Here is a 72,089-nt window from a genome sequence, read left to right as displayed (position 1 = left end):
CATGTCAGCTCTGCATCTCAGCTGGAAATTTGAAGTGTAACTGTGATATTATCATAATCATCACAGGTAAATGGGCAAAGGATTTTTGGCTCAGTAGAGGTTTCCTCTTCAGTTTGGCCACTGCCATCCCCTGTGTGTGTTCTGTTGCCATAATCTTGACTGAGCATGTCACAAGTGCCCAGAGTTTATTTTTGAGATTCATCAAACACATCATTAAATTACTTTGGCAGGTTAATTGAAGGAGCTACATGAGTTCAGGCAATGAACATGAGCTGGGATGAGCTGAGTGCTAATCCCCTCGGTGTGTTCTGAAAGCTCCTCTCAAAATCAATGAGTACGCAGTTATTTTCCCCTTTTAAATAAATATTGCCACAAAGAGCCCTGTCCTTGCAGGTGTAGGCAGTGCTTCTTGGGCAGTTGTGTGAAGATATCTTTTGGAGGAGGACACAAAAGGGCAAACAATAAACCCAAAGGAAAACACTTTTATAGAGCAAATCAGATTAAAATCAAGCAGGTTGTGCAGGAAATGATGCCTGGTTTAGTGTACTTTAATTAATCTTCTTTAGGTTCTCATCACTAATTAATCTCTTTTTATGGTCCACATTACTGCATGCAACTGCATATTTCCAGTGTGATAGCTTGTCCTGACTGCTAGTATATCCTTGTAAAAAAATAAGCAGTCCTTTCTGCCTGCAGTTGTTCTCTGTGGATTTCCAACCTGTCAGTGCCTCTCCTGAAATGCAGAGTAGCTGTCTGTGGTGGGAGACAGGAACCTCTGCATGATCAGAAATAACTTTTAAGAGCAATAACTGGAGCTTCTGGCTTTTTGAAGAATGTGATGCAATAACATCCCTGAACAAAACACTTGTTTTTGGGAATTTTAACTCTTTTTAAAATCACCCCTCTCTGGTGACTAGTATTTGTGACAGGGTCAGTGTAAGATGACCAGGGCAGAGGATGTGTGATGGCTGTCACCATGGATGGAGAAACCATGATGCAAGTGAGAGTGAACATGGAAATGCCAAAACTGACTCTTCTCCTGGATGTTGCTATGATAAAATCCATCTCTGGATTCTTCTAGGGCTGTGCAAACACTTGACTGCACAGAGTTGGACAAAGTGCTTTAAAGTTAATTCATTTGCTTTGAAAACAAAACCCTTTGGAGGTCTTGCTTCAGCTGCAAATCTATTGGGTGTCTCTTCTTCCACTCCCAGCTGTGGTGCCTGGTGTGAGGTGCAGGACTAGGCTCAGTCTGTAAGCACTGCAATAATCTGAAAGTAAAGGCATTCATGAGCAGACATCACTTTCAGCCTGCTCTGTATCCATGCCAGCAGATGAATGGGACTGTGGCTGGCCAGTTGTTGGATTAAGAGACTTTGACACCCAATATTTTATCAAGAGGGAAGGAATGAGATGGATTGGTCTGTGTAATCTAAATGCAGAGGCTGTGTTTAACTGAGCAGTAGGAAAAAGAAGGCTTCCATGTTTCTGACAGGGTCTTAAAGAGGCTTTGCAGATCCTGAGGAATCATTGATATCTGGCTGGAGAGAAGCTGAGAAAAATTAATTGCTGCTGTGTGAAGGGAGGCCCTTTCACTGCCAGTGGTGTGCAGCATGCTGCCTCTGAGAAAGAGACAGTGAAGAGGGAAACAAAGCATGAGAGTGAGATGCATGACAAATTAAACCTCTGGATAACCCCACGTCAGTAAATCACTCGCCTCAAACACCAGTACTTCATTCCTCAACATGCCATGAAATCGTGTAAAAGCAGGGCTTCACATCCTGTGTGTTTGAAGCTGAGACTTTACTTAAATGCAGAAAATAATGGCTCTTGGGAAAACTCTGCCTGGCCTTTCAATACCACAGGGTGTACCTGGAAATGGTGTTGGAGTCAAAACATCCCATGGTTAAGGTGGAAGTGGGGAAATACCTATGCTGTGATATTTGGGTGCATGGAAGTTTGGGAATGTTATCTTGAATCTCCACAGGAAATCAAACCAAGCTTCATCAACATGATACCAGCCTCAGTTCTGTATATTTGTAGCAAGTTGGGACCTTTCTGTGCAATTTAAGGTTCCTTACCAGGCCCTCATACATGAAAGAAATTGTTTAATTGCACAAAACTCTCCTTAGTTACTAAATAACCATGATAACTGTTGCTATACAGTGACTAAGGGTAATGCAGCATTCCCAATTAAATTATATATGTGCTGGAATGGGCCAGAGAGAGCACTTTGGGCAATCTTTCCTCTGCCTTCCTGTGCTGTCCCCACTGCACAGCCCCCCAGAGACCTCAGGCCAGATGCAGCCCATGTGTTTGGACAGATTTGCTCCTTTGCACTTCCTTTGGTAGGCAGGGCAGAAGTGGAGAGGATCTCTGTGTGTGCACGTGTCTTTTCAGGCACATGAAGGAATTCAGTGTCTTTGTTAATGCTGTTTTATTAGAGGGCTTAAAACACAATGACAAGCTCTCAAATGGGTTCAAAAAAGCGAATTCTTCTGCCTCTTGCATCTCTTTGTGAGTGGTTACTCAGAAGTCCTGTGACTAAGGCAGTAAAACGTGGCTCCCAGCTGAAGCTGAATTGCGGTGTAATACTGCTGCAGACTCCTGGGTGTTGCTGCATGGCAACAGTTCTAGGTGCCTGTGCTTCCCAAATGGTGTTACATTTCAAATCCAGATGCAAATTCTGGTAATGCCCATTGTCCTTCAGGCTCCAGCAGAACCACCAGCTCCAGGCAATTGTGGCCACACATTAAGTCGTGGAAATAGCTGTGTTATGTATCTCCTCCTGAATGAAATGTTGACATTTGGGTGTGTTTGTGATGCAGGGATGCTGCCAGGAAGGAGAAGGGGAGAAGTGCATGGGAAGAGTGCTGGGCAGCTGCCCCTGCATGACTGACTGCACTCAAGTGTGACCCACTGTAGGCAAGGGAAGTTGAGCGGAGGGATATCCCCACCTGAGTTCAAGGAAACTGTGCTTTGGGTTTGCTTTATTTCAGAATGAAAGTTTGGCTGTAAACTGGATAAAGTCCACTTTGTGTTTTACAGTAGCGTCCCTGAATCTGCAGGGACAAGGGAAATAGGAGAAAAATGAGAATACAGAGGGCTCTGTCTTAACAGAGGTTTTAGAGCAGCAGTAAATAAGTGCAGACTGTTTTGGAGGGTTTGGTTTTGTGCACCAGGTCACGCTCTCATCCCTGGCTGTGCCTGCCATGGTGTGAGCTGAGAGCGCAGAGCTGCTTCTCCAGAGGGTCCTTGAGCACCCTTCCACCAGGAGTAGCTGGTTGGGGCTGTGCCTGGAGAGCTCTGAGACTCCTGACCTTCAGCTCAGCTCTGGAGTTTGATCTCCTCTCTGCTGTGGAAGAAGCTTTGTCTGGTTTGTTTCACTCAGTCAGCATGAAAACGTGCACATCTCTTTTTTCCAGCCTGAGACTGTTCTCCTCTTTAAGTCTCGCTGAACAAATGAGATATTGTTCACTAGTTCTGAGAGCTGTTTGTTAGTTAAGGAAAAAAAAATCTCCTTTTTCTCTTGTAGCAGAGACAGTTAGTTGTAGTAACAACTGGTTTTACACTATCTTGTTTAAAAAAATTCTAATAAATGTTTAACACATTAACAAAGTCAATACATGTTCAAGCAGCAGTGCATCTGTATTTCCTGTACTCTTTTTTGAAGCTTGGCATACAAAGTACCATTTAAATACTGTGGTGAAAAGGGCAAGCATTCAATTTAATGCCTTTGAAATAATTCTGGAATTAAATCCTGGGCAATATATCTCAGTCGAGCAGTGTTGCATGTAGCCACATGCAGCTAATGAGCCATCAAAGGCAATACTTTAAATCCCCATGCATACAGTACACAGATCCTTTATTTCTGCTGTCATAACACAAATCATGAACCTTGATTCTAAATCAAACACAGGTAAAAGAAAAAAAGGGGAGAAAATAGAACAAGAGGGAAAAGGAGGGAGTAGCTTCGTGGCTAATTGGAAAGAAATTCGAAACAATGGGGGATTCTTTCAACACCATTAATCTCCTCTGCTGGAACATCCTTCCCAACCCAAGCTTTTCTTGTCCCCGTTGCTATTTTCCCTCTTTAACATGGTACAGAATGTACATAATGATTGTTCTTGAAAGCCATTTCTCTCATGATGTGGTGGAAGGGCTCAGAGTACAGGCCTGTCACAGATCCCTTTGGGCTTGGTGGGGCTGGATGTTTTCTGCCTTCATCTGCTGCCCTGAACTCCCCATTGAGGACACGGCTGCTCCTCCTGCCCAGATGGCTGTGGGGGAAAGATGCTGATGTTTGCTACCCAGCACAGCTGAGACACCAAGGATGTAAGGCAATGAATGCAAGAATCTGGAATAGGAAGAGGGGAGAGGAGGATATTTGTGTACAGAGTCAAGACATGGGTTCTGCCAGCACTTCCCCTACTTTGTTTTCCCCAAGGCAAGGTAAACATGTGCAGCAGCCTAAGATCCATGCTGGTTGCCTCCAGGCTGCTTAATGGCCAGTGTCAAATGAATGATGGCTGTTAGCCAGCTCCATAACCATGAGCACTCACCTTCCTAAATCCTTGAGATACCTGGAAGGAGGAAGAGGCTCTGCTGAGGGCTGCCCACGGCTCCTGCTGCCCTCGAGCAGATGATCAGCACTGGCAATGTATGGAAAGACACACCAGTGACCTTGGCCACCCTAATTTCCACAAGGACTTTTGGGACATCAGAGTAGGTTATTCCCACCCTATTCTCCATTTGGTTAAGCCACTTGCCAGCAAAACAGCAAAATGGACACTCAATGTATAATTACTACTACTGCTATTATTATTATTATTTTATTTTATTTTATTTTATTTTATTTTATTTTAAAGGTGAGAAGTCACTGTACCTAAGAAGGTTAGTAGCTGTGAAGTGTGGGGCTGTGAACTCCACAGGCTGCATCATTCCCAATGGCTTTTCTTGGCTGGTTAATGTTTTGAACAGCTTCATGGGGAGGGGTTTTAATGACTCATGGCAGAGATCCTTTAATTGCATGATGCTGATGGAAGCTGGAAAATGAGCAGCTGTAAGAAGCACCATTGTGCTGGGTGAAAGGGGTTTGAAGGCTCACAGGTAGTGCTTGCCTTAAAATGCCCAGGATAAAAAAGGGGGGAGGAGGGAAAGGTTATTATTGCTGGTACAGCTGCATCAGTGTGGCACAGAGGAATGAGCTGTGCTGAGATGTCAGGGAGGGGATCAGCCTGGAGCTCTGTTGGAATGCTGTGGCTCAGTGTCCCCATGCTGCTCCCACCTGCACAAAGCCACATGCACATGTGGATCACATTCATGTGTGGAAAGGTGTTCTTTTGCAGTATTCTCAAGTGGTGAGTGAAGAAGCCTGAGTGGGAATTTCTAACTACAATAATCCTTTCAAAAATAATTAATGATCTAGTAAGCAATAATGAAAAATACTTAGGAAAGTGGAGGAGAGATCTGTATATGTCCTTCAGCTTGCTGTGTTAACCAGGGTATTCCCAAGCTCTTACTGTTTATCTTTGTAATGCAATTTTTGAGCAAAATAATGTTTTTACATTCTTATTTAAATGTTATCACCAGCTCTCACTAATGGAGCGGTTAAGAGGTTATAACATCTTAGCAAGCTTTGAGTTTTCTCTGGTTTTGATCCCCAGGCAATATGACTCAGATTTTTGTGAGATGCTTAACTTTCTGGCAAAAGAGGTACAGAAAATAAATCAAGCTTTACCATTATAATTAAAATAGCATTTTCTACTTTAAAGTGTTTTTTGTCTATGTGTTTATATAGCACATACAAATTCTTCTGGTTTTTTTCCTGTAGTGGAAATTCTATTCATGTCTTAAAAAAGACTGGTCCTCTGTATCCAGCATACATTAATGTGATCAATACAGATATTTTCCACATTTCATCGCAAATATTTATAAACTACACACCAATGCAATTTACTCTAAAATGTATTTTCTCTCACAAGGGTTTCCTGTTCGTCACGGTATTTATCCAACTGGAAAACACTGAAAAATGGGAATGTGTTAGCAGAACAAGTTAGAAGGATACAAATCATCCTCTTTCTTCCCCTCTGTGGGGAATAACGTGAATATTTATAGATCTGGAAACTTACAGGAGTCTGTAATGAGTAAGAGCTGAGCCATTCTTTGTGCTGATGCCATTTCTTGCTTTGACCTGAACATCCATCAGTTAGGAGCTGTAGCACCAAGGAGAATGAATCAAATCAGTCATCTGTACTTAAACCAAATTTCTGGGCGGGTTTTCCATTAAAATTGCAGTAGAGCAGGAGCAAAGTTGCAGAGCCCCACAAGGATAATGCTGTTTGCAGCACATGGCAAAAAACACACTTGAACGCTGTGGTCCTGGGGAGGGGAAAGAAGGTGCTGCTTGTTTTTAGACATTGCTGTGGAGTTGCCTAGGTCAAACACAAGACCTATTTGACAGGATTGTCTGGGGCAGCCAGCAGTGCTCCCACATGGAATTTAGCAGCGTTCCCAGGCCTAGGAAGCTGTCATTTTTGCCAAACTGTTTTATGTGGAAGGTGGGTAGGGTTTTATGAGAAGTGAAAGCATGCTGATAACACAAAAGAGGAGGTTCCAGTGAGCTCCTCTTGCTTATTGAAGCCAACTGATGGAGCAGGGAAAGGAGGAGGGTTAACACAATCCAGTGGGAAAGCAGAGAGCAGAAAAAGCACTTCAAAGCAAAGGCTGAGCAGGGGTCAGGAGCAGTGTCAGGTCGAAAGAGAAATGGAGAGGGGAAAACCTGAACTCCCTGTGACTTCCCTGACAAAGAGAGCAGTCTCGGGTACTAGAGGGAAGAGGGGAGGTTGGCTAAAATGGACACACCACAGGGAAAAGATTAGAGAAATATGGAAGAAAGAAAACACATTGTGATTTTAAAAGTAGGGAAAAGAAAGAAAGACAAGCAGGGTATCTCATGAAAAAACCAGTGAAAGCAGTCATGTTTTCTTGTCTGCTCTGGGTTTCCCGAAGAGCTCCAAAAGTGAGTGGGAATGTGCACATGTCTTGTAAGAAGAGATGTAAGGTTGGGGTTTAGCCTAGCTCATTCTTCATAAAATTCTGTCATGCAAGGATCACATTGGAATTTGTTGTTGTTGGCTTTAGGACTGAAGGCCTTACTCTGACTGGGACAAAAGTCACTCTGTAACATGCGAGCAGCCTAAGTTAAAGCTGCAGGATAGATCCTCAATTCCTTGTTCATGTATAGCCAAAACTAATCAATAAAATATATTTAAAGACTCACTTGGGATCATAGATCTTATAAAACTCTTCTAGAATGTTTTGCTTTTACCAAAGTGTTTTGGCTGAGGATGTTGCGGGGGCATGAAGCAACTGCATCTCACAGCAGTAAATGATCATAGAGGAACTGGGAAGCTATCTGTTATAAAAGGCCCTGAGTAAAATTGTGTTCTCTCAGGATGGAGGCAAAGCAGCCTCAAGCACAGAACATAGGGCAGGAAGAATGTTAAATCTGGCTTTGGAAGGGGAGAGGAAATAAGTGTCAAGTGTGACACAAGCTGCGCTGCTGTGTCCTCATGCAGGGGCTGGAGGAAGTGGGGTGTAGGGCCACACATGCAGCTTCCCAGCAGGAATGACAAGCATTCCCTTCAGGAGAAGCCTGACTTAGCTGATAGCAAAGCAGAGAGGAGGTTCCTACTGACTTGTGCTGAAGCACTGGCCCTTTGCCTGGCTGCTGGCAAGATGCTTGGCAAGCTCTCAGGCAGTCTGGGTTTCCAGGGCCTGCTGACTCAGCCATTCAGGCTGTTCCTGGCTCCAGCATCCACAGGTTTAGGATAGATGTGTCCCAGCAGCTGCCTGGGTTGATGGTACCCAGCTCCATGGTTTCCATTTGGAGAAGCCAGCAACCTCTGCTGTGCCCTTCTGACAGCCTGGGAACAGGCTTGGGGACACCTGGCTCCCTCTCGGGTTACTGGAAAGAAAAGATGAGTGCCTGGCAGCTCAAGGGACTGAAAAATGGGAATCTCAGCTGTTGTCTAATTTGGAAAAACTTAATATTGTTTTGATGGGTTTTCTTTCTCATTTCCTGCCTGTAAAGAATGCTCCAGTTTCTGGTCTTCTCTCCAAAACAGAATGATGATAATTTTATTCCAAACTTCCCATGGACTAAATTTCAGTCATTCTACCCTCCAGATTAATTAGATTTTCTCTTGCATTTCTGTTGTCCAGACCACAGTCTCTGTTTTTCTGTGCTTGTCCAACTGATCCCTCTGGCCTAGAACTCTCCCCTTTTCATTTTTATGTTGTACCTGTAAAAAAAGTTTGTGAATCATAGTGGGTTTGTTCATGTTAGAAGAAATCTGGGGATTGATGGATTGTCTGAGGGATGGATTCATACACAAGCAAATGAGGGCTGTGGGAAGCTGGAAGAGAAGAAGTAAAGTTATGTTAAGGAGAGCTAGGCTGGTCTTCTATCCCCAGGAGAAAGAACAGTTCTCTAGTCCCTACAATTACTGCATCTAAAATCATGGCTGAGTAGTCTCAGAGAAACTAGGAGAAGGAGTCAGAGAAGTGTAAATTACCACAGCTTCAAAAATCTACAGCTCTAGAAAGAATGTCCTACAGAGAATGGCAGCACTGAGAACAGCTCTCTTCCTTTGTGCAGCATAACTACACCGGGATGATTTTTGTGCTGTAAGATTTTGAGTCACATGCTGAAGACTGAGATGTCCAAAAGAGAGTGGGGTTTATACATCTGATTTCAGGAACAGGAGTTTGCACTCCCTGAGATCAAACATTCATTTCAGAAATGGTTACTCAGGGAAAGTATGATTGCACACCTCGTACTTGCAGAAGTTTGAGTTGCATGTCTTCATCAATTAAAAGTTGCAGAATGCAAACACAGCTTTGGGGTACCCAGCTATGAGCTCTGTGTGTCTCAACACACAGGGAAATGTTAATTCTATTTCTGATGGCCCCTAAGCAACTGTGTGCCTGCTTGCAGCAGCTTCCTAAAATACAGAGATGTTTCAGGATATCCCCTGTTCTTCTGAGGCAATAACAATTTTGTTTTGGATAACAAAAATGCCTCTTACAATGGTCTTACTCTGAATACCCTTGAGCTCACTGCTTTGCAATTCAAAAGCAGGCAGTAATAAAACACTCCTGGAATGTAGAGGCTCTTTCTCCACCCTGCCAATAAACTCTTGAATTATTTGCACATTGCATTTAATTCTTTTATTGTAACTAAAAGAAAGTTCAGCTGATGTGCTCATTTAATCAAGATGTTAGTGTCACTCTTTTCTACTCTGTGGTGCTGCATCCATCCTCAGTCTCCAGGAATGTGCTTCTCAATGCAGTTGGGTTTGGGTTGCTTGCTGGTTGGTTTTTATGACCTCCCTTCTATTCCAGCAGTTAGGTTGCTGGGGGCAGCAGAAGGTTTCCTCTGGAGATGATCATTGTGACATTGTCTGTTCCCTTCTCCTTTCTGTCATTGCCTTCTGCTCCCTCTTCTGTTTTTTCTTCCTCTGCAGTGGCTGTTTAAGGGGAAGGGGCTGTTGGTGCTCACAATGCACTGGACCCTCAGCCCAGATTGTTGCTCTTCACTTTCTAGAATTGTTGCACAGTGCTGAAAGAATGTGAGCAATATTTATGGTATTGTGAGTTACAATAGCAGCCAGAGGCCCAAAGCAAACACAGGGGCCTTTGTGCTTCCCATCCTGCAAACAGAAGTCCTACACGATGAAACAGCAAAATGCACAAGATAGGCATTGAGTTTGGGGAATGTCCAGTCACTGGGAGTTTCCCACTTCTTAAGCAGTTGCATTTTGAGACTGGGATTCTCTCTGTCGAGCTGGAATAATAATTTCCTCTGTCCATGTTGTGTTTAAATCTTTGTTATATGTTAAATTTTGTCTATTCTTGTGTTGAGCAACCATAAACAACATTTCATTTTACTTTTTCTTCTTATACCCCCTTTTCTCTGAGACTGTACGTGTTTCCATACATTCACTTTCTTTTCACCTCCCTCTCTTTTAAGCACAGACTCACAGCAAATCCATCAATCCCAAACCAGCCATTATACATTTTTTTTTCCTCTTGAGGAATGCATTTATGCGTGTAGCAAGGTCACCAAGCTCTCTAAAGACTGCTTGTTTAAAAATCTATGTGATTGCTCACATTTACATAGCTCTTGCCCTGAGAATTGGGCAAAGCCTACCAATAATGTATATTTGACCTTTATCTTTGTGGAGACCTTTGATGACAAGGGGTACTCAGAGTTCCCATTCCAAGCACAGCCTTGTTCAAGACTCTGTGGGTGAACATGAGCCATAATTGGTGGTTTTACCTGTAAAATAGCTCAGCTGAATAGAATAAAGCAGATTCTTGGCTTGGCTTTTTCCCATCCTAAAGTTAACTTGAGGTAAAGAACATCAGTCATTGCTCTCTGCCAGCAGAGTGCCTGGGAAATAGGGTACACCTGGTCACCAGAAATCTTTGCTAGATCTTTTCCCTTAGTTAAAGACTTCATGAAGACCTGAATTTTTCTAAATCTGGTGTAGAAAGCGTATGAAAAACGTTTGGAAAAAGCTACCTGGTAGTTAATGCTGGTAAAATTTATTTTAAAGCCTTTGGTAAGGGCTCCAGTGTTGCATTACTTACAAATCTCATGAGGAAAAAACCAAATGTCAACAGGCTCTTAGGGTAAGGCAGTAAAGCCTTATGTACATTCTCTTACCTTAAGATGGATTTTTGGTTTTGTGGCACTCCTGCACAAACTAGAAAGTCAGATTTTGAATAGGATGAGATCTCATATAAAAAAAAAAAAAGAAGGAAAAGAAGGAACCAGCATCTACAGCAGATAGAACAAGTGAAATGTTTTTCCCTTTCTGCTGTGGGGTTTTTTGTTGGGGTTTTTTTTTTTTTGGCAATAGTAAGAGAATGTTTGACACAAAATGTAGTCTTGTACCCCAAACATATACAATGAGCTCCAATAAGTTATAGATGTCTTTGACTAGGAGTAAAGTTGCAGGGTGTGCCTCATGTTAAGCAAGCAACGTACTTCACAAATTAAGAAAAGGAATATTTAGAACTGGAACTTTCAAGGTCCTTCTGAGCTTTTAAATCTTTTTGTCTCTGACAGGTGTGTTGACAGAGAACATGCTTATTGAGATCTTGCAAGGTGTAACAATATTAATATTTGTTTTGTGTAATATTACAGAATTATTGTAGAATTATTTAGTGTATGTAGAATTAAAATATTTAGAGTATGCATATTTTAAAAATATGTAGAATTATTTAATAGAGTTTTACAGAAAAATATTATATTGCTGCCTGACAATTGGTATGAAAATATGTATTCCTTATATAGTAACATGGCTAAAAATGGCACTCCAGGAAATTACGAAAGCTCCACCTTACACTGTTTTTCCATGGCTGCTGTTTCATTTGAGATTGGACACAGGAAGAACCCACAACCATGCTTACCTGATGGTGCCAGAAGAGCACAATCCTCTTCCACCTTTTCTTGCACTGTTAATGGTAAGGTATGAATCACAGTTACTGCTGGCTACGCCTTCACGATGATGTATGGTGGCTGGGACGTGTGTATCTGTAATTAATGAGAGGGAGTTGCATGGCTAATTCCCTGTGCACTGCTGACATCCTGTCTGCAGCTTTGTCCCTGAGCTTTTACTTACGTGCCTCCAACAGCCGGTTATTGCATTACATCCTTGTATTATATAAATAAAGCCTTGACCTTTGTCCTTTGCAATATTGGTTCAGTGCAGGTTCTTAATTCAGTTTAGGAAAGAAGCCTGAGCATTAAAACCGTTTGAATCTCCTTAAACACCTCAAACGTTGATGGGACAATTTCTGCTTAAGAGAAAGCACTAAGGCTGAGAAATTGCCTTCTAGCTCTTTGTCATTGACAAATGAGTGCATGTTCCTTCCCACTGAAACTATGCAGGAAGCCCTCTCTGGGCAGGGAGTACACATCCCTCCTCTGCATTGCAAGGCAGCATGGGTCTACAGAAACTATTAGCAGTGCAGTATTTTGTTTACTATTTCATCAAACAATTCTGAAACAATAACCCTTCTGAGGCAAATAACCCTCTCCCTGCTGCAGGAATTTTTTTTCTTATTTCTCTCCAGTATTTTTTCTTATTTTTTCCCCACTACCATATTCTATAGCTTATTTAAGGCCTGTGTTTCTGCATCCTCCCTGGTAAAGCCAGGCTGACGCTAGAAATACTGCAGTGCATTATGACAGACACCAGTTTGTGGGTGTTGGAAGCTCAGGTCCTCTCCAGGAAAGGTCTGATCTCTTTTGCCTGTCACCATCCATGTGGTTGTGTTGGGGTTTTCTGCAATGTGTGTGTTAAAAATGAAGGCAAGCAGGTTGCTTATGTGTCTCTGTATCTAAACCTTGTTACTGCTGAGCTTCAGTTCCCCACTGACTGAAAACGGGCATAAAGGTGCTCCATTTTCTTCTGTGGATATCGTGGGATAAATTCATTAAAGATTAGGAGTATTAGAGCTAGACACAATCTGGCTTTTATTAAAATCATCATGACTGTAATGCTGTTAGTACCTTTGTGCAAATCCTAGCAAAAGTAATTTTTTTATAATGATGGAGACACAGATCCTCTAATTATCCAGGACAACCTAAATTAGCACCATGAATATCTGCTATAAGTTGAGACTGCATGATGTGAAGTATAATTGATTTTTAATATGGTAGGGCACAACTGCTGTTAAGTTATATACAATGTCATTTTCTCCTGTTGGATGTTTAGCAGTGTTTTGAAGAAACCTGCATGTGATTTATACCATTGCTAGAGATTTGGGCTTCAAATAAATATTATATTATTTGCAGATTCTAAACTGGATGCAGTTAGAAAATCAGAACTAAGAATTTTTATTTTGTATTTTATTCTTAATTTCAATTTTTTTTTTTTTTTAGTAGAGCAAAAAAGGATTCCTAGCAAACCTGTGCTTCTCTTCTTTTGGGAGAAGTAAAATAAACCTTGAGCACTGATAAGCTGATTTACTCCCCCTGCCCCTCATTTTTGGGACAATTATGTGCAATCAGTGATTGCATGAAGCTGCCTGGATTCCATGTAAATGATACATCTTTGGCATAGGGGAGTTTTTGTAAATCATTTAAAGCAAGGCATTCTTCTATGCTTGGCAGAGGAAGGACACAGAGAGCTTTTGTACCTCACTTGCACCAAATTGAATATTTCTTTAATAAGCCTGGAGAGGAATGCACTTGATTGCATTCTGTGAGTTGTGAATTATTGTTTTGGGGTAGACCTGGTGGGTAATGAATGACCTGACTCCTCACTGCCACTACCCAGCCACCCCCTCAAATCCACCAGCTCTTCTCCCTTGGGCAGGACCTGCTCCACAGTGGCAGCAATAGTCCAGAGAAAAGAATGTGAGGGGATAGCCATTAATAACAAAGTTGGCAGCCCCCTGTGAGGAGAGCAATTTTCACATGAAAATCTTCTCCAAAGTAATGAAGCCTTGCTTCATTTGAAGTCTTAACATGTAATTGCACAGAAGGTGATTTCCAGGTAAAGATTTTTTTCCCCCTGAATGAAGGGTAAATACTTTATTTAAACACAGACAAAAAACCCAGACTGTCAAAGAATTAGCACCTAGTGCAGAAGTTTAATGTTTGAGGTTTTTCCCTAATAAGATGGTAAAAAGACAGGAACACTTCTATGACAGATTATTAATGCTCCAGAAGAGGGAAAATGGTGAAAGCTTGGGACTGTTTCTGCATATGGCTATGTGACAACATATTTAATTTTGAAGTCTATCAAATATGAACCTTTTCCTCCCCTTTTTCATTTACAGAAAACAGTAAAGGTGAGGCCAGAACTAAAAAAGAGATATTGTGCTGTCATCAGTTTAGACATTTTCCAAAGAAATAGTATGAAAAATATTCAGGGGGAAAAACATTTTTCTCCCTTTTTTTTATGCTCAGTTTTCACGCATAAACTCCAAGATTAAAGTAGTCACTTTAATTAATCTTGTCTCAATCCTCAGACACAAACAGTGGGGAGAAGCCCTGTTCTGCTGGGGTATTAAATTGACAGAGTCAGAACCAGAAAGCTCAGAGGAGTCACAGTCCTTGGCCCCAGTTTATGAGCTACTTACCAATTTAACAAATGTAATGCCAATTTGACAAATATGACTTTTTCAGTGAAGATGCAGTTGTGTGTTCTGACAGTGGGGAGAAAGGAGTTAAACTGCAGCTGCTGCTTTCCCTCTGAAGAGAGAGCAGTGATGCATCTGCAGCCAGCCTGTCCTGGTGCTCAGCACAGAAGGGATAAGCCACTCCCAGGAGGCAGACAGGGTAATGCCATTAGTGAGGAGCAAGAAATGCTCGTCCCACGTTTGGAGCAGCTTCTAGAAAGTGATGTGTGACATCCTGAACCAGCATGAGCACATCTCATTCCTACTGAGCTCGACAAGCGTGTGGGGGCAGAGCTTTGCCCATCCTATTTTCATTGAATCCATGTGTTGGAAGCTTTATTTTCACAGTGGTCAACAAAACCTCTGGATACATGTCTGCAAAACACAGGTGCAAGCCTTTGGTTTGTGATCCCCATCTGGAAGTGAGGCAGGCCGGGCTGGGAGCTGTGGGGAGTGGAACTCAGGCTGGGTGATGCAAACAAAAAGGGATTCCCAGCTGCAAACCCTTCACATCTGATGGGACCCAAGCATGTGCATGGCTGCCTCTGCCCATATGTGCAGATATATCAAATGTAAACATGAATCCAGTTAATTTTCACACACTTGTTACAGCTTCCCCTGTCTCAGTGGAGGCCTCTGAGAGCCCTCCTCCTTCTTGATCTTGCTGGGAAAGCCTGGATTTATGACAGCTCAGGCTGTTCCTCGGATGTACACTGGGGTGCCAGACGTGGGACAGTGGCTTCATCTCAGCATCAAGGAGAGAGATGAGCCAGGCTGGGGGCAGATTCAGCCTCATCAATCCACTTTGTCATCTTAATTTATCAGCCACTGCCACAGAGAACAGGGAGCCAAACTGATAGAAGGGAGAGGCTTCCTTAAAGAAAGACCCAGGAGATCATAAAATGTCTTCAATTGGGAGGAAGGGCTTAGTTGTCAATCGGTGCTTTCCTGCTCACAGTGTTCCTGGCATGGCTTTCCAGATAAGAATATCACTAAATACAGTATCTGGGATGGGAAGTGATTTGTCTCCCCGGTTTGATGCTTGCTCTTTTAACCAGAACCACGGAAGAGGAAAACGTCAATGATTTCTCATATGTGTACTAAACATGTGGGTTGTGATTATTTATATTTGGCTTTTTTTCCTGTGAATGTCTGGGGTCCATTGGAAGCAGCAACTCAGTGCTCTGCTAGTGCAGCAGGTGGTCAAACATCAGGAGAGGAAAGCAAATAAGGGTGAAGTTGCTTGGCTGTGCACAGGGATCTGTGAATCCCACTGAGGTTTGGTGTGCCAGGATGCAGGGCTGTGCCAGGGTGCTGGTCCCAAGGTGCTGGGACTGGGCTCTCCTTCCTGTGCAGGGGTGTGTGGGACAATGGCCCTGAGCTGGCCAGTGAATCAGAGCCCGGACTCGCCTTCAATCAGCGCCGCAGCACTCGGGAAATGAGGCACCTGCCCTGCTTCCTCTCATTTAATGGGTTTATTTTTAATTGGAATAGGCTATGAGATTTGTTCCTTTTTCTCAGGGACTTCATGTCCTCTGGAGATCCCTGAAGGATGGGGTGAGGTATGAGCAGCCTCAGGGACCTTCCTTTGGGAACCATGTCCTGGTATCTTAACTCAGCACCAGGCTGTTCATGGGATACACATGAACCAGTCTACTGAGAGCATGGCATAATCTCCTGATGCTGTCTGAGCTTCCTTACACCATGTTCCCAAAGTGGAAACTGTTGCTGAAAAAAAAAAAAACCCAAGTCCTGGCTCTGCTGAGCCTGTGTTTTCCACATCTGCATCTGGTGACTGTCACTGTGGTCCTGGTGAGCAGTGAGGCTCTCAGGCTGGGAGGCAGCACTATTGCAGTTAGTTTGGTCTGGGCTTTTGCTGAGATCTACAGGATTTTAGATGGTAAGCCTGCTTCACTGCCCATTTGACACCATGACACCATTTCTACTGCACATTTTGTGTGAGGAGACTGAAACTGAGGTCTGTCTGTGGAGCAGTGATCTTCCCTCATGGGGTTATTCCTCTCATGGGCACTATTGAGATGCTCACAGACTGTCAGCTATCACAAAATAATCCATGTCAGAAACTGTCAATCTGATTTTCAAGAGTATTCCTCTGTAAAACAGGCCCAGAAACATCAAGGCAATTTAACGTGGTAGATGCTTATTTTCCATATTTTGAAGAAATTCGTTGTGTTTGTGCTCTTCTGTTCAATGACTTCTCTGTCTCTATCCCACGCTTTGTTTCTCTGTGGGAAGACATGATCTAAGTGCTGCCTGGGTGCTGCAGGTGTGGCTCTGGTGCTGTACCAATGTCTCTGTGAGGTGCTGCCCTTTTGGGGACCTGGGGTGGTTTGTCTGTGGCCCTGCTCTGTGCAGACGTGCTGCTTTCCTCATCCAGCTGCCTTGGGGATCTCCAGCACACCTCTGCATTACCTGGTGCAGGCATGCCTGTGTTTGCAAAACACCAGCAATAATTAATGATTAAGTAGGAAACAAAGGAATGCATCTAAGATCCTTTCTTTGAGCAGTTCAAGGTCTATCCATACTTACAGCTCCCTCCTTTTATTCTACCCTTCTCTATAGATATGTTAATTTACTTTAGCACCAATTAATTCATGTGTTTCAACCTGCCTATCCTCTTTTTTTTTTTTTTTCTCCAGGTTAGAATAGCTTTGGGAGGTGGTTCTTGAACTCTCACTGAGCTTTTGCCAAACCAGAAGTGTTCTCAGTCAAAGAGGAATGTCAAGTGCTTAACTACAATTCATTTTAGTCAGAAAGAGAATAAATAGCACACCACCACATGTGTCAGAACAAAACCTGTCTGTGTGGTGTTTGGGTAGGTTTTAACCATAGCTCCACTTAAAGGATTATACTGCTTTCTGTGGGGAAGGGGAGGAAAAGGGGACTCTCTCAAAGCTGGAAATGATGCACACAATGGCATTTCACCTCTACAGAGGTGTGAGTGGAGGTAACTGAAGAAATTGGTCTTACCTGCATGTTCTTCACTTTAACCTGGTTATCACTCTTTGCAAAGCAAACCTCTGCAGATACAGAAGTAAGGACAGACTGGACTGAACCTAAAAAACCAAATGTTGTCACTTCTGTGATCTCAGAAGCATGGAAGGGTTTGGATTGGAAGGCACTTGAGGATCACCTCGTTCCAACCCCCGCCTTGGAACACCTTCCACTAGACCAGGTTGCTCAAAGCCCCATCCAAGCTGGCTTTCCAGGGATGGGGCATCCACAGGTTTTTGTGTTTTCTGGGCAATCTGTGCCAGTGCCTCACCACCCTCCCAGTAAAGAATTACCTATCTGCTGTGACTAAAATCTTGGTTGGTTTTTTTTACATTTAAATCCTTTGACAATGCCTGAAGTTTTCACCAATGAGCAAGGCAGAGATCTGTAGACACCGATCTAAACTCAAGTTTTTCTGGATTTCTGATATTTCCTCTCTCCACCTTTCCACCCTATTTTTAAATATCCTAATAAGTCCTTATTTCAGCCATTGTTCAGGAAGTAACTAACAATATTAACATAAACCATGTAACCAAGGCAGCATTACACAACAGCAATGTCTGACACTATTCATTGATATTTCTAGCTATGATAGTTTCCTTCTCCTTTCTTGAATTTTATTTTGTTTGGACTGTACCCATTCTTTCCTTTCTAATGTTTAGCTTTTTCCAGTTGATGAATATAGGGTTTAATTCTCTTTCTTACAAAACATGAACCAGCCTGGCTTTTCTCATTAACTTCCTTATTAGCATAAGCACCACCACCTGTAAAATTATTCATGTGAACAGCAGCATGATGCTGGGAGCTGTATATATTAGATAACACATATTCCCTCTTAGAGTGAAATGCCAGGATGGAAAGACATTGCAAATTCAGCTTTCAGGACAAGTTTGAGGGTTTTTTGTTCTCCAATTATTTTGCAGGAGTGCAATAAAAAATCTGGAGGAGATCAAACTGGCTCATTTGGCACAGGAACTCCAAGCAACCATGCAGGACTGGAAACTTCTAGTTGGTAAGACTAGAGTTAAATCAAAGAGGAAAGTCTTTTACTCAAAGTCATGCAGTTTATTACTCCACTATAGATTCTCCAGAAGACTATAATACCTTGCTGTAATGGTAACTAGGAAAATACTTTGAGGTTTTAAAGCAGGATGTGCAGTTCATGCTGGTTACTGAGTGATAAATGATACAGGCTGCACAGAAAAACTATACAAACACATTATTTCAGCTAGAACAGCAAAGCACTTCAGATATAAATTAAAAATAACTACAGTCTTGTGGTCCTTGTCAGTTATTTACAAGCCTCTTGAAATATTTCCTTATCTGCCTTTCTCATAAGAAATTAGGCAATTATAGTATAAGTCTGAAGCCAGAGAACATCAAATAATGAATCATTATGGCATTATTACATGGGAAGTAGGAACAAGGGGAAGGCCAAAAGAAACCCCAAGGATTTTCATCTTCAGGAAATCTATTTTAAATGAAATTGAAATAAAAGCCTTAAATAAGTTTAACGTAATTCTGAGGAAAAGGCAGTTGCACAATGAAGAGGTATTTGGAATCTGAAATTCAGCTTCAGGATATTTCTAAACACAAGAAAAGATTTTCCTGTCATTGAACTGGTCCCAAATCTTTGTATAGGGGAATTTTTCATGAAAGAGATAAATGTGATCTGGAAGTTCAGTGACTCAGGAGTTTCTTAAAGATGGGGGGAAAAGGAAATCCATCAGTGTATATGCATTCCTTAGTAACTCTTAATGGCATGGTAAATGTATGATCTATATTTATGTATCTATGAAAATATACTGTTGTGTAACAACTATCATAAGAAAGACTTTCAGGATGAATATAGTTGGAATTTTGAGTGTTGTGGATATTCTTGGTTTTGTTTGGGTTTTTTTCACAGTTTGAATATTGGCTTAATTTCTTCTCGTCTGATTCAGCTTTAGAGCATATTTAATGATAATTCATGTGTTTTGGTTTTCTTTTCTGGATCAAAATTCTAGCTTTGTTAAAAATGCATTACATTCCCTACAAACCAAATCAGACATTCAAAATATGTCCAGCTCCCCTGAGCATCAAAAGGAGGAGGGATCAGCAAGTCTCAGGCTTCATCTTAATTTGACAATTTAGAGGTAATGTCTTTAGACATTGTGCATAGCAGATGCAGATAAAATGAGCCAGTGTTCTCCAGTAAAGGGGTTGTTGATGTCCTATTCTGCTTGTGTTCTATGAAAGATGAAATCAGGAAACTGATCCCCTCACTCACCAGAAATTGCAGTCTGATCACAACAGGCAGGACTGATGGCTTTGATTGCTGAACTCTTCTCACAGCCCTCTGCTCAGCTGCACTGCTATTCACTGGAGCAATGGGCCATCATAATTGGGCAATATTCTTTTGTGTGAAAAAATATATTTCTATTTAACTTTTTAATTCAATTATTTCTTCTTTTAAATGAATTATGTCAAGAGAGGGCAAATTGTCTGGAAAAGACACTATTTGAACAGACTCAGATTTCCAAAAACCCAGTGACTCTTTTACTCTTCAAATGACACCTCTGTATTCTGTATGTAGTACAGGTCATTCCTAAGAACATGATTATACTTCAGTTTGCACCTGGAGAATGAGAACTTAATGTTTTTTCCTGACCTCAAATGTGCTGTAAGGCAACACGTGGCTAAAATTTCATTTTTTGAAGGATGAGAATGCTCTGAGGTAGTTAATGTAGTTCAAGATATGTCATTCCTGATTTGGGAAATGGCAGGGCTGAGAACTGAATATTTTGGGTAAATGGGGTACTGGGTTATCAGGTCTACATGAAATACAGCTGAGAAATATATAGGTAATAATGACAGCTGGCTATGGCATGCCACTGTTCACAAAGGACAAGCTATAGCAAATTGAGTCAAGAAAAGGAAATCCTTGATGTTACTCTGAAAGGAATTATTAAAAGCAATTTTAGAATATTTAGCTTGGATTCAGAGAAAATCATATTCTTCTTCTAAGGCTGTGATGAAATATCCTTCTCATAAGGATGTGAACATTTTAGCATCAGTATTTAACCCACCCTTTGCATGGACTCAGAAAATGGTGAAGAACGTCTCACCATCTTATTGAGAGATGAAGGACACAGAGATCCTGAGCAATAGGACTTGCTGAGCAAGCTCATTTTCCAGTTTAGAAACCCCAAACAGCTTCTCAGAGCAAGTGTTAGTTATGTTCTTTCTTGTGTTCTGCCTGCTTTGAATCTTTTCCTCTCAATAAACACACAGGCTTCACTGTTTGTTGTCAGGAAAAGCCTAAGTCATGAAATGTGAATAAAACTGACTTACACATTTCTAAGGGCCTGAGAGAGAATAAGGATCCATCATGCAAGGTGCTGTCTAAACATGTAGCCAGTACTTAGAGTCTGAGTAAATAAAACAGGAACAGAAAAGTTCAGTGACTTGCAACAACCCATGAGAAGAAACAACAGCCTGGAGTCAGTCCAGCTGCTCTGACATCTCGTTCATTGCCTTTTCCACTGGATATTGCTGAACTGACATCTTGGATGGTGCAAAAAGTACTGCATGATATATACCAAATGGGAGGCTTATCACAGTTATCTCTGCAATGTCTGGCAGCAGAAGGATTTAAAAAACAGACATCAAATTATAGAGGCATAGATCTACCCCGAGTGTGTCTGTTCAGTGCAGTAATGCATAACTGCTTGATTGTCCTCAATGAAATCCTCACGCTGCTACTCATCTCTACCTGTCTCCAAATACGTTGAGATCAGTGTCTGGATTTATTTCTTGCTCTTGGTCTCAGGTGTAGCAATTAAAGAAATGTTCTGAATTGCTGAGAGCACCAGATGTGTGCAGCAGAGCATCCTACCCTGACAAGCATTTTGCTTTTAATAGTTCCTTTGGGTGCACATTGGCGTCTGGTTTTATTTTTCTGTTTATACTTTGTTTTTCTGTTTTATGGCACTATTTTCTTGATGGGGTTTTTCTGTTTCTTGCCTTGGAGAATGGTTTGGGGTAGCATGGATTATGGCACAGCAGCATTAAGAGTTGTCTCCTGTTCTTGTTTTCAGTTTTTTAAGGTCATTCTAAGTTCTCCATTTGAGTGGTCCTGTATGGAATAAACAAAGAAAAATATCCACTGGTTCTGAAAACCGAATTTTGAATTGTGTTGATGTCTTTCTGGACTTTCTTGATGTCTCTTGTCTTCCTGGACCTGATTTAACATATATGTGACAAGATTTCTTTGGGAGCAAGGTTGAGGAACAAGGCTTTTTAGTCACAGAAGTTGCAAACCTTCTTTCACCTGCACCCTAGAAATGGTGGGCACCTAGAAGGTGGCAGGGGATTTTCCTTTGAAGTCTGTTTGAAGATTTTATCCTCCAGTCTAACTTTCAGACAGTTTTTCACTTCAGAGTGGAACAAGATGCTGAAATGCAATCTTAGTGCTAGGGTGCAGCAGCAGAAATATTCTGATTTAGAGAAATCTGATCTATTTTTCACTGAAATACTTTGTAGCAAATTGAGAGTGCCATGATGGATATGACTAACTGACAAGAGCTACAGACTATGTTCATTCCTACAAGTGGAGAAGAAAGTCTTTCCTGACTTCTGCAAGGGGTTTTCTTTACTTCCTGAAGAGTGGAATTTGACTACTTTGACTACAGTGTGAGCAGTGTTAAATGTAACTCAGTGTGGTGAGTGCTATTTCTTCAAACTAATACAGGCAGTCAAAAAATAGATCCTCACACATTTATAATTTATAAGGAATGTTGGTGTATCATGACACCATGACCAATGGTATCAGGGTCTAATATTGGAACTTCTTATCTCACCAAAACTTAATTTATTTAGTTTTTAGAGCAACAATTCAGGTGAAACCATGATAAGCAAAAGATTAAAATTCTGTCAGATAAAAAGCAATCCTGTACCATTTCAACTATCCTAGTTTTCAAAAGGGAATGAAATCTGCAGTAATTCATACAAACATAAATATTGAATAACCATTGCAATGGATTGGATTAATAGATACATAAGAGGAATAAAAACATATTTGATTTAGTCCTCTGCTAATGGTGCCAGCAGATTACAAGGACTAACCTGTCTATTGCAATGTTACTCATCAAATAGCTAAAATTCAAATCTTTCCTCTTTTTTTTTCTCCTCTCAGAAAAATAGCACAGCCAGGATCAATAACAGCCTTTACATCATTTTGTTTCTCTGGAGACTAATCCTGATCTTACCCATCCAACTTCATGCACATGAATATTCCTGTTGATTAGGGTAGGAAAGTTTTTCACATCCACAAATCATTTTGGAATTTGGAGCCATAATGTGTCAAATTAATTCCTGACCTCACTCAGCTACCTGTGCATCCACATGACAGAATTTGGGCATAAATTTGGTGTGAGAACTCTTGAAGCACAAACAGGAGCCAGGCCCCCACTGATGGTCCCTTGGGCTCAGGTCCCATTCTGCCCTCTCTCCTCCTGTCTTGTAGGGATGAGCATTTCAAGGGTGGAGGTTAACAGGCATTCCTAACTATGCATGGCATCCTACTCCTTAATGCTGACATAAATGGACTGTTTCCTAGGAGACAGCTCAAAATCAAATAAATTATTTGAGAGATATTCATGTTAAAAGATTCCACAGAGTTCATCCTTACATAAAACTCCTGTTACCAATTAGCTGGCTCTAGATCAGGGCTACAAGATGGGGCAGATAGGATCTACTTCCCTCTTCACTGTGTGACAAAAGCTGTGTGTGGTCAGACCCCCAGACCCCTTTTTTCTGTGTTGTGCTGCCAGCTGAGTGCTCCAGAGCCCCTGCACTCCTGCCCTTGCTCTTTGGGTCCACTCTTTCTTCCTTGTGCCCTCACAGTGACATCTCCCACAGTCTGAGGGTAAGTGTGAGTGGTGTTAGCTGGAGGATTCCTCTTTCTGTCCTCCTGGATCCAGGGTGGTGCAGTGCTTCAGGCCCCAAAGCCTTGAGGCTGCAGTTTATCCCCCCCACCTTGTATTTCAGAAGTGATAAATCAGACATTCTGCTTTGTTTTTCTCCACCTCCAGTGGCCTTTCAGATTGCATCTAGTTAAAGAATTGCCCATGAGCTGGCATTAAAGGTGTACCTCTAGGAAATATAGTACCTGAATAAAAATGTTCTAATTCAGAAATATCTTTCCCACCTTTTTGTTGCCCCTGTTAGGGAAAAATGCTCCACTTTAACCTCCAGCTAACTGATTACCTGCCAGTTCTGATGCTGTGTTCAGAATTAATGTGCTCCAAAAGCCAACAGAGATGACTTGTGTTTGGGCACCTCGTGGGAAAACAGGGAGATGAAAAGCCTTAGGAAAACTTTGACAAATAACTTGGAGTGTTTGACCAGCTATGCACAGCTGCTGCTGAATGGAGAATGCAACGTGCCAAGCAGAGACAAAAGGGGATCAACAGGGAAGGCAGCTTTGGTATCAGCACTGGACATTTTACTCTCAGAAAAGGAGAGGAAATCTGCTGAATTACCTGTAGGAGGTGTGCCTGCTTTTGGTAATAGATGTGCATAGTTAAAGAATTCCTAATCACCAGATCCTGTACCAACGTATGCTGGAATTCTCTCTGAGGTCAGTGGAGATACATCCATGCACAGCACCTTAATTTGATTGATTGCATCCTACCCATCTAAACATGCCTAAAAGACTTGTTTGCAGGGCCACAATCTCTCTGCCCACTCCAATTCTGTATTTGAGGTGATAATGTCTCCTCATAAATCCTGGATGCGATAGCACCAGCATGACCCATCACTTCATTACACCAGAGCTGTGCAGTGCACTGGGGAGGAGTTTATCTGGACAGAATGGACCTGGTCCAGGAGCAAATAAAGGAGTGAGGAATCTGATTATTGCTGGGCCAATTCTGTATGAGTTACAGCTTCTCAATTTTCCTGATGTCAGCTAGTTTTACTTGTTTTGTTTTCCTTCCTCACACAGGAGGTGAAATACCTAGCTAGCACAGGCATCTTCATGAGCTGCTGGTGTCAGGAAAGCCAGCCTGAAATTTGGATCTGAAGAGGATGCAATGTACCATGAGCAGTGTCATTTGAGCATTGGCTGTTTTGGTGCATGCCAGGCTTGTTCCAAAATCAGGGATCACCTCACTGTCAGCAGCAGGAGGGTGGTGGCTCTTCAGACACCCTTGTCTTATCCAGTGCTGTCTGGGAGGAGCAGCCCAATTTCCTCAGCTTTGTGCAAATGGGGAATCCTTGTACAGAGGCAATTCCTTGATGACCAGGTACAGTGGATACAGTATAGCATCTTACAATGTCAGCATGAAGGGATTAAAGGAAAATTATATGTCCAGCTCTAGGGCACTCTGCACTGCTTCAGACATGAGTGGTAGGGGGAAAGAACTATTTCTTCTATTATTTATTATTTCAAATGTTTCTTTATGATTATTTCCTAGTAATTTCAGAGATAGCTGTTCTATCTTGGCCTTGCACCACTTTGTTTAGTCTGATGCCATATATCACTTGTTTGTTTCTTCCAAGGCACTACTTTTTCCATGTATTTACTTCATGGTTTATATTTACTTAATGCACATCTTTCAACAAGACCCTCAGACTTCATTCAATGATTGCTGGAATTTCCTGTGTGTTTCAAAGCATAAAAATTACATCTGTGTGTTGAGCCTTCCCTTGCAAAATTCCTCTGTGATTGTCCTGTGCAAGTTCTGCAGACTTGATGGGCTTAGTGGACATAATTCTTGCAGTTACTCGCTGAGGTTTTAAAGTATTTAATTGGTCTTGAATGCACAGAGCAGCTCCCCAAATACAGGACTGATGTATTTACTGATCCCTTTTTTCTGTTCTGCACATTTGAGTTGTCAGTTCTAGGTACTTGCACAAAGGAATTGTGAACTGTGGTGGTTTTCACCAGAAAACTGGGTGTTGCTAAGGGGAACTTGTGGGTGTATGTCCTTAACTGCAGCACAGTGACAGCTCCTCAGTTACTGCTTTTGGCACCTCTTTTTAGTTTGTGCCTGCTCTGAAGTTTAGAGTAAGCAAAAAATCTTATTCAACAGAAACGCTTTTACCCTTTTTGCAAAATTTTTGTTTACTTATCAAATTTTTATTTCAATTTTTTTTTTTTCACTCAGGTTTTCATTTGATTGGGAAGTACTTCTGCAAGGCTTTGTGGAAAACTTAGCTGGGTGTTTGTCCTGCTCCCTCCCAGGTGAGTGCCTGCCTATTCCCAGAACTCCCACACCTTTTGGGTGAGCTTATTCCTGCACTGCACACCCAGAACTGGTGAAAAGCTAATTTGCTTGCTTGTTTTAGTTTCAAATTCCTAGGGCCTAAGCACCAACACAGAATTCTTCCTGGTTATTGGTTAACACCAGTAACTAAGTACCAGGTGGCATCTTCAGCACCTCATGCAGAAATTAAAACAAATGTCTCTTATTTCAGGAAACTGATTGAAAATTAAGATAAGGCTGCATGTTCTGGGGGCTGACTAAAGTATGAAGGACTTAATGTAAACCCCCATTGCAGACTGCAGTCTGGATGTCTCTTATGTGATCTCTGTTACCCCACAGATTTTGGGCCCAGAGAACACAATTTCCTCGTGCCAAACAGCAAGAACAGCCCAGAGGAAAATTCTTACCCAGCTCCAAAGGGCATTGTGAGTGCTGTGGTGCTGCTGCCCAGAGATGGAACCCAGCCCTGCCCTCCTGCCAGCCTGCCTGAGCAGTCAGTGTTGGTGCCCTGCCCTGCCCTGCTGGGGATGGGATTCATAGAATCATTAAGGTTGGAAAAGACTTCCAAAATAATAGTGTCCAACCTTTAGATTGAGTCCACTGAAACAAGTCATTGCCCTAAGAAACTGTGCTGCACATTTGCATCAAGTACTTGAGTGGGAGAGCCCTCTCACCCAGCAGCCATATAGTTAACTAACATGGTTAGCTAACTTAATTAACTAATTTCTAATCAGTTAGAGGTTTAGATAGAATCAAGAATAAGCGTTTGGATTAAGAAACAACACTTTGATATTAGAGCTGTGCCTTTTGTCTCATGTTGTGTGAGAATTATGGTGTAGGGAGAGTTCATTGCCCAGAGATTTCCCTGTAGGGAAGGATCCCTGTCCAGGTGCAAGTGGTAAAAATCATACTTTGTCAGTTGAGAGCAGGAGAAAAATCCTCTAGCAAATAAAAATCTACAGTGTTTTTATTGTGTTTCCTTTAGAAATAGATGGCAATTAGTCCATTCACATTCTTGTCTTTTGTCTGTGGTTCCTTAGTGCCAAGAAATCAGTGTGTGTTTTTACAACACACATTCATTCATCTTTGAATTTTTAAATTAATATTTTTGTCTTCTGAAAATAAAACTTGAAGTCATGCATTCTGAAGCAATGACATCCTAAATTTGTTATGAATGCCCAAAATAAAATTTTATTTTCTTATTAATAACCTCTTTCATAAAAATAACAACCAAGTATATATTCATTGCCAGAATTCTGAAGAATGTCATATCACTAAAGGGGAGAAATTGCTAACTAGACACCTGGAATTGGAATTTCTTGAGTAATAAAGTAGCTTTTGACAGCTGCAGCCCTTTTTTTGCAGGTGCAAAAAGAACATTTTCTTCTTTTTATTTTATCTGCTTTACATCACTTAATGACTAGAATATTCCAAGTTGGGAAAACAACTGGTAGTTGAAAGAACAGGAAAATTTGCTTATCCTTTCCCATTTTATGAGTAAAAGGTGGGCTGGGGGGGAGGGAAGATCTGAGATCAACCAGTTCTAATCTTGAAGAATAGGGAAGCAAGGAAAAAATAGCTCAGCTGATTTATTGCTGTTGATATTTGCACTGTTCAGTACCTCAGCTGCCTTGAAATGCAAGGAATATTTTGATAATATTTCCTAAAATATTCAGGACACAATGTAGTTCCACTTAAACAATTAGGTTCTTCTGGATATTTTTGTTCAGAAGCAGCGTGACACAAAGCACACATTAAAAAGTGAATCAGGTGACTAAAACCTCCATGTCCTGTTTTTCTCATAAATCAAACATAAAAATCAAACCCCAAAATAAACACTTAGATATATAGTGACGTGTGTTATTAGTGTGCTATTTGTTTTTGTTAACTAAGAGTTAACAAAAACAAATACTAAATACCAGCTCAGAGCTACCTTTCTTTGCAATCAAGCATTTTTATTAGGTGTCAGTCTCTGAGAGTAACCCTTTGTCATGAATATCTGCTGGAAAGCACAACTGCAATGCAAATTGAATTATTTAAACTGTGATTTAAATCACAATTAACAAAACAGATTTAAATCAAAGTGATATAAATTGGTCCCTCCTGCTTTAAAATTAATTGAGGATGTGCTTTGAAAACATGCTCATATCAGTGCTCTGGCTCAGTGGGTTCTCCATATCACCCAAGTTTTAATAAATCACAGCAAGGGATGGAATTTTTATTTAGTTCAACAGTCTCGGTCGCTGAATTTAAGGCCACTGAAGAATAGATTAACATTTATAATTGCTAGGTTGATCAGCAATGCAAATTAAAAATGGGGATTTCAAAACAAATTAACCTTTGCAGTACATCTTGTGGAGACAGACAGACAATGGTATCGTTGAAAAGGTTCCCCTCATCCTTGAAGTCACAAATGAATGTATTCTTCATGGTGCCTTGCTGCTCCACAGCCTCTGGAGTCTCAATGTCCAAAAAATAAACTGTGATAGCTGAAAGAACAACGTGGGCTCTTTGAGGCTGGGAGTCCCCACATGGGCTATCACTGCTTTGTGTCGCTCCAGGCACACTTGTGTATTTTGGGCTAAGATTAGGATGTTTAGGCTAGGGCTAAATGGGTTTATAATTAGATATGTCCCAGCCCCTGACCTGTTAATTGAGGTTCATACTTCCCTCCATTTACCCTCCACCTGTAATGAGACTGTGATTTAAAGCAGTTGAGGGGAAAATAAGCTTTCTGTACCCACACAATTTTCTGCTTCAGTGTGCCCATCCTGTGCTCTGCTGAGAGCCTTTCTGTCCCTCTTTGAGATATCTCACAAATAGAACAAGAGACTGTGTCACTAAGGTCTGTGCTGTATTTATTTATTTATTTATAAAATTAAGAGCTTAGATTCCATCTGCAGAAATCCACCCAGCACCTCTGCATTTCCAGTGTTTCTCCTCAGGCAGAAAAGCAGTCATAACAGAGAAGATGGAGTGGATTTTGATGGCACCATACAGAATCTGAGGAGGTCCAGGACTGTTCCTTCCATGCTGAGACATCTATGGAGCTGGGAGATGCAGAACCCTGTGGAGTGTTGTGTGGAGAAAGAGTGAGGGAAGCTAAGGACAGCTGTGGATGGAATGGAAAGAGTGATAACCTATGAGAGCAAACAAGTTTGGTGTCTCTTGCTCCTGGGAAATTCTTGCAATCAATGCAGCTGATGCAGGAGCTCCAAGCTTTCTGTGTGGTGGTGTCCCAAGGAGCAGAAGACAAACTAACCACACTGTGGGTGTAGGCATGTATTATGTGTTTCTGACATGGCTCACAGACTCCCAGAACATTGCTGTTTTCACATCTGCAGTGCTTTTCCCAAAATTTAGGTTTCCATGGGCAACTTTTCATACCGTCAATGCACATCACAGAATATGCTGATTTGGAAGGAATGCACAAGGATCATTGAGTCCAGCTCTTAGCCCTGCACAGGACACCCTAAGAGACACCCCAGAGTGCTCTCAGAGTGCCTGACAGAATTGTCCAAACACTTCTTAAACTCTGCCAGGCCTGGGGCTGTGCCCACTTCCCTGGGGTGCAACCACTAATAACTGAAGTTGAATGTGAAGAAATATTCCCTTTTTCTCATAATTTGTGTGCTTACACAGTCCTTACCAAAAGTGAGCCATTAGAAACAATTGCAGAGTATATGACCCATTAGTCTGACCCTGTGGAAAATATTAGCTTATGCAGATGTTGATGCACATCCTTTGTGTAATGGTAGAGCTATTGTGTAACTTGCCTTTTTTTCTGTGAGCAAACTTACACCAGGGGAAGCTGGCAGTAGTATCTTCTGATCACAGAGCTCCAGAAGGATATAAATAGGGAGTGAAGAATGAACAGTGGTATTAAAAGCTTGCTCTGAATGGATTTTTTTTTCCTAAGTTTATAAATAGAAACAAAACCTAAACAACCTAAACTAAATAGACCGGAATAAACACAGAACTGTGGCAGGTATTGTCATCACTGCTCACACCAGTGAATGGTTTTTTGGTTAATGAGAAAGCAAAGCCAGGAAGGAACCTTCAAGATGTCCAAGTCTGAGCAGTGGAAATGCAGAAGTTTCTTTCAGGAGGTAGAGCAGAGATGAGGAGCCTAACCCTGGCCTGGTGGAACAGGGTGTCCATGCTCTGGGTAGGGCTTGGTGGTGCCCACATCAGGCATGGGAGGTGGGGACAGCCCTCCCTTCCTGCCAGGGCCAGCCTCTCCCAGCTGAGATGCTCCAGGCTTCTGTCATCCAGAGGATGGCAAAATGTGGGTGGTAGGTGAAGAAATGCTGATGAAGGGGATATTGATGAGGCTACTGAATAGTCTGCCAAATACTTGGAATATCTTTCAAAACTTTTGGCAGTCAGAACAGCACTGCAGCCTGGAAGAAAAAGACTTGTGTGTCTTGTTCAGTAGATGTTTCCAGCTGCTGGTAATGGTATTGGCAATAGGAGTTAATTAATAACTGGAAAGTTACTGCTTTTTAATGCATGCAAATGTTGTGCAACTGCCATTGATGTTCAGCGAAACATGCCCTACTTCATATATCTCATTTTTTGTCATCTAAATAAATTGCAGGCTGTTGAAAAATCCTTCCTTTCCCAAAACTATATTATTTGCTAAACATTTTTGGAGGGTTTTTGAGGGGTTTTTTTTTCTCTCTGAGAAGAATAAAATATTGTACATGGCCCTTTTCCAAAATCAAAGCTCTTTAGTAGGGTTAGCCTTTCTGGTCTATCTTATTACTGATATTCATACAGATTACTGTCAAACACAAATTTATTGCAATATTTATTGGGCTGAATTTGAGATTACTTATAATGTGGTTAGATGGCTATTTATTAGACATGTCACAGTAGCTATTTAACACTTCTATAGCTGTCTAGCTGGAATTAGGACATAAAACAGAATTTATTGTATTCTATCCAGAAAATGTTACAGGAAGAGTAAATTCTAGGAAAGACACAACTGTCAGAATAATGAAGGGACCAAGAAGAAAAAAGTACTTTTAAACAGCAATTCTCAGCCAAACTGAAAGAGGGAAATATTCAGGATGTGAGGAAGTCCAGGTGCAGATTTTAGGTTCTCTAAAGTGCACCAGCACTCTGCCTAACAGCTGACCTTTCCCTCATGAAGTGGACATTTTTCATTTAGAAAAGGAAATGAGAGTAATCTTCTTTGATTAGTTTTGTGCTGATTAAGTAGAGTTAAAAAGTACTATGGGACCATTTTCTCAAGGAACAATTTCATAAGAATCAAGCCTTTCACAAGCAGGTGGTACTTTGGTGTTTTTAATGTGTTGTGTTAAGGTGGTATTGACTAGAGTATTTCACTGTGATGGATTCAAGTGACTTTTTTTCCACATTAGTGTGTTTTAACTCCACATTTCAGTGTTGTGAAAGCTTTTTGCAGCATCAGGACAAAAAAGCTTTATTTTCTATTAATATCTATGGGGTTTAGATCTTTTTCTTATTTGAAACAGAAAAGGACTGCACATGTTGCATGTCTCATGAAGAAATGTGGATGAGACTTTCCTGTGAGGAAGAGGCTGTAAGTGCAAAAAAATTTCAAAAATACTTATGAATTTCCTTTAAAAATAGTTTCCTGTAACCTTTAGAAAATGTAGATTATTTAGGAAAATAAGTCCCCGTTTTCATACACAGACACAGACCATCTTAAAATACTTCACCAAAAGAAGTCAGTCTTTCTGTTTTACAAATAAACCCATTTCTGTGGGAGGATGTGGAGGAGGGAGGAAATGAGGCCATGGAAAGGTTTGCAGGTGTGAGGGTGAAGCTGGGCAGCCACTGCTTCCCACTGCTGGTGAAGGTGTGCAATGGAGGCAGGACAAGAGTGAAGGGAGCAGTTCTCCTTTTCCTTGTGCCTCCTTCTGGCATTTTCTCAGGGCAAATGAGTGTTTGTGCCCAGTGCCACTGGTGTGCAGGAGCAGCAGACCCCATCCCAGCCTTCACCTTTCCAGCCTAATTCAAACTGCTCACCCCAAGTCCCGTGGGAATTCCCTCCCTGCCTGTGCCTAATTATCTCATCACAGGATGGCAGCTGTTGTGGGCCAATAAATCCATATTTATGCCTTGGTTCTTGCAGGTGGAGGAACTCAAATACCCCAGCCTTCAGATACTGCAGCCTTGAATGGCACAGGATGAGATGTTGAGCAACACAGAAGCAGGAGATCATGGGGGAAATCTCTTTGTCCAGATTACACCTGCATTGAGATAAGTTTTAATGATGATTTTTTAGAGTGTAGCTGCCAACTAAGTTCAAGCTAATGCTGGTGAGAAACTACAGTAGGCAATTCAAGGAGGCTATATATTTTCTTAAATTCATTAGCTGCCCATTGAGGGTTGAAGAGAACATAACTAAAAATAGTTACATATGAATTATGAAGTTCAAATGGAATGTGTTACTTTGCTCACACAAAACTTGAAGGGAGACAAATCAGAGAGGTTTATTAGCATATTCTACTTTTCCAACAAACCTTACAATGAAGGGAAAATATAATAATGTAAAGGAGTTGAAGATTCATGTTTCCATAGTAGCTATATCTGCACTATCCTTCCTATGAAATTCATTCTCTGTGGGTGGTGATGCTGTTGAATATTTTTTATTTCTCAGCCATCTTTGTTTTTTCCCCTGTAAGCAGCTCTTTTGTGTATATCTATTAACATGCAATCCTCTCCTGCCCAGAACTTTCTTTAGCTGCATTACACCTGAGCCAGGGGTTTTGCAGGGAGAAAAGGGCTGCACGCAAAACTGATCATAAATACACTCCCAAAAATTCATTTTTATTTGAGCTCATTCATTCTAATTGTTCTCTTGAGGCTCGATTTGGAGTACAGAGAAATCCAAAGGGGGCTCACTGGGCTGTGGGTCAGGTTTTCAGGTCACCTGTACATGGCAAGCAGTGAATAATGAGCAGCACAGTGCCAGCCCCTTAGGCCTGACCCTGAGGATGGAGTAAGAATTCGGGCACAGATCTCATCAAGTGCAGTCTCAGGGATGGAGCAGAGCACAGCACCCACCCCTTCTGCAGCCAAAGGCAGTCTCAGACAGACCTTAGTGACCAGCAGGCAGCTGTGCCCCAGTAATGCAGCTGACCATGCCCTGATTAACTGGTGCAAACTGTGCCCTGAACATTTGCTCTGTGGAATTAGTTCTTTTGTGGATGGCAATGGTCCAAGATGTTGTTAGAGTCACTGCTGGGACTTGATATGATTACAGATACATTTCCATGTTCAGCTGTGAGTACTGTGATGACTGGTTTGTCCCTTCCACTGGTATAAACAGGTTAGGATTAACACACATATTTTGCAAACCAAACTACATACATTAAAAACTGTTTAGGGTGGATTTTTTTTCTTCTTTTTTTTATTGTTGTTGTTGTGAGGTTTTTGTTTTGGTTTATTTTGGGGGGAAGGGTTTGGGGGTTTTTTTGTGTGTTTGGTTTTTTGGGGGGGGTGTTGAAGCTTTTTTCCTAAACAGAATCCTTTAAGCTAGTTTAAAAAGTTTATTCTTGCAGACAGAAAAGTTCTTTCCTTTAATCTAGATTAGGCATTTGGATGGGAAATGGAATGTGGAGGTCCTGGCCCAACTTTTTTTGCAACCACATGGGAATCAGTTCATGCTGTGGCCCCTTGTTGCTGTACCAAACTCCACCCTACTTTGCTTGATTTAAAGCCTGTGGGAGGCAGTTGTCATCTTTTGTCTTTTTTTAGGGACATAAGCATGAATGATGCAGGACTGGGGATTCTGGACATCACCACAGTAATCATGATAAAGGTCTGAGAGCCTCTTGGTCAATTCCAAAACTCCCACCTCTTTCCACAGGGTTAGAAACAGATCCTTGTTGAGCTGCTTTTAGCTTTTATCATCTTTGATAAAGCTTTTAGCACTTACCTTCTCTGTCTCCATGGGTGCCCCTTCCTGGTGTCCTGTTGCTTTCCATACATTGAGTTCTAATGTTGCCACAAATGATGTGGAAACAGATATATAATTACAAACTGTAAGACAGGTAACTGCGTGGCAGAAAAATGAGTGTTCAAGCCTGGAAACAAAGGAGTTAAAATGAAAATAATTTCTCTTACCCACTTTCCAAAGATGCCAGCCTTTCTGTATAAGCTCCTCTGTCATTAATCTAATAGAGCTCTACTTCGTTCATAATTTACTACACTACTGAATAAGCCATTCTAATATTTGTGCAGGGCAAGTACATAAATCATTGTTGCCCTTCTCTACTTTTTTTACTTATCTGGTTCTTTCAAGGTCAATAACCTACCTTACAACTTTCATCTGGTTTAAATATTCAGCTCTTGCCTTTTACACCTCTCTTCCTTGTTCATGTCCATTTGGATATCTGCAGCTGTATCTTCTCAAGTAGCTATTGATCATGTCTCCTTGCTAGCTTCATCAGCAGTAATGATACAAATTACATCTGTTAGGGTTCACTCACACCTCTCTTTTAGAAGGAGAGACTGCCTTCTGACTTTGTTGTTATTGGCCACCTTTTCTGCTTAGGATATCTACAACTCAGTGAGAAAAATTATATGCTGGGAAATATCCTCATTCTGACACATGTAGGCTTTCAGTGCCCAGGTCATGCAGAGAAGCTAATCAATCCCTACTGACCTCCAGGAGCCTGGAATATAGCTGGGTAAGGCCCCAGTCCAGCAATGCACTTAAGGGTATGCTTATGTAAACATAGGATCCATCCCATTTTCAGTGCAATTTGGTGAGAAGTGCATTTCAGAGCAGAGCATCTCTAGGGATGCTCCTTTTTGCAGGGGCTGTGCAGGATGAGGCTGTACCAGCTGCCAACACGAGCACACCCAATGTATCTGGTAATCTTGCACAGAGCAAAGTAACTTTCTTTGTCTTGTGGGGAGGCTGCTGAGGTGCCACTGCTTTGGAATCAGTGTGTGTTTGTGAGTGTGAGCCTTGTCCTCTGCAGAGCTCTTAGGAGCTTGAGTTTCTCTTGCTGGCTGTTTAAGAGAAAATTAAATTATTTAGGATAGACAGAATAATTGAGTGCTGCAGGACCTTACAGTTATGCCTGTTGTGTACTGAGGGATCATCCTGTCTTCTGACTTCATCAGATCCTTGACTCAATTGTGTTGCTGCCACAAGATTGCCAGCTTGTACCAAAAACACAGGAGTGGAGTTTTGTCGTGGTTGTCTGCAAGGAGTGAGGCTGGAATAGTTACCACATGGTATAGAAGAAAACAGGGCTAGAAAGGACCTGAGCAGGTCACTCATCCACCCCCACACAAACCACTCCTGACCCATTTGTCTGAAGTGTTTTTTTAACCCCGTCAGCCGTGGAGATCCCCCAGCCTGCCCAGACAATCCCCTCCAGTGCCCAGTGACCCTTGCAGCAGGGAAGTTATTCTAGTTCTGAACTCAGGTCTCCCTGGCTGCATTTAAACCCATTACTTTTTTTGTGCTTTCCCTGAGGATGTGGATAACAATTTATTGCCTTCCTCTTTGCATAAGCCATTTATATAATTGAAGACTGTTATCATGTCTCCTCTCTGTCTTCTCTGCTCTAGACTAAATAGCCCAGATAGGATGAAAGCTGGAATGGGGTGTCAGGGAGAAGGAGTTAGAGGAGGAAATCAGAGAGGGATTAATCCTGCTTTCAGTCCCTGTAGAAAGAGACTTTACCTTCTGAAGGATGGAGATGTGGGAGGGGGAAACAGGATTCTCAGTGCTGCTGATTCCCTAATGCAGCTCTGTGCAATGTGTATCTGATTGATGGGCCACTGCCTCACAGACTGAGGAAGAGGGGCTTGGACTGACTGTGTGCTGAGCTGTGACCCTGCTCTCCAGCCTCTGTGCTTGGAAATGAAGGCTTTAATTTCTTACACTGGTGAGGAACACTTCCAGCTCACGTGTCAGCTCCTGTGAGATGTACCTGGTTGAGCTTCTGTGCATCCCAAAAGCTGCTTCCAGGTGCTGTGTGTGTAATACAATCAGAAAACATGAGGATGTAGAACCACCATCATCCAGAGCCCCCACCATGAGCCCTGCCAGGGAGCAGGAGTCCTCTCCTCTGATGGCAAAGCCTTGTTTCTGCTGCCCTGACCTCAGCTCTGTGCTTCCCACCCATGGTCAACATGGGAACCACTCACCACACACACACTGCCTACATGTGTTCCCACTGCCTACATGGTTACAGCTTGATTGCTCTTCATAAAACCAGCACGTGGAACAGGCCAACTGTCTGATCCAGAGAGCCCTGGGGTGCATTATGTCAATGTCACACACATCAGCAAAGTACAGCCAGCACTCAGAGTGACTTCTCGTGCTCAGAACCCTTTTCCATTATTCACATCTGCTGTCAGAGCTGCAGCACGTGTGCAGCCATTGCTGTCACAACCTGAAACAAAAATACCTCCCAGCCTGGAGACTTCCAAAAGCACAAGGTGGGGGAAAAAATGTTTCCTTGCTACTTAATGCTCCCAAACAGCTTTTGGTGGCAGTTTTGCCTCGCTCCAAGCGCTCCAAGAACAGCATATAAGGTGGAGCTGTTTTCCCTAGGCTCCTGGTGACATGGGATCACAGGATTATTTACATCAGAAAAGGGCTGGCCTTGAAGAAAGCAAAAAATTAGATGCTGTTTGGAACAGCAAGAAAGTTCATTGCATTTAAAGAGCACTGCAGACTAACTCCAGCACTCCCAGTCTCTCTTCCTCCCCCACTGGCTCATCAGTTGGCTGTTAAGACTTTCCAGTTCAATTTCACAGTTAAAAAAATCTTGACAAATTGCATTCCAATTGTTTGGTTGGGGATTTTTTTTGTTGGTTTCAGTTTTTGGGGGTTTTTTTTGCTCTCCCTTTCCCCCACCCTTCCTTCTCAGAGTGACTTTAAAGATGACATTTGTATTTCTGAATTAAAACCACATTTGCCCAATACTGCAGAGAGAGGAGGCAGGGGCAGATGAGAGAAGAAAAGCTTTTGTTCTCCTCCTCCCAGTGACCCCTCACCTGCCAGGGCCGAGCTCCACAATAATTTCTAACAGCTGAGGTTAGTCAGGGACACCTAATCCCAAAAAGCTGGCTCTGAATTCCAGCACCAGCACACAGTGTTTGAGTTCCATCAACAGCCATTTACATCTAATTCTCCCAAACCTCTGAAGTGTGAGTATATGTACAGGTGTGTGCTTATTTAATCAAAAATAGGGTTTCTTTTCATAAATCTGAGCCCAAATGGCATCAGCAGCAGTGACAACATTATGGTTTTTAAAGCTAAGCAAGCTCAGGAACTGTTTTGAGGATGCACTGGGATCTTTTGAGTGTACCCTAAACAGTCATGTCTACAGGATGCCCAAGAATTGTGATCCTCAGCCAAAGGAAAGGCTGAGTTTCCATTCCCTGATTTCCTGCAATGGAAAAGGAGTGCTCTGTGCAAATGGAACTGAAATAATCTTGCTGAGTGTACTGAGACCTGTGTGTCTCCAGAAGGGGCTGAGGAGGATCCTGGCAGCACAACAGAGAGAAACCTCCCAGGGTTCAGCTGATGGGAGGATGTGACAGCAACGGGCTCACTCTGAAAGAAATGCACCTTCCCAGGCATGAACAGGGATCAGGTGAGATATGGTGGGTAAAATTACAGTTTTTTCTTCTTTGGAGTCAGTCAGAAGGAATAATGTGTTATTTTTCTCAGGAGAGTTTTAATTTTTTCAAAGATAGTCCCCTGGTTGACCCTAAGTATTGGTGACCCAAGGATAAAACTCCAGTTCTGTTGCATCCCTTCCCACAAAGGAAATTTCCAGCAACTTTTTCTCTTCATGGTGTTTGCTTTAAGACCATTCTCTTTTTATTAAGAAAAAAACTTTGGTTTTGCTGTTTAGCCAGTTGAAATGAGTAATGAAAATGTTATTTACATGGGAAAAATGAAATGTTTTCTTTGAAATTGTTTCATCTTACTAATTGATTACAATGGGATTGCTTGGATGTGTGCAGCATACAGCATCCAGTCCCTCTGTTAGAGCAGGTCTTCAGCCAACCTGATATAAACCAGCCCATGGGAGAAAACAAGGGTAAAAGGTGTCAGGTATTTAAGGCTGATCATCCCATGGATGCAGTTCAGTCTCCACAAGGAAACAATTAGGGTGTCTGAAAAGATGTCCTAAAAATATTGGAGGTTTCTGTGGAAGATGAAACTCTAGAGAATACTGATAATTAAAAACATAGACTGGAAATGAAAAAATTATCGAGAGAAAACTCCTCCAGGGAATAGGTATTTTCTGTTCTCAGTGCAGACACCACTGAGAGCCTGCTAGCATGGAAAGCACTTGCTATTGATGAAAAGTAATAATATAAATCCACAGTATGTCTGAATTTAAATCAGAAAGGGAAAAAATTAATATAAAGGATTTAAGTGTTACAGCACAATTCCCTCAAGAAGAAAAAGAATCTCATATTTGGAACTGATTTAAGTGTAATAATCTTCAAATATTCATGGCTGAAAATGTTTCCTAAATGCAGTTTCCAAAATGTTGCGAGACAACAACTGTGTCCTGAGCTGATTTCAAAACCATGAAAAATAATATTGTTTCACATAAACACAGAAGAAAATGTGATATCAACAGAAATTAAGGGGGAAAAAATTGTCCATGTCTGTGTGTCAAGAATGGTAAAAAACAGAGAGAAAAGGCTTCAACAGGAAAGCTGGGAAAGCCAGCATGGAGAGGCAATGTCATTCCCAGCTCACCAACACATCCATGTGATTTGTGTGGTTAAGATCTATTCCCCCTTGGCTCCAGCAGCCACTCTCAATGCTGCCTACTGCCAAGAAGTAGGTCACAAACCTATTTTTGTCCCTATTCTTCTGTGGCCACGTTGTGGTCCCTGCACCAGTGAGAAGAAGGGAAGGAGTGGTGGCAGCCCAGGGTCTGTCCTGGTGCCCTGGGTCCCTGCTCCTCCTGTGCTCCCTGACAAGGGAGAGAATGACCCCTCCAACAGCAGGGATTGCCCCTGGGAGCACTCACCTCTCTCTGCTTGCTGGAGAAGGGTTTTAAGGGAACTAGAGACTTAGTCTGTGGTTAAATGCCTAAACTAAATAGGATGACTGAGCCAAAACACGTGTGGTGCCAGCCCCATGCAGTGATGCTGCACCCAAGCAGTGCAGGAGGTTTTTGTGTTAACCCAGGTCTTGGTGGTCTGGCTCAGAGGGGCCTTGCAAACCCTCTTGCTGATGTGGCTGAGCTGGGGATGGAGGGGACTCAGGCAGAAGCAGGAGCTGGGGATGAAGCAGAAGGAATTGTGTTGTGGCAGAGCATTTAGTGCTCTGGGGCTAAAAGCTGCCTGCTTTTCCTGCTGTCCCCCAGGGCTAGTGATTTTATCACTTCTGTTCCTAACATACTTCTTTTCTTCCCATATATCAGCTGCCCTTTGCCCCCCTCCTCTAAATGTATCCAGTTGATTAACATAATTCAGTAAAATTAGGAATTGTTTTCAACTTTTACTTCCCTTTGAAGCTAGCTAGAAGACATGCCAGGAAGCTGCTCTGATTCTCCTACTAGAGAGTCTAGAAATTATAAAAACTACAGTAAATTAACCTGAAGATGCTGTCTCTCCTTATGGAGTTGCCTTATTTGTACATCTGTGTCATAAGTGCCAAAATCTTCTTGTTCCTCACTCCTCTCTTGTGAATGGCAGGCAAAGACTCCTGGGGACAATGGTTTTGCCACCCTGGTGTCCTGTGACCTCTGGAGGATGAGTGATCCATCTCCCTGTGGGAGATTTGGTGTTTTGCCACTGGTCAACAAAATGCTGTCCTCAAGTGAATAGTTTTACAAGTGGCAGACACAGTCAGTGCTGCTGCCTCAGGGCCTGGCACAGCCCCAAAACTCAAGGGTTTGTCAGCACTGAGGTGATTGCAGGAGAGGCCAAGCAGGAGAGTTAATTCTGATGTGTCCCTCTCGTGACATTTCCTTAAAACCTCTGCAGCGTCCAGCCCAGTGCTGCACTACTTCATCTCAGCCAATTGTGTTCCCTCTGACATGAAACAAACTGCAAAGCAGTTGTCTCATCATTCTGCCTCTAGCAGGTCTTGAGCCCAGCTTTTCAAACTGATTTTTCACTTTTCACAGTGCACCTGTCAAGATCCCACTCTGGAACAGAAGATCAGAGCAAACGGGGGCTGAGGAGAACAAAAGCTGCCCCAAACCTTTGACCCAAATTTAACATAAAGCCAAATGAAACCTTAGAGGTTTGTAAATGTTCATGAAACATTTCCACCTCCTGCTCCCCTCTCCTTTATCTTTGGTTTCTTTATACTTCTACATGTAACTGTTTCTAATTGAAAGTCTAATGTAAAGCTCTCCTAAATTAATGGAAAGGCTCTCACTGATTTTAGTGCCTTCTGATTCAGCCTCCCAAAGAAAGGAAATAATTTCTTTAATGAAAGTGTCTTTAAACTTAAGAGAAAAGAAAGCCTGAAAAGAGATAAGGAAAAGCAGAGATCAAATGCAATTTTCCAGCTAGCAGTACATGTCCTTGATGTGAACCCCGCCCATAAAATTGCTGTGGATACAGTTATCCCAGGAAAAAATATCACTGAGCAGAAACAGAGAATTACTGAGACAATGGTGAATTGGTTTAATAAGCTTTAATATCTTCTTATAAGAATGGTAAAATTTCTAGTTTTTGCAACCAGGTTGTGCTTTAGAAGCTAACTGCTGGTAATCAGCTGGCATTTGTCACCTGAAACTTTGTATGTGTGAGAGCTTCCTTTGAACCAATATTGCAAAAATTAAACACATGAAAACTTTATTAGGAATATAACTCTGCTACTCATACAATTTTTAGCTTGCTAGGTGAGGTAGCAAGAGGTTACCTCTTCAGAAGGAGGTAATGATAGCTTATGGGGCTTAGTTACACCTGAATTTCCCTAAATGCATTAAATAGAATAAGTATGTTCTTGTCCAAGTTATATTCTGGATTCACAGACATGGGCCTTGAGGAAGGCTGGTGAAACCACTCCCAACAAAAATTAAGATGTGGCTCATGTTGGAAGGTTCTTTCCCTGTCTTTTGGCAGTGACAGGTCCTGATGGATTGCTGTTGCTTGCCAGTTCAGAGCGTGGTCTCTGTAGTACTGACCTGCCTTGAGCCCCTGTTTTGCTCTTACAAATTGAGTGTTTTCTGTGTGCACACTGGTGTGGCTGCATGTTTTACTGGTGAATACATGCACAGCTTATCTAGGGAACTATTCCCCAATATCTGTGTAACAGTTTTGGTGTTCACGGTCACAGGGCAGATACACACAGAGCATGTGCTCCAGAGGCTTGGTGCTAATGGAAAACACAGATGTGCAAAGTAGCCTAGAATGATGCTGTTAATAACCAGCACTGCTTGCTTATTCATAATGTGCCTATAAATAAGCATTATTTTAATATTATTCATGTGCAAATTCTACACAGCATAGGGTTTTTTTCATTTTCTCATTTTCTTTTTGTCTCTCATTTGTGTTTTTTTCCCCTTACTCCTAGATTTTCTGCTTCTGAGCTCCTCCAAAGTGCTCCCCGTGTCAAAGCTGGACTGAGTGGTGTGTGCCAGCAGTGCATGTCCCTGTCCAGTGCCTGAGAGCAGTGATGGCACCGTGTTCAGATCCCCCTGACCAAAATGCCTTTGGAGTATCTGCTGGGTGCCTTGTCTTTGGAGGTTTGGATGGTTCTGTCCATGCACTAACCACTATTCAACTCCTGAAAGAAAATAAGGACTGTGACAAAAGGTGCTGGCTGAGCTCCATGGACCATCCAGTGTGGGGATAGCAGTGGTGGAGTGAATCCACTGGACAGAGAAATCAGACAGAAGAAATTATCCTATTTGTTTATTTCAGCCCTAATTAGAAGGGGAAAATTCTGTGTGTTGGCCTAGTGGCAAATCCATTTTGACTGTCAAAACTTAGAAAACCTTTCTTTTTCTCACAATTTCTCTTGGATCCAGTGGTGTGGGTTTTGTAAATACTTCATCTATCTGTTTCTAGAAACATACAGAGTATGAATTACTGGAAATGAAGCAAAATCTACCAGACATAAAGTCAGCCCATCCTCTATAGCTCATATTCTCTGAAGACTCATTTGTCCTTTTCCTCTTTTCAGATATTTCCTCTCTTCTCTCTGGTCTGTTCTTGTTATTTGTTTCATCAGCCATTTGTTATACAACTCTTGGCAAAATATCAGGGAAATCTTCCTGACTGCAAATGGGGAAGTGCTTTCTTAAGGGAACAACAACAGTTCCTTTACTTGGGAGAGCAGAAAACAAGGCAAGCCCAAGTATTGTCTTTGCTGAGACAAAGTTCACGAGGACAGTGATGTGCTTTGTTGGACTCAGTGGTGCAGCTGATGAAGCTTGTCCTCTTGGGATTTTCTTTGTTTCTTTAAAGGTCTAAGGTGTTATTTCTCCATGTGAAACTTTCCTCACTGCTGTGCCAGGGGTCAAGTAGGCAGTGATGGAGGAATGGACTGAGCTTGTTTCTGGTGGGAACTGAGCTCCCTGTGTATGGCTCCACAGGGGTGGTGGGTCTGCTCATCTAGGGGTGGGGATGCCTGCCTGGCTACAGGCACCTCAGCAGTCATTACAACAAGCAAACTGCATGCTTTCATCTCTCCTGGCTCCACAGCTTCCTCAGCTCAGACAAGATGGCCTTAGACCCAGTCTGAGCCTCAATAAACTTTTCACTTTTGCAGTTTCACCCAAGGCTTGACTTTGCACTGGGGTTATCCTGAGATTCGCCTGCTTCGGGTCAGTTGGGCTCCTCTCTGCCTCCTCTCCAGCTAAAAGATTATAGCAGAGCTGCACAAGCATGTCCTAAACTCAGAGCAAACTGAAGGAAAGGCAGCTCCAGCTGCAGCTCACAGCCTGCCAGAGAGACTCCCCTGGCAGGTCTCTGACGAGCCTGTTACTACAAGTTCACTCCAAGCGGCAATTCCGGACAAAGCAAAATTTTGCATGAAGTTCATATTAGTTCATATTAGCTCACATTGCCAGCAATTCAGTAGCTCCTTCCCAGTGCTTGAATCTCAGTTGAAAGATTTATGTGGACTTGCCATGCAGCCTCTCTGAGGAAGTCGTGGAGGTGGGCATGCATTCAGTTTTCCCAAATATCATGGTGCAAGTGAGTTGTGTAATATCTTCTGGAAGGACTGAAGACTTGATTTTAAGTCCTAATACAGAATTTTCATCTCTGCAAGATGTAATAGCATTTAGATTAACTTCCAAAGTAGCAAAGGACACATTAAAAGTAGTTTTATATAGTAATTTTTATTTCCACTCACTGAATAAGTGAGCTCTTACATCTATTGAATAGCCCAATATTTATAAAGCTTTTCTTTTAAAAGAGTTTTTAATGCTTTGACTGCATGCATTAAAACTCATTTTGTGTGTTTTAAATGAATTATAACCTATTCAAAAGCACTTTCTCACCCTAAAGCACTCTGTGCATTATGTCTCTGTAATACCTTCAGCTGCTATAGAGATCTCACAAAGATGAGGATGTTCATGATAAATAGATTTGGGATTATTTTATGTTCATTTCATTTTGTACATTTGCCAAAAGATTTTAAAAAAATTAAATCCATGTTATTCAAATTTTGGAGAAGGTTTGGTTAAAAAATCCCTAATTTATTTCCCTTTGAGTCACATTTCAGTGATGGTTTTTAATGAATGACAATATGCACATATTAGCTACATAGCTAACATTTTCTGTCCTCTCCTGATTTATTGTAGATTAACAAGAATGAATTATTGTTTCACCCCTTGTGAACACTGTGTGATCTGGGCTAAGACTAATGAGCCAAACCCAGTCCTCAACTGGACCTGGAGTGAGGCAGTGGCTTCTCAGCTCCCCAGCAATTACAGCAGTGCAAAAGACAATTCTGTACCCAGTGCCCTGCTCTGGTACCTGCTCACACTCTGCTGGGGATGTTCCCCAGCTCCTGGAGCAAAGCCCACTTCCATCCTGCTGGAAAGAGCTTTGCAAAGAGGAAGCAAAATCCTGCCCAGTGCTGTGAAGAACAGACAGAGGCTTTTTGGGGGTGTCTGTGGGAAGGGGAGCTTGCTGTCCCCAGGAATGGGAGGCATGCCTGCAGTGGGAGGCAGCGCTCACAGGGCTCCCCACTCTCACCATTGAGCATTGTTCAGAACAAACATAGATGCTGTGTATGGATGTAAAGCTTGATTTGTGGTTTTTACACCCACCACATTTCTTGGAGTTGACAATTCTAAAACTTTGGGACTTTTTATCTCCAGGCTGGTGTTTTCTTCAGGATTTTTTCTTCATTTTATAGGAAGCTAGCATGCAAACAAACCAACCCACGCTGTGGCCTAAGCAGCTGTGTAATGCTGTCCTCCCCTCAAAAGTGTACAAATCTGCAGGGCAGTGGGGACACAAGTTGGGCTGGTAGAACACAGTACAGCTGCACCATGACATTGCTTGGGTGGATGCTGAGAAATCTATAGGAATTCCCTGGGGAAATGTAGAGTCGGAAAAAAGCCTGCTCTGCCCATTGTTCCACTTTGCTGGAAAATCCACTGCCCTACAGTGAGACCAGAGTGACTTATTTTTCAGAAATGCCCTGGGCCAGCTGTGACTGAATGGTTGTTTCTTGACCCTTATAGTTCCCAAAATTTTCAGGGCATTTTCCAGGTGGAAGTTAGAGCTAAAGAGACACAGAAGAAAGAAGATTCAACTCAGCAGTTCCTTCGTATAAGTGGAATCTCATTCATTCTAAAATTTCAGCCCTTTCTGATGACTTCACAGTTTTAAAGAATATTTTTGAGCTCTCCTAGGTGTGCTGAAAAGCTCCTTGTTCTTCCTGCTCTGCGGCAGAAGATGCTGCATTAGGATTTTTACAAGGCTTTGACATGAGGTATGTAATCCCCACCTCTGAAAATCAAACTGGTATTTTCTCTGAGGAAGGAAAAAGGATGGGCCAGTTACCCTTTCTCTGGGAATTTCCAGCCAAAGGGAATAGTTATGTACTTCAATTCATTAGTGAGTGGGCAGCAATGTGGATTTTTGGATCCTCTTGCTGGGCATGGAGTGAGAGACATGTGGAGATGGCAGGACTGCTGTCACCTCGTGCTCTGCCATCCTCAGGTGTGTGGCTTCAGCAGACATCATGAATCAAAACCCTGAGGGGTCCTTTCAAACCCTACTGCACCCTGACCTACCACAGTCCTTCTCTCAAAGCTGTCCCTTCCTCCTTTACCAGCCAGAATGGTGGATTTGAGTACACAAAGAAATGAAATCAGACAGAACTGACTGGAAAATAACCTGTAGCCCCAGGTGGGTGTTGATGGACATTCTCCATTGGCTGAAAGTTTCCTATCTAGTTTCAAGGACACTTTTATTTTTAAATCTCTTTTCCATTGGACATATACATGTGAAGTCAGGTAGCAGACACAGAGGCTGGCTCAAGAATAGCCACAAGCTGCCTGATTTCTATTGTATACCATAATTACAGTAGCATACACTTTGGACTGACAGCAATTCTCAGCAACAGAGTACTTTAGAAATATTAATCTCACATCAGCTATTTATGTTGAATATTGGCTTATTCAGCAGCTGATGTGAGTCAATATTATCATACTTTTATAGACAGCAAAACAGAGAGAGAATGAAAGATTAAGTGACCCACCTAAGGTCAAGCAGTATGTCCAAGAGAAAAACCTAGTTAGTCTTGGGGATTACTGCCTCCCAGTGATCAAGAATTTTTTGCAATATTTCTGAGAAGCTAACATATATACATCTACAATAAATTAGAAATTATACTGGCTTAGGTTAGTCCTTCACTAGTATGAGGGACATTTTCATTGCATGGTATTGCAAAAGCCAACAGACTTGGTGCTTTAGACAGTAATAGCCAGATCCTTCAAAATGTTGCCATGTTCCTCCATGTGCAATTCCCACAAACTCCAGTTTCTTAAAGAAGAGCTCAGTCTTCAGCTGGTGGTTAATATAAGCTGGGATCAGCTTGTGATTTGGCAAAAATGGCCAAAGGTTTGATTCTTTTAACCTTGTCTTCTCACTATTCAGCATTTCCCATTCCGTGAACTGAGAGGGACTCATACAGATGGGACTGGTCCCCAGGTATGGGGATGGGCTACGTGGGGAGCAACAGGAGTTCTGTGTCCATGCAACTCGTACAACATCAAGTCTCAAGGTAACAGCACCTCTTAAACTGAACACTGATGTTGTAGAAATTTGAGGAAACTAATTATCCCATGAACAGTTGAGTAAACTTCAGAAGAAAAAGGTTTACATTGAGAAATTGGCTAATAATAGGGATTAGATAATTATTTATCGGGGGGGAAAAAGCCAAGCCTTTTGTTCCTGGACTTTCTTCTCTTACATCACATAATGGATGCCATTCAAGGAAGCAACCTCTGCAGAATAATTCTAGGTGTTAACTAATCATGTTTCAACAAAAATGAGCAGGGTCTCAGATTTTACTTGGCTTGGATGACTAAAGGCAAATTATAAGTTACGTAATAAAACAACAGAATCATTCGACATTGATTTACTTGTTTGTTTTGCTATAAGAAATGAAATTTTTATTGGAACGAAATTAAACAAAGGTTTATGGGCTTGTGTTCCCCATAGCCTTTTATACTGTACTAATATAGTAATATTCATAAATCATATCAGAGTTTTCAAATTTCCTCAGCAGTGACCTAGACAACAAATGCTTAACAACTGGCTGAGAGACTTTGAAATTAAATTCAGCTGTAATATCATAACTAATTTATGGCAAGTTTGGTTGCTACAAAGATACACTTAAAGAACCTGAAGTACATGGTGAGGATAAGATAAAACATGGGTTTAGTACCATGTAGTTATTCCACTAGAAAGATTTATTCTACATTTCATTACCTTACTGAATATGGCAAACCAGTGTGTTCCTTGGGAGAGAGGAAATCTTAGATAATTAAATATGTAAATACTAGGCCTTCAACCAAGTAAAACATGGAATGCACTAGATAAGAAACTAAACCTTTATAGCTATTGAAGGAGTCTTGCCTTTGACATTTGTTAATATGAACAATGTATTCATGTATAGACACATGGACTCTCTATATTAATGTGTATCTATAAATATTTGTGTGCTTGCACATGCATACAGCCTGCGCTTCACAACAGGCATAATAGTAAAGTATTATTTAGGGTAACACAGACATTATCTGGTGCAATTGGAATCATGTTTCTGAATTGCCCAACATCCCCTAAGCCCATTTGTGTCCCATTGCAACTTTTGAACTTCCTGCAAGGCTCATTATGGCAAATTGAGATTGATGACAAAGTGCAGCATTTTTAAATTATTAGTAACAGAAACAAGATTTTTCTTTTATCATTGCTGCTGCTTGGGAAAAGCCTCAGAATTGCTTGGCTTTTGAAGGTCCTCTCCCTGTCCTTTCTAACCCATTCTAAGCAGCTAGCTGGCCAATTAAAACAATCTCTCCTTTGGAAAGCAAAGCATTTGTCAGAGTTAAGAATGAAGGCTTTCTTCTACTACATCTATTGTCCCATTCATTCATTTACATAACTACTCCAGTGTTAATCAAGGGCCCGTAGGCATATCTCTAGAAAAGTGTAAGGCCATAAAAATAAAGGCAGACATATCCAGTTATAGATGAACCTTCCATACGCTGCAGATCTTTTCTCACACACTTATCTTGGTTTATCTCCACCTCTTTAAATTGGAAAACTCACAAAAATCCATCTCCTGTGAGATTTCCAAGGTTTCTTGATTTCATTTGGGTCAGAACTGACACAAAAAGATGCATGTCTCAGAGCATTTCTGAGCTGCTGCCAGGAACAGGGAGTGCTGGACTGTGCCACTAAAAAAGAAAGGAAAAAAAAAAGTTTTTTGAAAAGTCACCAAATTTTTTAACCTTTAAAAATCGGCCTAGTTCAGTCTCAGATATGATTAAAAGAGCTGCCCTGATTTATTGGTGTCAAACAAAGTATGTTAGGGTAGAACATTACTTTGTAATGGAAAAAGTGTCAGTGGAAGCCCTGCCCATCAGCACTGCTTGGGCTGGGTGAGGCCTGAGCCTTACTCTGTGTCTCTAACACTGGAGAAAAAGACTATTTAAAAAAGGGAAGAATGCTTTACCTGGAAGACCATCTCTTAGTCTCCCAGATAAAGTTGGCTGTGAAGTCAACCTTAGCATCTGGGGTTCTGCTGAATAAATTATCACAGAAATCATGAAATATACTGAGCTGGAAGGGACTCATCAGGGTCATCTGATATTTGCTTTGTGCCTCACCCTGGCCCTGCAAAGTAAAAGGAAACAAGTTTCTCATTCCCCATCCCACCAGGAATGCTAAGCCATGAATATGGAGTGATGGTTTGGGGAATGTTTCACAGAATAAGCTTTCCATACACATAAATTTAATAAAAAATTATATTCTCCAGTTGGTAACATAGTTGCTTCCTGCTGTCCCTTAATTTTGCACTTTTTCTTTTCTCTTGCAAATGACAAATTAATTTCATTTTGACTGTGTTCTTGTTCTTGCTCATTGTGTTACCCAGAGCAATGCTCTCTTAGAGCACTGTCACAAAGACATGCCAGGACTGCCCAGAGACAAATGGAAAATGCAATGTAAGAGATGCAGGGGAGCCAGGCCTGCTGTTAATAACCCAGTCTGTTTTAGACATACTTGTCCCACCATCATCCTTCTGAAGTATTTTAATAGAACTCCTGTGCAAAGGGAGATCTTAATAAGATGCCTACTTCTGCCCTTCCTGGAACCACCATGTTCATTTTTCTTGAATATATTCAACTGTGGTAACATTTGGCTTTTAATCTGATTTATGACCCTTTGAGATGCCGTTGAGGTTCTAGCTGAGGGCCTTAAACTGGACAAAATTAGTGGCAAACATAAATTTAATTTGGTAAACTTGTGATAAAAATTATATCAAAAAATCAGCACTGACAGGAAAACTCTTACATGAAAATTGACACTGGAATTAGCAGAGTCCTCTGCACCTATACACGTTCCTTCTAGCAGATATTCTGCCTGTCCTACTTCTGGGCAACTACTTTTGATCAAAATGCTGCAGACTAAAAAAGGTGGTCCTCATTTTGTAGTGCTTGTTTGGGGTGAACAAAATTGTCTTCTGTCTTTAGATGTTTAATGATTATTTGAAAGCAACTTGATGAATACAAGACCACGTACTCCCACTTGGGGCAAATGTATTTTTTGATTGATTCATAATAATTAATCTTTGTCTAAGTGGAATGCATTAATTTCTCCTACTGGTGGTGACTGTACTTCTGTTTCTTTTCCTGAGTGAGATGGTTGTGCTCCAGAGGCATATTTACTGATTAAATTGGACTGCAACTGGGTACTTAGGTTATGTCACTGTTACCCAAATGATCTTTTAAAGAACACAGAGTACTTGTTTTTGCTGCTCTTACATGCTCCACATTTAATCACAGATCTTTGTAGCTTGTTATTTCTAAAATTCAGATTACTGTGACTTAAAAGCCTCTCTGTCCTTGCCAGTGCTCGGTGACATAAAATAAACCCACATATTAAGAAAAGAACCACAAAACTTGTCAAGTTGCACTGAGGGATGGAAAGAAAAGGCAAGAATGCTTTACAGTGATTTGAAAACGCCGTCTGCAGCACAGCTATAAAGGGAAATGCTATAATAAGTTGATATTATCCATGTAGCCAGAGCTGCTTTTGAGAGTGCTGTTCCACAGCAGCACCCCTGGGGCAGGGGTCCCTGTGGAGTGAGGTGTCCCAGGGCATGGGTGAGACACAGACACCCAGCAGGAGTGGGTTCATGCCCTGGGGAACGTGCAAGTGCCACAGGGCAGCAGGACTGGGAAGGGGAAAACAAAGGGAGAGATTCCCCACCAGGGTCCTGCTGCTCCATGGTGAGAGCAGCCCCCAAACCCCCGTTTGCTTCTCCCCACCCTTCTGTGGGCTGGCAGAGACCCTCGGGCTCACTTGTGGCTGGCCCTGAGCCGCCAGTGCAGAGCAGAGTGCCTGTTGCCATTTTCCTCCCACTGCCTCCTCCTCCTCCTCCTCCTCCTGGTCGCCAGAGACTGAGCGGGATGGAGACAGAGCTGGCACAGCCTCATGCTCGATGGACTGAAGTGCTCCAAGTTCCTTTTTTAGTAAAATTGCTTTGTCTCCAAAGCGCTGGAGAGCAAACCCGCTCACCCCGTGCCTCCCTCCTTGCTCTCAGCCTGCTGGAGGTGCCAGGATGCTGTGCCAGGAACACCCCTCGTCCCCAGAGATGGAGCACACCAGGGTGCTGCAGCCTGTGTCCCATTCCCCAGTTCAGTGGTAGGTTTCCCCAGGACAAGTGGCCTGTCCTGCAGCCCCAGCACGTCCCTCTCTGGTGAGGCCTGGTGGCAGCATTGCTCCTTTGTTCTTTTAAGACATGGCATCTAAGGAATGGACAGAAACCAACAACTCTTTTTTTTCTTTTTGGCCTGGGATAACAAATAGCTTTCATGCAGCTGTAAAACGCTGTACTTGGGCAGGGTTTCACTGGCTGCAGGCTGAAGGGCTCTGCACAGCTTCATTAGCTCCTTCTGCACTCGGCTTTGCCTTTTCCTTGCTGCTCCTCCACAGCCCACAGTGGTGCTGCTGGGGCATGGCCAGGGTGCCAGGGAGGAAAATTATACCAAGGGATGATGGGGGCAACTACCTGTTCCTGAGTTTGGTTGTGCTGCATTCCCAGTTCTGATTCCTTCCAAATTCAGACAGGGCATTGGCCCTGAGGCTTTGCCAGCATTTCACCACATGAACTATTTCCTTGTCCAGGCAAACACCTCTTCTAGGTCAGATAATAGATTGGGATGGGGAGAATGACATCAAGCTGGCCTCAGAGGAGATGCCCAAGGGAGGCAATGTGCACAAGGGTTGTGAGGAGTGGGTGGGTGGGCAGGGACCAGAACCAGGTAAAGGAGGGTTTGGAATATGGGAGTGAGGGAGATGCTGGGAGATAATGAGCTGCTAACAAGGCTGATAAAGAAAATGTGGTGATAAATGCAATGAGAATTAATCAGGGTGAGACTGGGTGTGGACAGAAACAGTGAATGTAAAACAGGAATGATATTATTAAGGTGAAGAGGACAAACTTACCTAAGAGGTGAGGTTGCAATGAGGGCAGGACATCTGGGGCTACAGGTAAGAAGGGGCAGCCTTACATTCAAACATTTAATGAACTGCTGTTACCTATCAGGATGTTGTTTTCTCCAGTGTCTGTTTGGAGCTCAGTGCTCCTGGTTCAGCTCTGAGCTCTGGCAAAGGATCCCTGCCTCTCCCATTCCAGAGGCCACCTGCATCTCTGACAGAATACAGAGCAGGAGCCTGCACATGCACTGTCTGTGTGGCTGCATGAGCAGTGGACAAGAGTGGCTCTGGTTTGGGGAAACCATGTGCTGCACAGTGACGCCATCCTTGGTGACATGACAGGGTACTTCTGGGTGTTGAGGCAGGTTTTGTATTTTTTTTTCATATTTTGTTTATTTATTTCTAAATAAATGGTCTCCTGCCATGCTGGGTGGCTCTGCTCTCACGTCAGATCTTGAAAGTAGCACGTTCTCTTTCAGAGTCATCTTCCTAGGTGATGGGAGGTGAGTGTGGTCCCATGACTAAGGGCTCATGCATTTGAGTGCCCTCCCAATGAACTGGGTTCAGTTTCCTCAGTTACCCGAACTAAACTCTTTCAGGATGATTGCTTCTGTGCTTTTGGCCAGGGATTGGGGTTTTTTGCAGATGTTGCATATTCCCAGTACAGATATTAATGAGAGCTGAGTCTTACATGTACAGTGTAAAGGCCCTTGTGAAGTTTTTTGGACAGTTTGGACACCCCAAAATTTCTGAAACTTTTTTATTTTATTTTTATTATTTCTCACCCCTCCCTGTTCTCACAATGTGTGATTTAGCTGCAGGAATACTTTTGTTGGTTTTGGATGATTCACTAATGAGAATTACAGAAAACCCATGAAGATGTGAACAATTTTCTCTTGTGTGCTCAAGCAACAGGCAGCAAATAAGGCTTGGTGCAGTATACAGAAAGTAGAAATCAAAAGTAAAATAATTAAAATGTATCCTCCATGCTGTGCAAATGAAGGACAGAAAACTCCCAGGAAAATCTCTGGGAATTCAGCTTCACTTGCATAACTCCAGTTAGTGTGAAGAGAGTTCACGTAAGTCTTTGTACTTCTGTGAGGTAAGGTCCCATTTGAACTTCTCATTTGACATTGTATCATATTTATTCTGACACAAGGTGTTATGTTGCACTGTGACTAAAACAGTCAGTTACTGACAGAGTAACTCCTGTGTGCCTTGAGGGATGGTGGTGATGTGACTGCCCCATGCACTAGAGGCTGAAGATGGCTGTTCAGTTTCTACATCTCTGAACCCTGTTGGGAACCTGAACTGTTCACCTGAATGCTCATTTTTATGTGTTTTCTACTAAAACAGTTTTAAAGAATCTCTGAATTCTTGCTTGTTTGTCATAAAGGAGGGAAAAAATACCAAATGAGAATTAAAGAAAGGATTTTCTTTGTAACTTCAGCTCCTCATTAGGAGGTTTATGATCAGGCTTAGGGAAAGCTTTCCTTGAATTATTTTAAGGTTCTAATGATAAAAACCTTGGGGAGGTCATGCACATGAGGGATTTAATACCCATTCACAACCATCTGGCATTAGATTACATGCAGGGAAAGAACAAAATCTGGCAGTAATACTTATCTCCATTAACCCAGAGTACAGGCTGATATGATTGTAGCAGAGAAAATGCCCTCACTCTTTCACCAGGAAGAGCTCTTAACAGACCTGGGCTAAATTGGCTTATAAAACCAAAGACCTATTGAAGCCATCTCATTGAGTGCATTTGCTTTGGCTTTTAATATGTATTTCATATCTCTTTAACCTTGACAGCTAATATGTTAAGGTATAAAATATTGCTGGGATGAATGACTGTGTTTGCAGCTCCTAACTTACTCTGTGGGAGTTAGTAATGTAATCATCATGCTGAGCTAGAGCCAATGTTGCTCCTGTCTCTTCTCTAGAGCATCACAAAGTGCACATGCTCAGCAAAACTCCTCCTGATGTCAGTTGATGTCAGGAAACCTTCCCTCCAAGACTCTGAACCACCTACATGCTGAAGCACATGCTTGGCCTGAAGCAAACTGACCAGAGAGTGGTTTTGGTGCTTGTTATTTCTCTCACCAAACCCAGGTGAGAGAGTGAACATTGCCAGGGAGGTGATCCTTTCTCATCCACATTAATTGCCTTTCACCCCACCTGCTGGGTAGGCTCTCTTCAGGCTCCTGAGCTGCTCATTTCTGCTGTACCATTTTCATCCTGTCATATTCCATCAGGATCCTCCATGGAGGGTTTCTCCCTGCCCTCCAAATTTTTCTCTCTTCTTCCCTACTTTCCCAGCTTGGTGCGGTTTGATAGCTGCTCTCTTTCAGCCAATGTTATTATTCACTTACTACATGGAAAGCAAAACCATATGGAAGACAAGATAAAGGCCATTTATCTTGAAGTATACTGAGATGTGAACATCTCACATTAAGGCTGCAGTTCAGCCAGGCTGTCTCACACATGTTGCTGTCATCTCTTTCCACCAGAACAGAGATGGACTCCTGCGTCAGCCAAAACAATCTCCTTAGCTTGTCATCTGCTTTGTACTTAACACAGCCTTGCATGCAAAACATTCAAAGGAAAAAAGAAAAAGCAATTATTGTTCTGTCTCTTCCTTTGTTCTGAGAAGCCACCTGTGCCAGCTCTCCCTTTGAAAACTGCGCTGAGGGAAATTGCTACCATCCTGAGATAGGGCTGAGTTTGGTAAATGCTCTGTGCATCAAGCCTGGAAAAGGAGAGTTTGTTCTGTACTCATTAAAGAATGCCTCTCCCTGAGTGGATGAAAGAAGATCATGGAATGACTTGTGTTGGAAAGAACCTAAAGATGATCTTGTTCCACCCTGCTTTGGGTAGGGACACCTTCCACTCTGGAGCCACATCCCTCGTCTCACAGCCCTGGTGACAGCTCATTCTCTCTTCATTCCAGCACAGCTACAACCAACAAACCTGTCTACTGATTCTGGACTGAGTTCAGGGTAAATATCCTTCCTATCCTGTCAGCCACAGCCATCCTGAAGCAGTCAGGGCACTTCACTTGCGTAAGCAGCACTATTGCCATCTTTCAATCACTGCTCCTGGGGAGCTGCTCAATCTCTCACACTTTGAATGATTCCAGCTGTTCTCCACTCCCTCAGAGACAGCATGAGAAAGCAGTCCCTTACACTGAGATTGCTTCAGTGATATCAAAGGGTGTGGAAGAAGGCTGCTAATTAGTAAACCCTCAAGGTATGAAGATATAAATAGCCCTGGAGCAGTGAGAACAGATCCAAATCTGCAGACTAACATTATCTTGGGATGAAAGCCTTACATTTTGGCTCATTCCACTAGAGAAGAGTGGCTGAACATTCCTGTTGAAGGCTTGTTTTCATTGATAAAGGTCCTTGTTGGGTTGTGCAGCATATTATCAGTTTATTGAGCCACCTGCCAAGGCTGAGCCAGGAGGAGTGGCAGCAAGAACTTAGTTTGGGATGAGGAATCATGAGGGAAATTCCTGGCTTGTACTTTTACTTATATAAATAAATAAATACAGATCTCAATTCCCTTTGCCAAAAGTCAAAAATGCTTTGGGGGGTCCAGCTAAAAGGCAAAAAAATTGTGATAAACAGCTGACATTCATCCACTAAACATTTGCTAAAAAAGTGAGCTTATCCTGCCCAATGTGCTTGTGGCAGAGGGGAAATGTCAGGACTGGGAGAGATGGAAATCACACAATTGACTCTTCTTGATGCCTTTGCATACTCAGGAGCAACATCCCTTTTCTCCTCGCCCTGGTGACAGTTCATTCTCTCTTCATCCCAGCACAATTACAACCAACAAACCAGTCAGCTGTTCTTAAATGACCCTCCTGCATTTTGACATAAAATATTGCACTCCTCCACACTTTCCATAGGGATTACTTATGGGGATTTTTAGTCTCCCACACAAAATATTTGAATATTGAACATTACACAAAGCAGCCACTTGCAGTGGCCTGGCAGCACTGTCCCCCTGTGCTAAATGTAGAGATCTTGGGTTTAAAGTGAAGGCTGTCTTAAAGGAAAAGGAGGAAAAACACATAAACTAAACCAAGCTTCCCTTCAGAATACCAGCCCAGCCATAAGTGTGGACTTGCACAGCTGTTCTCAAGGGCAGGATCAGAGCACTGTGCATCAGGAGCTCTTCTGCAGGACCACACAAGTTTACTGCTGTTCTTAAATCCCAGCCTCACAACTGGTAAATTCCTGCCAAGTTGTTTGAGATGGGGTACCTGGGAAATATTAGATGAGTCTGCATTGCATCATGAGAACACTATTTGCACTTAATTATGCGTATCCCTCCTCTCCCAGCAGACAGATGCTGCATCCACAAAGTGAGAAAGAAACAGTTTTCAAGTGGAATTTGACAGCAAGAAGCCTAAGAGCAGGCTTCAGACAATCCCAGCAATGGAGATCCTCACAGTATTGCACAGTTCAGACCAGTTGGTTTTCTCTGCAGCAACAATTCCTATCTATCCCAGTCCAGTTAACATCCTAATTCAAACAGGTCATCTTGCACTTCTGCCTCCTTGTGCTGGAATGTTGATGGAGAGGTCCTGACCTCCCTTCTCTCCCTTGGGCCCTCTATGTGAGTCCATCTTTCAGCCAAAAGTCTGGATGTTATCTCCTGCCAGGTGTTCTGGATGGTGCTCCCCATAACAGCCTTACCCAAAGCGTGTTAAGATCCCTCTCCAGGATTACCCTGCCTCTGTGTCTGAGGCAGGAGCTTAATAGGCACCAACTGGGCTATTTCATCTTCTAAAGCAGACTGGTCTTCCAGATATGGACAATGGGCAGGCAGGAAAGCCTCCCATCAGTTATGCTGGCCCACAGCACAAACTGCAGCATCACCCTGCTGTGTTTGAGCAGAGCAGATGCCCTGTAAACAGACACAGCTGGTGAGGGAGCACAGATCCACCACCAGCCAACACCTGCCTGAACTCAATCCCAGTCTGTTTATTCCTTGGAATGGCTGGAAGACAAGGTGCTTCTCCTTCACAGGGCAATCCCAGGGTGTACTAACAGCAAATGTGCAAACCAGGCTTTTGGAAGCAATTCCTTGGAAGTGTGAGTCTCCAGGGGCATTTCCAACTTGGGCCTGTTGTGGTGTGTACTCAGGGGCTTTACCCTTTCATCCTCCCCTCCTTTACACATCTAATCCCCCAGCCCTGATCCAAGACAGGAAATTTCTGTTTACATCAAGCCATGGTGATGCAGACACTAATCTGGCACAAGCCTGGGCTGCTGTGTGGGGGTGATGCTTTTCTCACCATCTCCCTCACACTGGCTCTACAATTCATGGGTTTGGGCTTTAATTCTGTAGGTACCTTAAAGAAGTCCCAGGAGGTATGATGGAAAAGTATGTTTATCAGACATTATATAGCTGAGTGAATAAAATGAACGGTCCTCTACTCATGAAATACAAATTCATCAAGGAAACTTTCAGTTTACCTTGTTCAACAATTTTGCAGATGGGGATTATTGCCTTGGGTGAGTAATTCCTCCATATTTTGTCCTGTCTGTTCATGGAGCCCCTTGACACAAAATTTGAGTTCCTGCAGCTGCCTCAGCCCTGCTTCTCTGTAGGATGGTTTTCTGTACAAAACAGAGTCTCTGCTGCAGTTTCCCTTTAAAACTTAGTCTAACTAAATCTGTCACTTATTTAAGCACATTCTGGATTTGTAAACAGGAGAAGGAAAATACATGTGAACAAAGTGGGACTTTGACACTCTTCAAAATTTTAGATGTCTTTTCGGTTGGGTGTGTAAATTCATTCTGTAGATGAATCAACACTTTTTCATATATATTCATTTTAATATGTATTAGGGCTCCAATAAAACATTGTAATGCTTAAAAATTACCAACAAAATCCCACAAAAAACAAAAACACATCCCAACCCATACTTTAGTTTTCCTGTTTACTTTGGCATGTGGTTTAAACACATTCTTCTCAATATACCAAGGCTAGTTGGTGTCTTGCTTATTTGACACATTCAGAAAACATGTGTCTAGCTTTGCAGCTGAAATGTGAGACATAATTGCAATTAAATGTTTATATGCTGAGAAACACAGTGTCTTTATACGACACAAGGCACTGTGTTCAATGCATATTAAATACTAGATATTCAATGCATACTGAATAATGTTAGGTGGAAAACGTTTCTTTTGCTACAATCGTAATTGTTTTCTTTATAGTTCTAGGAAGTTATCCCATACTCTGTTTTAAATGTGTTTCCAAATTTAATGAAGTGCCTGGTTTAATGATGTATCTGTTTTAATGACATAGGAATCCCAGTCAGAAAGCTTCATTATGTGAAGATGAAAAGGGGTGCGGGGGGTTTCATCCCAAATCCTGTTCCCCTATAAGGCAATAGCTCAGGTTTCCTTCTGTTCTGGAAAAAATACCACAACGATGATCTCATGGATATCACAGCTTGTCAGCTTTCTCCAGAATATGGTAAACTGGACAGTAAGTGGACATTTTCATGATTAAATTCCTTTCAGAATTGGGAAACTGCTATTCATTCACATTCAAGGCTTCTGAATCTGATTGTGTGTCATCTGGCCATTTAATTATTCAATAAGCAGTGCTGGCCAAGGAATGTAAACTGAAATTGTTGTAAATTAGCTCTGGTATGACACAGTCCCTATAATTGATGTTGCTTTTGCACAAACTTTCTCATAACTTTTTGGTACTGAATTAATTCTGTTTTTCACATTAGTAGCCAGGTAATATTCAGTAGTGCAAGATCTCGTACCTGTATTGGGATATTTTTTGTTGTAGTGGGGAGGACATGCTGTACTTCAAACTGAGTTTAATTCAGCTGCTACATAGGCAGTGGCTTGCCAGAATGAAAGCTATTTTTGTGGCTGGAACAAAAGAAAAGCAATTGAGATTTCGTGGAAAACTGTTTGGATGCTGCTGCAGCTGAGAGGCTGAAGCGTCTGTCTCTGCAGGGCTCCTTCTGGATGTCCCTTCTGGTTACACATGTGCCTAAGTATTCTGTGGAACTGAGCCCTCAAAGCAAGCAGAAACACCCACACACTTCCACAGACTATCCAGGGACACAAACACTTTCCAATATTCCCCAGAAAAAGGCCTTGTCCTTGCCCTGCTGAGAAGCTCAGCCTCAGCAGCAAAGACAGCTCTGCCTAGATGAACCAGCACTGCTGGTGTGGGAGGGACAGATCCCCCTGCATCTCTCAGGGAGCAGCTGAGGTGCTGGGTTTTCCTCTGGCTGCAGAATATCCCTCCTGATGCAAGTGAAGGATTTCTGGATTCTTGTTTTATTAGTGTTTTTCCAGCCAGAATCTGCAGCCATCTCATCCCAAACCAGCTGCATACAGCCAAAGTAATGCAAGGGTATACTTAGAGGGTATAATCTTTTTTAAAGCAAGAATAAATGTTAGTCTTCTCTGAGCTAGGAGAAATATTTATTAGATATGCTTAAGCATGTGTGCTGCTCTAGGATCAGGCAAGAAAATGAACAGTGACTCTTACCTCATGTGGTAAGTATGAGGAAGGATGGGCAGCAGCTGGCCCCTGCCTGGATGCTCTGAGTGAACAACAAAATGAGTTAGGTCAGGGTTTTCCTCACTCACACTCCTGTTGGGTCACTCAGTCAGAGCTGGCCTGCTGCCCTGCTCTCTCCACTGCAGCATGGAGGATGGAAGTGGAGGGTTTGCTGCTCTGTGGGGCTCAGCAAGGTGGGGATGTTCTGCCTGGCCAGCAGGACAGGAAACCTTCTGTGTCTGCTGGAAACCTCATAAAGAAGCAAAAAGCTTAAAAGAGATTATTTTTTTGCTCGCTTAATTTGCTCTCTCTATTGTGTCAGACAGACAGACTGTGCCTGCAGGGCAGGAGGGGATGCCTGGAAGGAGGGATGTGCCTCTGACTGCCCAAAGCCCAGCTTTTCTCCATGGGCAGCACCTTCCCTTCTGTGTGGCACTGAATGGATGCTGCACTTCCAGCCTGGCTGAAGCCCCTGGTCTCCACTGCTGGCTGGGGTGTGAGCATGGTTCTCCCTGGGGGCCAGGGCAGTGGGGCTGGCCCAGGGCTGCAGTGCAGCTGCAGCAAAGGCACCGAGCTGTGCCAGCCCCAACACCAGCCCCTCTGAGCCAGGAGAGCCTGCACTGCCCAAAATCTACCTGGCTTTGAACTCTTCCAGCATTCTGTGCACACACAGGGAGCTCCTGCCTGCCTGCTAGCCAGTGTGACCTGAAGGTTGATGAATCCAGACTACATTGACTTGAATGGCTTTTTGTTTAAAGTTTGTCAATTTTTTGAGAATGCCTGAGTGAAATTTCCTTTCTCCATTTGAAAGAAAAGAAAAATGTTCACATTGAAAGACGCAAAAGGCATTCAAGAAATGCACAGATCATCATTTCAGGCATTCTGAGCAGTGGGATTGAGTGAAATCATTTATAGCATCTGTTTTGATATTAGAGTGGTTTTAAATTGTAGAGTTCCACTAAACAATTTTGAGTAAATAAATCTTTCCTAGGTAACTTTTAATCTATTCCATTGTTTTCTCAGTCAGTATTGCTGTGCTCTGCCAAACATCAGTGCAGTTGTGTAACTACAGCAAGACACTTCCAGCCAGATAAACCAATACTTTCTCATAGTACAGCAAAAAAGAAATATATACAAATAAATAGATTCAGGGACAATTTGTCCAACAATAATCTATAGCACAGAGGGGATTCTGGAGTCATCTTCAAAGTATATGTTGATGTTCTTAAAATGACCTATGAACATCTCTCTAGTCTGCAAGGAGTCCAGAGGGATTTTTGATATAATAGATTTAGGTTATTAAATTACTCTTGGAAATGTGGAGCTGACCTCCAGTGGCAAATATTTCTGTGAAAACATTGGCAAACATTTAAGTTGGTGAATTTTCCTCTAGTGTTTCTTTCCTAAAATCAAAATAAACAATAAAAATATGTTGGATAGGGCAAGAACACCACAATAAGCCAATTTTGTTGCATTTTCTGATACATGATCCTGTCTAACTGCTAATAAATAATGGACACACCTACTTTTAGCAGCTACTCCAGGTTCAAGATGCCTTTGAGCTTGCATGTAAAACGGGATGAAATTCCCAAAATCCCTTTTGTGCTGGTTTAGCCTAGAGCTGGTGAGAAGCCCCAGCTCTCCATGGCTCCATTGCCCAGTGCAGACAGACAGGAACGTGCCGGGCTCGGCAGGGCTGGGATGGGAGGGGATTCCTGGGCACAGATTCCTGGCTCCGAGGGGCAGGGGACAGTGGGAGGTGACACGGCAGAGGAGCACTCGGAGCCCTGACACCCCCCTGCAATGAGCCTGGTTTGGAGACCTGCAGGGGCATTTCCACCTCGCCCCAACAACCAGATTACACTGGCAGGAGCTCTCCTCTGAGGAATGCTTCACTTTTTATACAAATTAAGCAATTCCAGCAGGAGGGAGAAAAAAACCTAAACCTGTAATGAGCAGATGAAGGACTTGAACCTGAGCCTCTTGCACTGAGATGAGTACTTGCATGTGTATTTTTTAAATTAAAAAGACTGGTTTGATTTTGATGATTAATAAGCCCAGCTTGAAGAGTTCAGGTGATGGATTTCTTGGTGCTTTCGGGCTCTTTACAGAGAATTTTGATTAAGTCCTTTAGTAATGGCCTGAAAAATTAAGGCATTTTCCTTATGACCTTTTAAATTCCCAGACTGAGCGTGCTATAATAAAATCTTTGCAGAATCTCTTGTCCTACTGTATGTGACACTTGTTTGACATGAATACCCCAAGAGCAGCTTCCCATCTGACAAACTGAGTTTCTCCAAAACTGCCCAGCTTGTCCAGAAGCTTTTGCTGGAGAAATCCAGTCTGGTAACTGATGCTGTTGCCATCTCTGGATCCCCTGGGTACCCTTTAAGGTAAAATCCTGTATTTGGCATTTTTCCTGGGCAGAAGGGCCCCAAGGTCCCATTCCTTAAACCCAAACTTCATGCTAGAGTAGTTACATGCCTTCAGGCATTTTGTGAGATTTCATTAACCAGGGGGAAAAAAAGGAAAAAAAAAAAAAGAGTGATAAAAAACCATGGGACACGGGAATAGCAGAGATAGGTTTTAAGTACAGGAAATGTTATTTTTAAACAGCTTGAGAGGGTTAAATCAACAAAACTCTAAACTTTTCCCAGCAGACCCTGTTCCCATCTCCTCAAAAGCACAAGGTCTGGACAGCAACTCCAGGCCAGATCTCAGATCCTGCTTTCTGAGCCCTGCCTCCTCAGCCCTGCCTGTGGAGGGGCTGTTGGCACACTGGCCCCTTTTCACACTCAATTTCTGGTGTTCTGGCTCAGTCCAAGTCATCCAGCAGTAGTCACAGAATAGAATTATTAAGGTTTGAACAGATCTCTAAGATCTCTGAGTTCAACCATAACTCTTAATGCTGTAGTTTGCTATAGTCTTTCCACTTGGCATCAAACTCTTCCAAAAAAAAAAACCTTCCTTGATATTTCATGTCAGCACAGCGCAAAAAAGACAGAATTATGAATTATAATGCAAAATAACAATGTAAAATAAAGGGGGAGGCTAACATAAAGGTCTACAAGGCAAAGCTATGATCACTGTTATTTGCACCATGGTTCCTAGTGGGAAATGTTGAGATAATTCTAAAAACAAAATACTAGAACACAACCCAGATCAGATCCCAGAATCCTGATGTTCCTGATGTGTGGGAAACAGAGCTGCATCTCTGCCATGCATCCCAGAGTCCTTCTCCTTGCAGCAAGGTAATCAGCAGTTCTGTGGTCATGAACTAAAGCACTGCTGCAGAGGTAAGCACAATGTATTGACACGTCTGTGGGCTGTGTTTTACAGCCACTTCACTGCTTTCTGCTCACCTCAGGAAAACATGCAATTTGCTCATTGTTTTGCCATGTGCTCCACAGCACTAAGAGGAGTGATCATTGATGAAATGATAATAGCTAGGCAGGGAGTGCAGCTCCGCTTTCTCGCTTCAGCTTGCCAAGACTGGGGAGCTGACTAAGCAGTGTCCAGGCTGGGAGTGGACAGACAGCAGATCTGGTTATTTTATATACTGAGTGGAAACACCCTGGGGGGAACTGCAACCTGAAACTAGCTCAAGTGGTTTGGCACACAATGTGATAGAACCTTCACATCAATAGCATCACCTATGAGATGCAAGACAAAGGCCATGCTATTGCATGGAGTCTTTTTTTCCCCCCAGGCAGAAATGGATCCTGCTTCCTCAGTGTTTGCCAGCTACCCAAGTTGTTCAGTAATTGTTTAACTTCATGCTGATGAATGAATGGTAAAACTGAACCAGAGCTGCAGAACACAGTTCAAAGGATTCAACTCTTCAGCAAGATGAAAAGGATGGATAATTCATGGGTAGCAGTGTCCAGAAATGAAATATGAAAACACTGATAAATGATAACTGGGTTTCTAAGTTTCAAGAAAGGAACACATGGAATGGATAAAAATTGAAGCATAAGGCATTAGCATTACGTAGCTTTGCTTGTCACATGATGCTGATTTCCTGGACATTTGAGGGGAAATTTTTGGGTTTGCCAATCTGCACCCCTGGTGGGAGCATTACCCTGACTCTTCAAAAGACCAAGCCATGCAAGGCCCCTCTTTCTGCAGCATCCTTCTGGAAGTGCATGACACGCAGTCCCTGCCCCTACCTGTCTGCATTGGGTTTGACCATGGAATAACTCATTTCATCTCACCAAAGCAAATAATCCATGTGTCAGCAGTTCCATGCCTACCATGCTCTCAATTCTCACTTTGTACCCAGATGTTATCAGTGATACGTTTTAGCTCTAATCAGAAGTTTCTAATCAGCTTCCTTACATTTTTTACTTTTTTTTTAAAACCAGGGGCTGCAGCAAAACAATATGCTCTTGTGAGTGTGTGCTCTAAAAATATTTTTTTAGTAAGGGGAAAGAACTTGAAAACCTTGAGCCAAGGGAGTTCTTTGTATTCTTCCTTTTAGTTTTGCCCTGATTTTGACAGTTACATCTCTATCTGCTCCACAGGCTGCTGCACAGGGAGCAGCAGCTCCACCCTGATCCAGAGGTGGTTCCGAGGTTATGAAAATTTACTCACCGATTCACTCCATGCACTGTGGCTCTGGTGAAATGAATTCATTTAGAAGTTTAATTACTGGAGATTAAATATATGACAGTAGAGGTAGACTGGAACATAATACTGATGCTCAGCCAACCTTGAACTTGCACGTTTGACTTGCTCAGCAAAACCCCATCAGATTTGTTGAACCATCAGATTTGCCTTCGATGTTTTCAGGCTGGTGTTTGCAGGGGCTGGCATTTTCTTCTGTGATTTTTGTGGTGCTGGAGAATTATGCTAAAAGTACTAAAGTCTGCATCTTTTTTTCTTGGCTTTGAAAAAGTACTCAGCTGTGGATTAAAGAAAGTCAGTACTATATACATAGTGGCCCTTTATACAATCTCTTTGAAAGATGCATTTCCAGTTTTATTTTGCTAACAAAGGCATGACATCCATGGGTCAAAGCCCACTTTCAGCTTTACTGTGTCGTAAAAAAAATGTGATAGTTGATGGAGAGGGACAGAAATATGTAATGAAAATAATAAAAAAAGAGAACTCAGCCAATAAAATCCCAGAAGGCAGAAATGGGAGCTGTAAAATGAAAAAAAAAAAGTTTAAAACTATTTTAATTAAATTTTGTAATAAGCTCAAGAAATGACCCATTCTGACTATGAGGAAACAATCTGTGACAACTCAGGCACTTCTTGTTTTTTTAACTTGGACTGCTAGTGACTGTGGATGGTTACCCATCCACTGGCTTGACCATTTGCTTGCTCTGGGAGCAGATTATGTCCCAGTCCCTGGCCAGTTCCCACCTGGGAATATTTTGCACAGATCATACTTCTCCTCTGGGACGTGCATGGTTAAAGATGGTTCTTGTGCCACCACCATGGGGACACTGATGTCCCTTGTGCTCTGCTTGTGTGTTTTGTGACCACCAATGAACACCAATGCATGGTCTTCTGGGTGTGTAATTACAAAATCCCAATTTCTTTTGATGCTTTCCATCAGTCAAGCTAGCAGCAAATGTTGAGGAATGTGGAGTCAACTGCTGCGCCTCTGGATCCCAGAACACATCTCTGGGATGCACTTCTGGGCAGAGCACCACACCATAGCTTTGCAAAGAATGACAGCAGGACCCTACTCAGGCATCAGGGAGAGGTCTCTCATGTGGTGAGGTTGGCACATCAATAGGAGATGGCACATCACTTATGAAGCACCAAATGTTTGAAAGGAAATGGGGGCTTTTGAATGCCCAGCTCATCAGGGCTGGGCTGGCAAGACAGTCCCCAGCTCCCTGCCTGGGGGCCTCCCAGCAAGCTGAACCCCAACTGCAGACACGACTCTTGGGGCTATTTTTAATGCATTTCAGCCTCTCAGTGTAGGCTTTGGCACACACAGCTCCTCCAGGCTCCTGCGTGCTGCTCAGTCCAGCACAGATTGTTGGATTGTGACCTCTCCTGCTGGGGTGGCCCTGCTCACACACAGAGCCTGTGCAGAGGATGTGGGTCCCACCAGCACTCATCCTGCTTAAGGAGAGCATGAACTGGAGGCACACTAAGGACAGCTGAAAATAAATAATTTTTAACTGATCTGGTGGAGACTAGCCCTTAGAAACTATTTGATTTGTGTGAATGAATTTCCCAGGAATTACGCTCAAATGTTCATGTGATGAAAAATAACACTTCTTTCCATAGTTCTGTGCTCTTTATGTTGGCATATTTAGAGCTAATTTTTTTTTTTCAATTCACATCGATATGCCAAGGAAAACTTCCTCAATAAACATAGTTCTTGCATCTGTGCAGTAGTTGGTTTTCAAAGTTAAACATCCCTGCTGTTTCACATTTTTTTAGATGCCAGCAGTGATTAGACATTACCATGGGCTAATTGCTTGTACAATTTCAGTTCTTACCTTTCAGCCGCCTTGAAATTTCCAGCTGCAACAACAGGAACAAACCCCATGCTCTCAGCAAATACAAATTAGTCAAAAGCAAAACAAAACTGGCTTTCCTTGTGTTTTCATTGCAGCTGTTTATCCAAAAATTGGAGAGCTGATTACCTCTCCTCCATCTGAACCTTATAAACAGACATTACCCTGGTCTGAGGCAACACATATTCCACTTCAGCCAGAGCTCAGCAAAGACACCTTCTCTGCTGAGACAGAAACACTCACATTTATGATTAATATGGTGGATCTTGAGGATTTTCTTTTAATGCAAGGGATGCTGAACTCTCTGGTTAAAGGATTTGTGCAATTTGTCTTTTTTCATGTCTTAGATACTGTTGTTCAAACTATATTTAGGCAAACAGGACTCTGCTCCTGCTGCAATTATTGCATGTATGCCTGCGCATTGACAGCCAGGATTGCAAACTGCTTTCCTAAGAATCCTAAAGCTCATCATGCTGCAAGCACTGTTCCTCAGCTCCTAACTGGGGCATGAAAACCACTGTTTGGAAATTGTATATATTTCATTATTTCATGTGCAGTGTTTAAAAAAAAAAAGGCCCCAAAACACAAAAGGCATGCAGACACACAGCCAGAATGATGCCTCTTTGGGGCATTGGGTCAATGGATTGGGTTCTATATTAAGGAACATACCTGTCCTTAGGATAAGGATGCCTGGACAGCAGGATGTGGGACATCCCCTCAGCAGAGCAGCTGTAGCTGGCACCACAAATGTTTCCAGCCTGCCCTGGCTTCAAACAGCTCTCCTGACCCAGGCCCTGACACCTGAAAGAGCAAGGAATCACCTCCCTACCTTTCCCAAATTTTGAAATGCTGTTATTAGGTTCAGATGCTGGAGCATGTGCTGGTGCTGGAGAGCCCACATCAGGCCTGAGGATGTTTGCTAATCCCAAATTTCAGCGCCTTCCTGGCCTCGCCAGGACATCAAAGCCTGGTGGAACGTTGCAGCACAGATGAGGAAATTATAGCAGGACATTTCATGGCAGGTAATGGATTAGGGACTTGGAGAGGGGTCAACGTTTGGCCCAGGAAAATGATAGGTAATTATGAACAGTATAGGAGTTGGGATGGTTCCAGGATTCATTTCTATCTAGCTGCTTATTCTCTAGTCAGCATTCCCTCTGGCTGTCCCCTATATTCCCTACAGGCAGCAGTACAAGGGGATGAGTGGCTGCCCTGGGGGAAACCTTCCTCCTGTCTCCTCTTCCTCCCATTCTGCCTCCAGGATCTGCCAGGCTCAGACCCTGCATTGGCTCCAGAGGTTGTCTGCTCTGTTGTTAGCAATTCTTCTTCTTCTTGCCTGTTACAGAAACATATGGCAAATCTATCCCTCTGCCCTGTTTTATGGGGTCAGATCCCCAAGCAGGAGCTCAGACACTCCCACGAATGCTGGTGAATGCCAAAACAAAAATAGGAATAATAACGAAATCTGAAGCCAGCCTTGTAAACTGTTTTAAAAGCATTTATTTGAGTAACTGTAAAAGAGTATTTTAAGACCTGGGCTAGTTTCAGTTCCTAATTCTAGGAAAGGCCTTGAAACAAAATACTAAGCTCCAGTTTACTGGGCATGGATGAAGCAGGAGCAGCTTGGTGAGGAAGGGATGTGGATGGTTAGACTGTGTGGCTTGGGAGGACCAAACTTGGCCTTTCTCTCTCCAGCCACATCCAGAGACAACAATATGCCACTTAAAAGCTGTTTGAAGTGCCTGAGTGCTGGTGGAAGCAGGGTGAGTCTGCAGTGAGGACTCTCCTTGCCTCCTGGCTCTGCAGGTGTGTTTTGGGGCAAAAGTACCTGCAAGCAGAAGGTCATCCTTGCAGTGTACAAACCTGCAGTGGCTGTTGAGCCCAGGGCAGTCTCTGGGCTGTTGGAGTTAAGGCTGTTGGAGTTAATGTGATGTTTATTGCTGCATTTTCCATCTAGCACAGCTTCTAACAACCACCAAAGTAGACCCACTATTTCTGCTCCCTTATCACCACTTGCCTTAAGCAACCTCTGCTCCCACCTCTCCCAAACAGGAGAGGCTTTGTGGGCTCTTAAAAATTAACAGTGCCTTCAGAGCCATGGAATTTACCTACAAACACCTTCAGCAGATCTTCTCCCCCCCTGATCCTGGGATAGGACACAAATACTGTAAATGCTGTGGAAGGCTCCAAGCTACTTCCCCATGCGAATTGCTTGGCTCTATAAAGATTTAGGATTTGCTGTCTAGTCCAGATGCCTTTTGACTTCTGTTGTGGCTGCATTAGTCTCACAGGAGAGGAGGTAACATATTTCACTGGAGCTGCTGGGAATAGACTGTGGCCAGGAAATGAGGAAATGTGGCAGTCCCTCACCTGCATTTTCATTGCTTTCCTCCCTTCATGCTCCAGTCTCTCCTGACACATCAGGAGGCACTCAGCAGTTTGGGGAAAGCATTTGTGTATGTGTTGTGCTCTCACTGGAGTCTGGGTAATACCTCAGTACTGTTATTAGCAAGTAAATTTATTTCCTTAGCAAAAATGGGAAGGCTGATAGTGCAGTACTGATGGCTCTAAAGCTTTGACCAGTAGGTCATTCCATTATCTGCACCCCACAGAATCAGCTACTCTGTTTATTGCTTTTCTTCCTCTCTCTCTTTTTCATGAGCAAGAAATAAGACCCTGTCCTTTTCCCTACTTATCTCATTAGGACTTTATTAACAGAAAGCACATTTTTGGCAATTAGATTTAGCAGTCATCAGCATTTCTTTTTTTTTTTTTTCTTTAAACAAGTCTGTACCTTTGCAGCAGCCTCAACCAGAAAAAAAAAAAAAAAAGAGGGTTTCCTCCCCCGCTTTCTTTTTTTTCTTTTTTTTTTTTCTTGGAACCTTAAAAAAAGAGAGTCTGTGACTGTGCAATGTTCTTTAGTGGAACAACTAACTTTCTATACACTTAGCAAAACTGAGGAGTTTACAGTTTTTCCAGCTGTTCTGTGATGCAACATAAACAGTAGAATGATAGCCTGCCTTGGAAATGTCCTGTGCAAGCCATACAATTGGATTCCAGCATGATTGGTTAGGTTATGCTGTCTGCTACTTCTTGTTGTTCTCCTCAAATTTCTGAGTCAGCAAAAGCAGTGAGGAGAAAACATGCAGATATCTTGCCATCACCCATTTTCATTCTTTCCCCATGCCAGGAAGAATGCAATAAAATTGATGTAGGACGCAGGGAGTTACCAAGGAAGTTTTTGTGGTTTCTAGAGGAGATGATTCTTTTGATTGTGAGGGGGGGAAAAAAAGAAAAAAATTCTTGTGGCATTTCCAGAAATAAAAACTTGCTTATTAAGGGAGCTTTCATGACTGTGTGCAAGGTGAGCAGGGTCATATCCATCAGCAGAGTGGCCACAAGGAGCTTGGATTTGCCTTTGCTGTGAAATGCTCTGAGGATGGATGTAGCCACGGGTGCTCTGCCCAGGCTGTGGTCAGACATCAGGCAGCTCTGATCTCAGCTGAGGCTGGGTTTTATCAATCTGCACAAAGCATTTGCTGCAGAAGACACAAAATATGTGATTCCCTCCCCATCATGTGGAAGCAGGCACAGGATGAGAGAAGTGGAAGGAGGCTGGGTCCCACCAGGGCTGGTTTGATGTGCTGACCCTCTGGCCTGAAAGCCAGGCTGGAGAAAATCTCAGTAGATCTAAGAGCAGGGGTAGGAGTTGAGTTGGAGCAAGTACAGCAGCATAAAGCTAAATATCATCCAGAAACAGCACTCAAATGGTAACAAAGCACCAGATTTGGGTGGAAAGCACAAGATTTGAGTATCTGAGCTAATACCTGCTCAGGGACTGATCCATGCTGTCTGTGTGGGAGTCAGCCAGTGGAAAGCTCAATCAATCATGTCTGTGAGTCCTGTGATTGTGTATGCTGATGGAGCATGAATGCAGCCAAGGAGCTGAAACACCCTCTGAAAATGGATAAACACTTCTAGAGCTCAGAATTCACTTGAGAGCATGCTGCCCAGGGATGATCAATCAACAAAGTGAATATCTCTTTTGTCCCAGGGCTGAGCTTCCCAAAACAACCATGGCCCTTCATTAAAACCAAGGGAAAACTGTGGATATTCTGTACCTTCACTCCCATGGCAACCTGGAGACCCAAGATGTCTTTACAGGTCCAGACATCACATACCTCCAGTCACTGCAGCTGGGAAGGCACATTTCTTGTGAATGCTATTTTATGATTGAACTTCAAGTGGAAAATCAAGTGAAAAATGGCAAAAAGCTGCAAGCATCTGAGTCCATTTTTGGGGTACACCTTATCCTTCCAAGGTTTCTTCAACAGGTGAGAAATGACAGGGTCTGATGCTGGTTTTGTGCCAAGGAAAATCACCTGAATCTGAATACAGCCTTCCAAAGAGATTTTGGTGAATTACAAAGTTGTTTTATTCCCCTCTGCTGTGGAACAAGCCCTCTCCTGCCCTCCCCATGCCTGTCTCTCTCTGTGGCTATGAGGTCTGGTCATGCCCTGATCCATGGAGAAGAAGCCAGGAGTGTTCATGGCTGTCCTTGCCAAGATACAGGGGGAGGCTCCCCAGTCCCTGTGCCAAGCTTTGAGCTACTGAGAGCCCCCTGTGAGGTGCAGACTGACTGGCCCCTTGTTAATGAGATGGCTGGTGGCAACAAGCAGCATTTTCTGAGAAATTTTGGGTCAATCCTTTAGGCAGACTAAGCTGGAAGACAGAATAATCTGTGCTTTGATCTGCTTGGGATACTGGCATTGATCAATGTTCACAAACAAATTGTGAAGAAGAGGATTCAGCAATGATGTTCTTTGTAGTCTTTCCCTCAGAAATCTCCAATTCTTGTTGAGTCAATGACTTCAGGAGACAGAGCTGCGAGAGAAACAAGCTTTTGATGCTCAAAGATTTTTTAGTTTTCAGAGATTTTTCTGTTCTGCATCAACGCAAGCTCAAGGCCTCCAAAAAGTTTCTGTAAGAAAAAATACTTAAAGAGCTTATTCAGGAATAACAGAGAGCCTGAGGGCAAGGCCAGTTGTGCGTGGGCTTTGGGAGGTGCCTCTTGCTCTGAGTCACCACCCAGGCTCTTGAATTTGATTGTCTCATCACGTTCCTGAGGAGGTGCCCAGTAAGTGGCAACTCCTCACACCACAGTGACTGCCTCCTGGCCTTTGCTGAGGAAACCTTTGCTGAGGAAACCTTTCCTGAGGAAAGTGTCACTAGCATTCATGCATTCTCACAAAGTCTTTTGGTGAGCTGACACCTTGCAGTGTAGAGGATGCACTGGCAGAGTCCCAGCCTCCCCTAAATACAGCATAATGACAGACTTAGCAGCAGGGTAAACACCAGCTTCAGTGAAAAATGTTCAAAGAAATATTCTAATATTCTCTCTCACACTTTAATGGTACTTCCATGGCATCATCCTGTAGGGAAATGGAGCAGTTTCCTGCTAGAGTGCTCAAGCTTTCCAGCACCCTCAGCTACTGCCTGGAGCACTGAGTTTTGTAGTTTATTGAGAGGTGCATTCAGACAGAAACCCCCTAATTGCTCAAATGCCTTTATTCACCTCAGCCTCACATCCCTGTTCCACACACAGTGCATCAGATTTATTTAGCCTGGTAACAGCTATACAGGAGAAACTCCCATAGAAAAGTTTCTTAGAGAAACTTCTTCAGCCCTTTCAGAAATGCATAGTTATAGGTGCTCTGCCACTGAACCTTTTCAAGTAAGTATGAAATCAACTCCATTATAAATTAATGATTCTTGCAGTGTTATTGTAACAGTGTTCTTAACATGCCACTTTATTGCTGTTCTGCTCATAACTTCAAGCTTCTTAGAGTGTTCATGCTTGCTTAGAAACCTCTGCATCTCTTTTTCAATATATAATTTTTAATCTTCATGGTTGGCTTAATCCTGGGTTTAAACATGACCTTCAAGGCTCTATATCCAAAAAGTTAAATAGAAAAATCCTTTATACATTTTTCTCTTAATTTATTTTTTTCATGAAGAAAATTTGTTGATCCTAAATGCCAGACTGTTATGAAAGACTACTAGTGACCAAGGTTGCATTGCTTGTATCACCTTTCTATCAAAATGAAGCATGCACTGCATTAAAAACCATAGTGTTTAAAAGGAAAATATTCTTACCATGGAAAATAAAGAGGGAAGCATTATTGCAAATAAAATACATCAGGAGAAATCCTTAACATTTGAAGTCTCCCATCATATTGCTGCACAGGTTGATAATAAAATGATTAATACAGAGATAAAATAAAGTGCAGAGCACTAGACGGGATGCAAAAAAAAAAAAATCTTCAGGCTAGAAAGCAGTTAATAGTTTTGTTCTGAGACAATGTGAGAGAACCTACGAATGGCAAACCTCACCCATTGATGCCTTGAATGGACGTGGGTGGAGGAAACAGAGATTGCCAGTGCTGGGGTATTCTTAGGAGCCATTAAGGGGACACATCATTGCTGTGTCACCCTGGGACTGTGGGCAAGGGCTGTGTCCCACTGGGGACAATGGCAGGTGTCTGTGGGCAAGGGCAGGGTCACACTTGGGCAGAACAAGTTTTGGCAATTGAACTGTTCCTTTTTCCTTTCTGAAATATTATTTGTTAATCTCCTTCCTGCAGGGGCCCCTGGACTTTGGCTCAGCTGGCAAAGGGTGGGTTTGTACATCAATTCCTTTACTAAGCAGAACCTGGGGCCTCTTTGCTGTTGCTGTCATAAAGTCCTGCACAAACTGCTACCAGCTCTGCTAACCAAAGTCTGATCTCTTCTTCCACAAGGAGTAGCTGAGCTTTGAGTCCATTTGTTAGCTTTGGCAAGCTTAAATTCCTTTAATCTTCCAATAAGTACTTTTTCCCGCTCCAAACACTGGGTCCTTTACTAGAAGGATGTTTCAAACCACTCCAGAAGCAAAGGGGAAGGAAGTAAAGAACACTCATCCAACTACTCAGCATGTATCCGAAACACTTCTTTTGCATAACCAGTATCAAGGATGTTTTCTCAAATTGCATTCCATGTTTTTAGGAAATGGGCACGGATTTAACAGCTTCCTTAATGCTACATTGTTGTACTCTCTCACACTGGTGCATGTGTTCCTCCACTCCTTACATGATATGGCAGCTCAGAGCCGCCTGTAGCTGTGTGGACACCTGTAGAAACTTGGCCTGAATGTATTTGGAGTTTCTTGGCAGCCTTTCTCCAGTTTATCTGGGATTGAAACAGCAGTCATTGACTTTCAGGAAAGGAGTAGTAATTTCCCTTTCCAAACCTAGTGCCAGATTCTGACAGGACACAAATGCCTGTGCTGGAAGGAGAGCAAGGCTCAAGCTTGTGTGTCATCTAGGGCTGCACTGTGAGAGAGACATGTGGGACAGGACATTTCTGTGTGCCTGGCTCCTGGTGGAGTTCTA

General features: G+C 42.5%; 1 long non-coding RNA gene across 4 annotated transcripts; it reads left to right on the top strand.

Moving 5' to 3' along the window:
• The first annotated feature begins 25,370 nt into the window (after window positions 1-25,370).
• LOC143695035 (uncharacterized) lies at window positions 25,371-43,105 on the top strand. Of its 4 annotated transcripts, none has more exons than XR_013183927.1 (4): window positions 25,371-25,450; window positions 36,969-37,096; window positions 39,605-39,723; window positions 41,005-43,105. It is a non-coding gene; the product is annotated as an uncharacterized LOC143695035 (long non-coding RNA). The 4 variants fall into 4 exon arrangements; XR_013183926.1 differs by lacking the exon at window positions 25,371-25,450 and adding an exon at window positions 32,977-33,291; XR_013183925.1 differs by lacking the exon at window positions 25,371-25,450 and adding an exon at window positions 32,977-34,162.
• Window positions 43,106-72,089: the final 28,984 nt, after the last annotated feature.

Source organism: Agelaius phoeniceus, chromosome 11 (assembly GCF_051311805.1).
Source record: "Agelaius phoeniceus isolate bAgePho1 chromosome 11, bAgePho1.hap1, whole genome shotgun sequence".
Taxonomy (NCBI): Eukaryota; Metazoa; Chordata; class Aves; order Passeriformes; family Icteridae; genus Agelaius; species Agelaius phoeniceus.
The sequence above is the reverse complement of the archived record's forward strand: the minus strand, read 5'-3'. Positions and strand labels throughout refer to the sequence as shown.